Source organism: Lipophrys pholis (genome assembly GCF_963383615.2).
Source record: "Lipophrys pholis genome assembly, chromosome: 8".
NCBI classification, from domain to species: domain Eukaryota; kingdom Metazoa; phylum Chordata; class Actinopteri; order Blenniiformes; family Blenniidae; genus Lipophrys; species Lipophrys pholis.
Genome location: NC_137630.1, coordinates 6,348,313 through 6,399,375, shown reverse-complemented (window position 1 = coordinate 6,399,375; position 51,063 = coordinate 6,348,313). Strand labels below are relative to the sequence as shown.

The 51,063-nt window shown below is 40.4% G+C and overlaps 2 protein-coding genes across 2 annotated transcripts; one reads left to right on the top strand and one right to left on the bottom strand.

The window, feature by feature from the left end:
• Window positions 1-15,544: 15,544 nt before the first annotated feature.
• Window positions 15,545-32,288, bottom strand: LOC308112918 (uncharacterized protein). The gene is made up of 6 exons (XM_080468746.1): window positions 32,021-32,288; window positions 24,399-24,571; window positions 21,890-22,108; window positions 19,309-19,469; window positions 18,401-18,533; window positions 15,545-17,329 (listed from the first exon to the last, which is right to left on the bottom strand). Exons 1-6 carry the CDS (start codon window positions 32,196-32,198, stop codon window positions 17,153-17,155), a joined length of 1,041 nt encoding a protein of 346 aa, XP_080324872.1. The 5' UTR covers window positions 32,199-32,288; the 3' UTR covers window positions 15,545-17,152.
• Window positions 32,289-36,584: 4,296 nt separating this feature from the next.
• On the top strand, window positions 36,585-46,917 carry fam50a (family with sequence similarity 50 member A). The gene is made up of 13 exons (XM_080470215.1): window positions 36,585-36,861; window positions 37,591-37,675; window positions 37,905-38,004; window positions 39,741-39,883; window positions 40,253-40,329; window positions 40,447-40,513; window positions 42,250-42,311; window positions 42,420-42,496; window positions 42,974-43,028; window positions 44,433-44,481; window positions 45,068-45,138; window positions 45,582-45,692; window positions 46,715-46,917. Exons 1-13 carry the CDS (start codon window positions 36,751-36,753, stop codon window positions 46,721-46,723), a joined length of 1,017 nt encoding a protein of 338 aa, XP_080326341.1. The 5' UTR covers window positions 36,585-36,750; the 3' UTR covers window positions 46,724-46,917.
• The last annotated feature ends 4,146 nt before the right edge of the window (window positions 46,918-51,063 follow it).

Here is a 51,063-nt window from a genome sequence, read left to right as displayed (position 1 = left end):
GACATGCAGCTTAAGTTCTGTGGCTTTAAGAGATAAACGATACTGGAAAAAAAAGAAAAAGAGCCCTCTTTTACCTTTTCTTTTTTTTCTTTACCATATTCACTTATATAGTACTTTAATAGTATAATGAATTTATTGAATTATTTTCCTTCTTGGTATCTGATATACAATAGAACCCCCCCTTTTTTTTTTTTTTTTTTTTTTAAATCAATTTGTCTATGAAACAAAAAAATACTCATCAACTTGTCAAACTACAATCTTGTCATAAAGACATAAAATATGTATTTGATCATTTATAGTTATTATATTTGGCCCAAAACATCAGGTAGAGAAATGATCTAAACATGTAGTAACACTGGATGGTATTACTTTGACCTCAGTACCACTGTGAGGAACCTGGGAGTTTTATTTTTACCAGGACTTATCCTTCGTCTGCAGGACTGTTTTGTTTCACCTGTAATCTCTAAAATCCGGAACCTGTTGATATGTTTAAGTGTACCCGAGTATTCACCTGTAAGACGTTGATATTTCTCTGTGTTTGAGCCTTGCATTTACACGTGAACGCAGCTACGAGTCACCACAAATGATGATTCCTGAGAACTTCGGCCACAGTGGAGATTTAGAAAAACTCTGTCTCTACACATGCATCTAAAGAGGGGTAGGTGGAGAGTTACGTACATCACAAAATGCAATGGAAGCGTCCTCCGCGTCATCTGCACAAACAATGTTCAAAGCAAAAAATAATCGGTTACCAGGGAATATACAACAATTGTTCAAAAATTATGAAGAGTCTTACAATCTAAATCACTTGAAAAGTGTTCAGTTGCAGCGAGAGTCGTGACAGGAACCAGCAGGAGAGATCTCATCACTCGCTTCTCTTCACTGGCTTCCTGTTAAATCTAGAAAAAAAAATTAAAATCCTGCTTTTAACCTATGAAGCGCTTAACAGCCAGGCTCCATCGTAGAGGAGCTGTTAGTTTCACACACATGGTCACACATCCATTCACTACACACATTACTGATGAACTGTCTACGTATTTCATTTAGTTTTGTCTTATATTTAACTTTAAATTGCCACGTGTGGTCTCCATATGTTGTCTTTCCTCTGACCTCAAGTGGGATTGTTGGGTTTTTCTCTGCAAAAGAGCCTTGAGGTGACTGTGTTGTATTTGGTGCACTATAAATAAAGCTTAATTGAAATTAATTCAAATCAAGAAGAGTCCACAATCTGAGAACCCGAGTTAAAGCCAGGTTTTGAAACTATGAATAATAGCTAATCCTAAATGGGCTCCAAAAATTAACTTTTTCACTTTATGTGTCACCCCAAACGAAAGTCGTGGACTTTGTCAGCGATTAAGGAAACTCACAAATATTGCCATATAAAGCAAATAAAAAGTCCAAAATTAGAATTGCCCGACCACAGGCAAAATTCACAAGATTGTAATATGAGTTTCTCATTTTTCTGTTGCCTTAAAGGAGTCACCACCTGGATTATTTACAGTTGCCCTTAAAATGTCTTTAAAGAGAGAGATTTTGACTGGTACTGATCTTATACATCCACTGAAAGGCCGCAGGAACTGTCAATCATGGATAGCTAGCATAGCTCGATCTTGCGACGCAGGGCACCGCACCCCAGAAATTTAAAATGACATACAGGGGTTCTTTGTAAATCACATGGGGTTCAACGTTTATACTAGTTTATACTAGTTTATACTACTAGCCACTAGCGGCTAACGCCTGATTATTGGTTTGCTGTTGTCTGTTTGCTGAAATTTCAGCGTCTCATACAAAATAAAGCACAAGATTATAAAAGCGCGCGACTTACTGACAGTTGGACTCTTTCAAAACGCAGGTTAATGTGGTCTTCGCCTGGTTTCCTCCCGAATTAGTGAAACATTCAGGCGCTAAATGCAAAGCACCGACACGAAGAGGGGCTGGGAGAGTCGCAGAAATGTTGTTGTAGATAAATTTAACAGAGGTTGTTTCTGATTTTAGGCTCCTGTGTTGATGACATCCGATCAAATCAAAGTCCAGATTTTTAGTGGAGCTTCTACTGAGGTCAAACACTATTATACAAGTTTCAACAAGGAAAAATGTGATTTCCGGGTGATGACTCCTTTAAAATCCAAATCCATCAATCTAAAAACAAAGGACTAAAGGTTTTCTTTCCACATCATGTATTTAAGCCAGTTTAATGAACGAGAACAAACTTTGTTGTTTCTCACTAACTGCAGAAATGTTACTGCAACAGCACTGAATTCTTCTCATTACTTTCATTTTTTTTTTTTTTAAAGAATCAGCGATGAATATTATCTCCTGCATGTGGAACCTGTTGCATGAGACTAGTGATCGGTGTCTTCATGTGGCCGAGGTAAAATTGAGCGTGTCAGCGTGGATGAGCGGTGGTTACAGGTGCAGACTGACAGAAATGACGAGCCGAGCGCCGCTGTGGCTTCGTGGCTTTACGTGTTTCAGTAGCTAAAGATTAACCACAGCTTTGTTTCACAAAAATCAGAAGCAAACAGAAAAGTACTTCTCGGGAGTGCCAAACGCTGCAGCGTTCTCTCTTTAAGCTCTGAGTGGAAGGAGCTGCTTCTCGGCATTTAACACAGTATTTCTGCCCCGTGACGTTTCAAAAGGTAAAGTTACAAAAATGTGAACTTTCGCAGCTGAATTCGGGAGTTTTTCACGTGTTTGAGGCTGAATTCCGTCGCCAAGCCGTCCTGGTGTGAGCCACATATATGTATCTGAAGTCCTAAGCTTTATTACGTCAGAAGATAATTTCACATCAATGAAAGCATAGCTTTTCTCATGCGAGTTAGAGGCTTTTCATTTGTGTACTTCTAGAGGCAGCTTAAGTTTTTGAAGTTTATTTTTATTTTTTCTAATTAATTTCCATCACACAGATGACTAAATACATTTTTAAACTTAAAAATAATAATGTTTATAAAACCATTAAAACCTTTGCAGTTTTATTAAAAACAAAATGGAATCATGTTTATTTTCTCAATTTTTTTCTCCTGGATGTGTAATATTTCTTTTGCATTCTAACATAAATAATAATATATGAAATCATTTTAAAAGTGTCCGATTAGAAAAAATTAAAAATCACTTAAATTGGTTAAAACTATACATCTTTTTGAACCTGCACCTTTCATACACAATTGGGACTACGCAGAATTCTATAAAGTAGAAAATACAAACAGAAAAATTACATTGAAACTTTTTTTATTACAACTTTCTACTGTATGTTTAGACAAGCTCCATGTGAGCTGCAACGCCATGGATGAACGGTCAGATTTTAACCTGTTCCAATAACCACTGAAATATGTAACAATTTAGTATAAAATGTGAAGGGGGAAAAAAGTACATTAAGGCTATTTATTATAGTTATAACAAATTGAGTTACTATATTACCATATACTAGATTATTGAGCTACTATATGATACAGCTTTATGCTATGGAAGCTCTGACCTGTACTGTAATTTAATTATTTTTGTTCTAATATATATATAGATATAGATATAAATAGAGATAGAGATATATAGATAGATATAGATAGATATACATATATTGTATAGGTTGTCTTTACTTTATTGATCTAACACGTCCTTTATGTCAGGAATGTAATTTGTGGTGTGTGGGAAATGCTTTATTTTTGTTTCATACTGCAATTATATATCTCTATCTCTATCTCTCTCTCTCTCTCTCTCTCTCTCTCTCTCTCTCTCTCTCTCTCTCTCTCTCTCTCTAATATATATATATATCTCTCTCTATATATATATCTATATCTATCGATCGATCGATCGATAGATAGAGATATATATATAGATAGATATATCTATATCTATATATATAATTGCAGTATGAAACAATAATAAAGCATTTCCCACACACCACAAATTACATTCCTGTCATAAAGGCCGTGTTAGATCAATAAAGTAAAGACAACCTTCCATTGATTCGCAACGTCATAAACACCTGTAATTAATAGATTTTAGGGAATCTCAATAAACAGCTTTTTGAAAAGAATAAAATGCATGTAAAGGATTCTCTAACTTTCACGGAGATGAAATATCATTAATAGAGATTATAATTTGTCTATTATATATTTGAGAAACACATCAACATTATAAGGACGTGAGTAAAAATTAACATATTGAGACTAAAACCAAGTGTAGGCTGAGGATCGGCGATCTAGAATTCAGTTTTGACATTTGCAGCCGCTGGTGTGGAAAGCACTGAAACGTTTGTGATGAGCGGGAGAATATTAGTGCAGAGATGGTTTGAATTTTAACTGGTGCAGAGGCGTTCCGACCACACTCTTCACACTTATCGGAGGAGCAATCAACGCAGCAGAGTGGGACGTGAGCAAGTTGAGCAAAAATCAAACCACAGAAACCTCTGAGGTGGATTTCTGAAACCAGATCTTCGATCTACACAGGAAGTGATGAATTCACTCGCCTCTGTCTCAGGAAACATGAAAGTGTCGACCCCCAATGCTGTCTAATACACTTTGTCTGAAGAAAAAAACACTCTAATACATGACTTGTACATTTATTTACAGTAGAAGAATAATTAGAAAAGAAGCTTCTGCATATTTCTTTTATTCACTTTACTCAAGTAAAGAGTAACATACACTGTAAACTAGAACGTTAAAAGTAATTAAAAAGATTAAGTGGTTTATACTCAGAGTTTTACATATAAAGTTCTACTAACTTAATTTTGTTAAGTAGGTACAACATGTTCTTTTTTTAATTAACCTTCGCTAACAATTTTTTTGTAAATTGAACTATATTTGTGTATAAGTAGACATAACCTAAAACCAAAACTTAAGTACAACTGACTAGAATTAAGTAATTACATGCTAATAATGATAAAGTCCTGTTATTTCTATTGTTTCAAATCAAGCTTATTCAAAAATAAACTTAATTTATATATCACATGCTAAATTGCCATCAAATCTCAATCTGCTTCACCAAATAAATAATCTAGCATCACAAATAATTCTAAATTATAGCCAATTTAAACAGTAACAATTCGGTCAAATGGTCTGAAATATATTAGACATTATGAATGAATGAATGACTGAATGAATGGTCTATTTCACTTGCAGTGACAGTGCAAAAATTAAATTTTGTGCATTCAGTTTATACTGCTTTAAAGTTCAAGCACACACATTTTTTGGAAACAATTCCTGTACCTGAAATTGGTATAGGCTGAAGCCAAGGCTTATTGTTGCCGATCCCTTAATAATCCATAAAGTTACCCAGGACACCAGTGACACAAGAGAAAAAAACGGATAAACCAAAACATTAACAGAAGTAATACAACACATTGGTGGACGACAAAATTTACTTAATTTAATTATTTTTGTATTTTTATTGTCATCAGTTCAATTGTAGCCAATATATAATTTTTATTTTTACTCAAGTACGTTTTGGACAGCTGCAAGGATAATTTTTTATTCTGAGTTAATCGCGGATTCACCCTGGATACCAGAAGGTGGCGCTAATGCATGTAGGATTCGAAAAAAACACAAAGAGAAAAGTCTCAACGCGGTTCAAGAAATGTATTTGAATACTATATTGAACGATTGAAGACATATTATAACATTATATTATATCATTATATTGTATCTAATATCTCTGTATTGGTAATATAAAGCAATATATATCTATATATCTATAAAGAGATATATATAGATAGATAGATACAGATAGATAGAGAGATAGAGATAGATATATATTCAGTGTTGTATTTGAATACACGGTTTCAAGTGATATGAGCTGGTAATAGCTGCTAAAAGCTGCGACCAGCTCCTATGAGGCATTCAGTACGCTTGCTTCGGTACACAATTTACGCATGTTCAGCTCCGCTTGAAACTCGAAAGAGTCGTTCACCTCCTCTGAATCGGTCGGTACGTAGCTGTCGATCATTGAGCTTCTCCGTTCACCTGGTGTGAGCCCTCCGCCCTCCCTCACCTGAGTCTACTGCTGCGCGAGTGACTGCGGAGGGGAAATAAAACTTTACACACGTTGCTTGCTGACTGAAATAACTACATGAATTAATACATAATAAATAAAGTGGAGATACGACTGCAGCGTGTATTGTGTTGCATTTAATGCATTTAAATTTGTGAGAAGAAAAGCAGAATCTTCGAGTGACTTTGCCTCTGTCTGTTATAGTTTCAAGAAGTTGAAACAGTGAAGAAAGATAAGTGGAGATAAAGATACCAGGAAATCCACTGAAACTCCCCCACCCACTCTCTCTCTCTCTCTCTCTCTCTTTCTCTCTCTCTCTCTCTCTCTCTCTCTCTCTCTCTCTCTCTCAATAACTTAAATTATTTTAATAGTAGACCACTTGAATCAGAACTTCTCCTCATCTGAGTCGTTGATCGAAGAGGCAGTTAATGACATGCTGCAAAAAACATGGTCACAGTATTGCAGAGCCTACACTGAGTGAAGTTGTTGCTGCCGTCATGGACTGCCATGTCTTCTCTACATCAGCCTCCGAAGGTGCCAAGCTGAGTTCATCCAAGCGCAGAAAAACCTTTATTGAGCGCAACTATCCTTGTGTAATGCCAGTGGAGTATCAGTTAGAGCAACCTGGACATACCAGCATGTATGTTCCGATCCTTTCAGTGATTCAAGAGTTGTTTAAAAACACAGACATTATTAACAAGATTACTGAACCAGAAACTGTGTCTTGTCAACATGCGTCATGCTCCAATGGCTCTCATTTCCTTGAAAGTGGGTTAGTGTCAACAGGGGATCTTATCCTACCGCTCCAGCTGGATACTAATGAGCTTGGAATTGCGAACGCTCTTGGCACATCACGCAAAATTCACAAATTTTGCGCTGTATATAGGGTCCTTGCTCATGTGCCACCAAAATACTGATCAGCATTACATTCTATACAGCGAGCAGTACTGGTCAGAGTGACAGACCTCCGCTAGTATGGATATGCAGCTGAACTTGCGTCATTGCTGCGTGACCTTCATACTGATGATTGCATCCTCATTAAAAGAGTTGGTCAGATTGTCTGAGGCAGTCTTTTATGTTTCTGCTGACAATTTGGCTGCTCATGGATTAGGTGGCTTCTAGAGTCATTTAGAGCAGGCCATGTTGGGAGAAGCTCTGGCCGCAATTTTGAAAACCCATGATGAACAGGTAAATAGATTATTACACATTTCAAAGGTTTAACCAGTGGAGCATTGATCAGTTTCAATGATTAAATTGAGCTTTGTGAATTCTGCACTTAGTCCACTTTGTATTTGCCACTTGTCTGGTTGCATTAGACAAGGGTGCCAAGTTTTGACTGTTTTTGCAACCACCGCATCTTCCCCATATGCCATCGTTGTGGTCATCACGGCCCCTCGGGACCTGTTGGCACCCGATTAAATCTGTGAACAGAGTATTTGTGGATATATGTTCTGATTGGACTGTTTAGAAGGAGCTTTGTTCACACTAAACTCTTCAGTTGATACAATTCTATTTTTACCTGAACAGGAAATCCATGACATCCACACCAAGCGCACTACTGTTCTCCACGCCCTTCCTGTGTGTCTGCCTGAGGACGTTTCTAGATGTTTCATTACTTCCATAGTGAGTCTCCTTAAGTCACTAACGGATTCTACTGTGTTATGTAAAGACCCTGTGACACAGTGGTGTTTTGGAGAAACATCAGAAATTGGTGAAGTCCGAACATGCTGGAACACACCCACATTTGCATCGGGTCTACCATACAGTTTCCCTGTAGGGTCTGTTTTCTTTCTCACTGTGAAGGAACTGTTTGGACATTGTGGTCAAAGTGTTAAGATGTTCAGTAAAACATTTTCCTGTGATTGTCCTCTAGCTTGTTTTGTCTTCATCTCACACCATTTGGCTGATTCATGAGTGTAGAACATGGATCTTAGGTTTTTCACCTCTTACAATGAGACCCAGGTCTCCCTTGTAAAAGAGGTAAAAGAGGTATTGGATTTCAATGGGACTTGGTAAAAGAAAAGAAATTGTGTCATCTGTTCTGTTCCATGTGTTGATTTGTGATTATCTCTTTTTCATTCATTCAGGATGAGTCTGAGCCCGAGCTTGATGGATTTCCAGTGGGCCTCCTGACCGTTATCAGTGACCAAGACACGAGTCCAGTTCACTACCACCCTGTGAGAATCTCTGTCGCCATGGAAAGTGAAGTTGTGGTCAGCTTCCCCAGACTTGTCAGTGCCTTCCTGGTAATCTCTGGACTGATCTATTACACCTCAGTTACCTCGAAGCCCTGATCAGCACTTTTGAATTCACTCAAAAGATTTTGTTTGGTTTAGAAAGTGGTAAACTGTCACCCAGGTTACAGACCCTCAAGAATGACCTGATGGTGTAGAAACTCACCTGAGAGAAGGCCGCCGGGTCAAGAATGATAAAAGACTTGTTCAAAGTTATTTCCTTTTGTCTAAAGAGTACCTCAAAAAGTTACTGCACTACTCTGCAGGTGTTCAGCCAATAGGCCCAAACTACACAATATGCCTTTGCATTTTGCATTAATATAATGCAACAGTAATGCTAATGCCTTAGTACTGTACTTAATAGTACTTAATACTAGTTAATGTAAAACGTTTCCATTTTAGAGTTTTAAGTGAAGATGTTCTTTAACAGTTCTCTATTTTTTTGTAATCGCTGCCCTGTTGCCTTAATCTGGAATTAGCCAGGAAGCCAAATGCACACCTTTTTTTTTTCTTTTATAACTGTAATGAAACATAATTAAATTTGTTATTATTTATTATTATTATTGTTTTTGGTGACTTAAGTGGTCAGGAACACATTTGGAAGGCTAGAATCAGCATTTTGAGTTTGTCGTCTTAAAAATCTCTAAAATTTATTTCAAAATGTTTTGACATTTCACTGAATTTTGCGCAATCCACCAAACCGAGGAAAGCCAGCTCACCAAAATGATCAAACCTAGCCTTCATTTGATAGCTTATGTCATCCAGAATGTTACAGAACACTCGTTTTCGTTCAAATCTAATTGACTGTCTGCCTCCACTCTCTGCCAGGCCAAGTGCGCTGCATTTCTTCTCAAATCGGTCACAGAAACCTTCGAACTCCAGTCTCATGCGCTCGAGAGCTGCAATGGTGTCGCGGATGCGTGCAAGACAATATTCAATGTCCATCACTTTGTTTTGCAGCACTCTAAAAAGTGCATTAGTCTCATTGAAAATGTCCTCATATACCATAAGGAGAAAGCATGTAGATGCTTTTGACAGCCACTGATCGTATCCTGCTGCCATCATCAGCGTGTCATTATCCCAGCTGTCAGGAGTTTCAATGATGATGTGAAATAACGCGCGCAGATCATCGTGGTGCATGCTTATTGTCTGCAGCAGCCTAGAGTTAGAGCTCCATCTTGTGGGCGCTGCTCTGGGTAAACGGCGCTTGACAACATCATCCAGCAAGTGAGTGCGCTTTGTGGACTTGCTGAAAAATGAGGCTAGTCCCTGAGCTGTTTTAAAAAACGTGCGACACTCGGGCATGCACTTTGCTGAATGCAATAGCACTAAGTTCAGCTTGTGTGCGTAACAGTGGGTGAGCATGGCTTCGGGCACTCTTTCTTTAATTTTAGCTTGCACGCCATTAAGCTCTGAGGCCATTGCAGCGGCCCCATCATAGGTCTGAGCTACAAGCTTTTCAACACAGTCATACTTCTCCAACACTCCCAGGACATACTCAGCAATGGCAGGAGCGCGTCTGTCTTTACTGACGTCATCAAATCCCCAAAACGCCTCCCTCACCTCACAGCCTGCTTCAGTTGTAGCCACATACCGTAATATGACAGAAATCTGAGCTTGGTTTGTGACATCTGTGGTCTCGTCCACTTCTACAGCAACAAATGGGGCTGCACTGATCTCCTTTTTAATGTCATTTCTAATGACATCACCAACTGCTTCGATTAAATCATTCTGTATTCTATTTGACAAGCCAGAAAATACAGTGGATGTCTCCAAATGCCTAGCTAGCCTGTCATCTTTCTCAGCAATAGCATGCAAGAGTTCAACATAGTTGCCACGATTGGTAGAGCCTGTACTTTCATCATTTCCACGGAATGCCAGTTGCTGTTTGGCGAGGAAGCAGGTGACATTGATGAGGTCTTTTAAAATCTCTCGGTTCTCCTTTACCTTAGCATTGTGGGTGCTGATGTTGAGTCTTCGCTGTTCATCCAAAGCCAAGTCTATCCTGGACATCCCGAACGTTTTGAGCGGGATCTGGCTTTGAATGTGAGTGGTCGACTGCTCATGTTTGATGAGGCTTCTCTGCAAATTCTTCAGGTCACAATATCCCATCTGAGTCCAGACATTGTCACAAGAAGAGAAAAGAAGACAGGAAAAGCAGAAAAGGCGGTTTCTTGCTGGACATAAACACAGCCAGCCTTATCGTGTGTACCACTCTTCTGTCTTCTGTCCCGAAGTCTGAAGCAAACCTTTTAGCTCCGGCGTTGGTCTTCCTTTAATTATTACCTCCTGCTTCGATTGAAAGTCCAGTTTAGAAAACTGTTTTATTTTAGATATGTAATCCTCCATGTTAAAAGTAAGTCCAGGCGAGAGGAAAAAATAAATGATCGCTGCCGCTGCACTTGACTTGCTAACTGTAGCTTGTTGTCACTTATTCTGCAGCCGAGGAGTCGCAAGAAGGATCCCTGGGATCACTAGCGCCCTCTACCATGAGGCAGGAGAACTGCGTGCCTCATCCAGTGCTTCTTCGCAGCCGTTTTATGATTGCTCAGCACAAGAAACACGTTACACACATACACTTGTTGACAAAATACACTGTACATTATATACCTCAGTTAACTAAACTATGGAAATTTATAATATAATTCACATAGCAAAAGTGTTTGAACATTTTAATAGCGACATACAGAGAGATAGCAATACGGTCTCACTGCACAGCAGGCCAGCAGTTAGCCGAGTCATGGAAAAATGGAAAAAAACGAAATAGTGGAACATGAACAGTGCAAAATGGCAATCGGTTCACGGATGTCTCAAAGTAGATGTTGAGTGTGATGTGCAAAGTGTGTATGAATCAATCAATCCTCATCCTTCCTCATCCATGAAGGAACTGGATTACTCCTCCTCCTCCTCGAAGTGTTTAGGAAGTGGTGGATTGAAGCTGTCACGCCAGATGACGGTAACGCGTCGGTCCTGTTCCACCTCTTCATCCCCCCACAAAAACCTTCTCAACGCAATCTCCTCCTCATCCTCGAAGTCCTCAAGAGGCGGTAGCATGAGGTCCTGTTCCACCTCTTCATCACCTGGGACGACGAGGGCGGAGTACTGCTCCACCTCGATGTCTTCAACAGGTGGTAGCATGAGGTCCTGTTCCATCTCTTCGTCGTGATCAGGAAGCCGGGTGACCTCAGGGAGGCCGTCTCCACCAGGGTACACGATCACGTTCACCTGAGAGAATCCGTCTGCAAGAGAAGAAAAGCCAGAGGTATGGAGAACATGAGAAGGTGTGAGAACTTGTAGAGTCTCTGATGAAACATGGAGAAATGATCTGCCTCATATCGGCACTGAACAAACCCACATTCAGCAATTATTCATTCAACAAGCTGCTGACATGTTGCTGTGGTGGTTTCTGGAGACTGGGACAGCTCTTCATTCAGCTGTGTTAGTTCACTTGTTGGTGCGTCCCTATGTGAAATGTGAAAAAATGAAACTGTCCGAGCTGCTGCCCTCTGCCTCCTCCAGCCTGTTGGAGACGTCCAGGACGCACAGCGGCGGACGAACGAGACGCTTTTAGGGACGTTTCCAGATAATTCCGTGTGTAACAGTTCAATTGAAGGCTTCACGCATTGAAACAAGAGACGTCAGGCTGATCACCTGCTGCACAGGTCAGACCTGCACGTTTTAATGCCTCCAGGGCACCAAATAAACCTTTGCCATTCTTTGATTAAACTCAGGCCCCATTATTTTATCGGACTATAAACAGCTTTGGGAACATTTTTAACTCACTCAAACACCAATAAGTGAACTAATATTGGGCTGTAAACTGCATTTAACACGTTCAGCTGCACAAAACATCGTTTCTTTACACAAACAAAGTTCTACGACTGTGATTCAATCAAATCCGACACTTTGACACATGATATTAAATATTTAAGCACAAAGTCAACCTATCAGCGTCATATTCGTCAGTGAGATGTTGAGTAAAAGTCAAAGAGTAAAGAAAAGGTTGAGCTCCATACCAGCAGCGTCTCCTCTCAGCAGGTGCTGCTCCTCCGGCGCTCTGTGGAAGTCCATCTCCAGAGTCTCAGGCTTCGCTGATCCTCCACATTTATCCTCCACAGGATGAAATGTTCAGGAGCTTGACGGCGTCGAAATGAAGTCTTTTCCAACTGTTTTTCTCCGCAGCAGGATTGAGCTCCTCACTGGGTCAATGTCCAAGTGGAGAAAGGTGAGACTGAAAGATGTGGTATGAAAGGCCGTGTTTATGCCCCGCAACCTCCCGTTTCCATGACAACGACGCACGTTATCGTCAGTCTGCTTACAGACACATGTACAAAACGGTAAGCACAAGTTGCAGAATCTCATCAACACTCGTTTTGAGTAGCGTGTGGTGGTTGTTTCAGTCAGAGCCAGCAGTAACAAATACCCCCCCCCACCACCAAAAATAGGATTGTTGCCTATGAGATACAAACACAATCCGAATCCAATGTAAGGCCACTATTATGCATCAGTACTTTATCAATACCAACATGACAGCTGATCAACAAGCACCACACATCAAGACGCCACTGTGCAGCATCGCCATCAGATCATCTTCCAGTGTTTCCCACAGGTTTGCACGGAGACGGGAGGTGGAGGGGTAGGGGGAGGGGGCGATCATAGCAACCGACTGGGGGTTCGGACCGTACGAGCCTCGCGCACAACTGCTGCCATGCATGTGCGCTCGTCTGTCTGTGTGAATGACATTAACGGAGAAAGAGGCTATGAGGAGATGAATGACCGGAGCGATATCGCGTTGGTCAAACCAAAACCTGATGGAATTTAATCATGGCGGCCGCCAGGATGGTCTGGGAGACAACACTTTATAATCAAAAACAGCACAGAATGCCAACAGCAGCACCAATCTAATCAAGAGAAAGTAAAAAAAAAACAAAAAAAAAAACTAGCATTCACCCGTCACTTGTAGATGAAATCCATCCTGCGATCCTTTTTGATGAAACTATTCCATGTTCTAGTACTGAAGAGTCAACATGGCCAGCAGGACAGCTTGTTGTGCTCCAGCTAGCTGTCACCCGGTCGTAGTGTCGGTAGTTTCCCACTGTAAAATGCTGCACAAAGCCTTTGGTCTTCTTCTACTCGCAATTTCCATTTCTTCTGCAAACGGACACCTTGAAAAAGGCCCCCAAAGCAGGTCCGCTATCGTATCACCCGATCTTGCTGGTAAATTCGCCGCCATCACCTCCAGAAAAGCAGATAACAACAGTGCGTCATCACGCACCTGCCCATGGGCCAATCAGTGAAGCTCATTTCAATGACGACACAAAGACCAGCACTGAAAACTCTGCTTGCCCGAGGGCGTTCCGTCAATAACACATTAAAATTTGATTGGCTGATGACACCATAGACATAATAAAGATGCCTCATCGACTGCTGCCGCCCGCTAGAGCGGTATGTTTACAGGGCGGCCATCTTGGACCGGTGGCAATCGCTCCTGCAGCGCATTACATCTATTGAGGAATGTTGTGCGTACACTATTAAAGTTTTCATAAATCCCGCAATTCTCAAGAGTCAGACATGATATATATATATATATAGAGAGAGAGAGAGAGAGAGAGAAAAAGCGAGAGAGAGAGAGAGAGAGAGAGAGAGAGAGAGAGACATTATTGCTTAGGGCTATAGATTTTTTTTTGTTTGGTTTTTTAGATCGGCAGGGTGATCGGCTGGATTTGCCGATTCCCGATCTCTCACAAATCACTAATATCGGCCCCGATCCGATATCTACCGATCTGATCGGGACATCTTTATTACAAATGGTTACATACATAATGCAAAACTGCAACACGTAATTGTCTATTCACTGCAAATGATCATACTTGTGCAATAACTCTGTCTGTAACCACAGTGCAATTTACCGTTCGGCCACTTTCACTCCTATATTTTTATAAGTACCTGGGTGTTCACCTGAACAATAAACTGGACTGGTCTGACAACACACAAGCTCTCTACAAGAAGGGCCAGAGCAGACTCCATGTGCTGCGGAGACTCAGGTCCTTTGGAGTGCAGGGAGCGCTCCTGAGGACCTTTTATGACTCAGTGGTGGCATCAGCCATCTTCTATGGAGTGGTCTGCTGGAGCAGCAGCACTACGGCTGCAGACAGGAACAAACTGAACAATCTGGTGAGGAAGGCCAGCTCTGTCCTGGGCTGCCCCCTGGACCGTGTGGAGGTGTTGGGAGACAGGAGGATGTTGAAGAAGCTTTCATCCCTGATGGAGACCATCTACCACCCCCTACATGGTACCGTCACATCACTGGGCAGCTCCTTCAGTGACAGGCTTCTCCACCCGCGGTGTCTGAAGGAGAGACACCGCCGGTCCTTCCTCCCTGCTGCAGTCAGACTCTTCAACCAAGCCTGCTCCCAGGAGACCACTGCACACCACCACCGGACAATATCACTCCAATCCAACTGTGCAATAAGTGGTGCTATAACTATAATAATCTATAAGAAAGTATTTACTATGTAAAATACATCCACCCCCATATTCTGTACATGTCCACACTTATAGGCACTGTGTGCATATTTTTCTATTATATTGTATTTTTATCTGCTTTTTTTTAGTTCCTGCTATGTGTGCTTCTTTCTCTGTACTATCCTGCTGTACCACTGCAAATTTCTCCACATGCGAGATAAATAAAGGGATATCTTATCTTATCTTATTTTGTTAGGAGTCTTATTCTTTTTGCCATTTCTATATTTAGTTAAGGTTAGTTAAGAGTTTATATTATTTTCTGTACAAAATTTTGGTAGTTTTATTTATTCTTTTTTGCCATTCTATATCTTGTTAGGAGTTTATACATATATATATATATATATATATATATATATTTGTTTTGTACTATATTTTGCTCGGAGTCTTATTCTTTTTACAACTTCTATATTTAGTTAAGGTAGTTAAGAGTTTATATTATATTTTGTACCTTTTGTAACTTATCTTTGTTGTCCTCTGTGTGCTGCTCCTCTTTAATTAAGCTGCTGGAACTTAAATTTTCCTGACAGAGTCATCCCAAGGGATAAATAAAGTTGAGTCAGTCTATATTTTTTATACATGTTTGAAATAAAAAATTTAAAAGTAAATAAAAAATTTGGGGGGGAAAGTCGTCAAACGGGTGAAAAACTTTCAAACACAAATTTCAAGAAAATGTCCCCCAAGTAACCAAAATCATTCGACACGACGCAAAATCAAACCAATTTAAAGAAAATCCTTCCGGTCTTCCAGAAAACTGTTGATCGATGTTGTTGTGGTTTGTTGCCACGATGCAAAACACCAAGCAGCTTCAAAGAATCATTTTTATTTCATTGAGATATTTCACATGACATGATGGTTCACAGGAAAATAAATGAATGGAAAACATGATCACACTTCCAGTTTGGACGTGACGTGCATACGAAGGGGTCCGGAGGATTTCACCTTCACCCTGCAGGAGTTTTGGGCTGAAAAGTTTGAATCTACAAAATCCTGATAATTAGAATTAGGAACACAGTCGAGTTGCTTATCGGGCGAACGTTTCCGAAAGCAAAGTGATGGAACACTTAATGTAGACGAGGTTGATGCGTTTGAGATTGAAATGACAGATGACGTCACTTTGTCTGAAAATTACAGCAGAAACTATCCGATGTAACGAAGTAGATATTTTCCCACCAAGAAAAGCTAAGAAGCTTTTTTCAACACGAGTTCAGCTGCAGGAGATGAAGGTTGAAATGAACAAAACTCTTATTGACTCATGAGTTAAGTTATTGATACAGACGAATGAAGGGTAGGAATATGTATATGTTTATTATTATTTTTATTCTTTTTAATCCCTTCTTTCATGTAAATTCAGACTACATTTGTCTTATTCATTTAAATGGTTTTATTTTATTATTTTTCATGGTCAAACCCTTTAAAAATAACTTAAAAAAATCTTGTAAGAATTTGGGAGATTTTGTTAAGGTAGTAGATTTTATTTGACCAGTTACAAAAACATTAAATCCTTCTGTTTGAATAAAATCTTAATATCATCACAGCAGACAAAGCTCTCATCTCTCTTTGCCTCCATTATTCTCTCATCACATATTGACCTCTGTTAAAAAAAATAAAAAATAAAACACATGTTGGGTACCCGCAGATAAAAAGCTGGCAGCTGCCTCTTTAAAACCGACCTGAGACAAATAAAGCAACTAAAATAAATCGCTGGAACCTTCACAATAAACTCACCAAAACCCTCCACACAAATTCACCCTATTAAATGATTCACTCCGGGGAGGTTTATCATTCCGTGCAAACAATATTGGAAATCCAGCGATGTGTCTCATCTGAGCAGTGCATCATGGGAGTGAAGGACCACCACACTGTTGATCTGCTCGTCTGTTCTGGTGATTCTCTGCTGGTGAGACACGTTGGTGCTCCACAGCTCGGGTCATCACAGGTGCTCCTGCAGACGACTGCAGTGGGTTTACAGTACGTATCGAGAACCGAGTCACATTCAGTAATTAGTAGCTTCAGTCATCTGGGAATATTCAAGTTGACTTCAGGCCACGAGGATGTAAACATAGGAAGCAAAAAAATAAATACAAATCTTCCACCCAGAGTAAAAAAAAAAGAAAGAAAAGTGATTTGAAAGTGTCAGGAAACCCGACTTGATTCCTCTCAGGAGACTCAAGGAGGCTTGTTCAACATGTTTGACCCGACAGGATTCAATGTTGATTCTGTTGATCCTGCTTCATCTCATCTGAAACTCTCTGTATCACTTCACCTGAGAAGAGCAGACGACGTGATCCGGCCGTGAAAACAGCTTCCTCTCCAGATTTAGAACCTCTCCAGACGACTCTACCCTCCAGTGTAACTGCTCTAACCCTGCTAATGTCTGCTACAGTCACTGTGACCAGGTAAAGCGCGCTCTACACCGCCCCCTGCTGGAGGATGCTCTTGTAGTTTTCCAGGCAGATGTGGACGCGTTGAGTGAAGTAGTTTGGGTCGGAGATGGCCCGCAGGAGGTCGGTCTGAACCAGGCTGAAGTCGTACAGCTCAGCCGTGGAAGCCGTCCGGGTGTCCGAGCTGCCCGGAGCCAGGAAAACCTGCCAAACCAAGACAGACAGAACGGAGAAGGAGGTTACACACATTGTGTTTACTAGATACGTCCAGAAGTGGGGAAACACCAGGACTCTGGATTTTCTCTCATCGAGGGACCTTCAGGGTTAACCCTCTGTTTTCTGTACTGTGACGCTCGTTCCCTTCTTACAGAGTTTAAGTCACTGTGGTAACTTATTCTGAGTGTCTCACCTGCTCTGGACCAGGACAAGATCACAGTGAGTGTAAAAGCTCCGCCTCCTAACCAATCAGATGTCTTGGAAAACGACCTGCCTATTCCTAAATGATCCTCATGGGTGATTGTTTCAGGAAGAAGGTTTTTGTTCTTGACTTCTGTTGAGCTCCATGAGGACTGATCTGGAATAATGAGGTCAGTCATCATGGTCACGCTGACAGAAGTGCAGAAACATGAATTTATGGTACACAGAACTTCTCATGCCGTGGCGGTGAAGAAATAATATTCTAACACACACACACACACACACACACACACACGAAGGGGGGGGGGGGGGGCTCAGCCTTCAAAACAACTGGATGGAAAATCTATACTAAAAGAAAAGCAGTGAGGAAGTTCTGCCTGAAACGTTTCTGCTGCAATAAACTGAGTGACCACAGTGCTGCGCTGTCCGTTTACATTGCCCGATGAATTCGTCTGGAATTTTCTGGAGTTGACTGCAACAACCGTGCTGCTTTTAGCCTTGATGTGTTGGGATTCTTCGTATTTTCAGAGAGTATCTGCTCCTCGGTCAGACGCCGCAAACTCCGCCCCTTTCATGTGAACGAGCGCTGATCCTCAAGAAAAAAACTCTTGCGAGTCATTCATCAGGATGTCTGGGTAAGTTAATCTAGGTAACAGAGAGATATCCTGGGTATGTTAATCGCTTTTCATCTAAAGCTGCTCAGAATCTTTCCAATTCTCATGCCGAAGCTCGTTTAATGTGTGTGCGTTGAATTTATAGTGGATATTTTCAGACCAGTGGAGGTCGTACATATTTCTCAGAACAGTTTCAGTGTTTGTCCTGGGATGTGGGAGAAGGAGAACCTTTTCCTTTCAGTACCTTGGGATGAACGACGGTGTCCTCGTCATTCTTTCGGATGTTGTCGTCGATGAAGATGTGCTGGACGTCCTGGTCAAACGGGTCGACCCACAGAGGTTTCCCTCCACGGAGAGAATACGTATTACTGGCCCACCTGGAGAGAAAATGACGAAAAAGCAGGGATGTCGGACATAAGGGACAAAAACCACCAGACTGGACATGTTGGAATTTGAATTTTTTTTTTAAAGAACAGGCCTTTTCCGATTTATTCACTTTGTTTCACGCGTTGTTTTAGGAAGAATAGTAGACACAACACAACGCTAAGACATGAGAACTAAACATCCTCGGAGCATTTTTAAAATCATCAGGAACGTGACCAAGTCTGGTAACTTCTGCAAACTAACCGTCGCACGATTCATGACGGTAACAGAATCCAGGCTAACGTCCTCCTGGAAATTAAAGATGTTTTTAACTATATTTTAAGCCTGAAACAGTAAAAAAAAAAAAAAAAAGACATTTTATAATTTAGATCAGTTCAACTTTCAAACAGATGTGACTGGATGAAAATCTGCTCCGATGCTGTTTAAAGCTTTTTTAAATCGTTTTTACTTTCGATGGGTTTCAACAAGCGCCCAGTGAAGGATTCTTGTAATGTACTTTGAGTTTGTGAAGACGAACCTGCCAAAGGCTGCAGGAACCATGTAAAGAGAAACACTGCGGATGTTTTCACTTTCTGGATGCAACACAATGTACAGAGGACAGTTTCTGCACCTTTTACTGTATTTTGCATTAAAGTGTCACAATGTACACTCATCTCTTTGCTTTTAAATAGAAATGTAAGAGGAGTTTCTGTTATTCAGAGGTTAATGAGGTTTCTTTTTAACTTAAGAGAAAGAGGAGGTGACGCTGGGTGAAATGACTGCGCCTACCAGTCGTAGTCGTCCTGGAAACCCCCCAGGCCCCGAGCAGAGCTCAGGTAGTCGTACGGCGCCCTCTCTCCATCCTGATTGGACACGCGGTCCGCGGCTCTGCTCAGGACGATCTTTGTCTTACTGCAGCGGATCTTCCCTGGACTCAAATCCACATCCAGCTGAGGCAGAAAGAGAAAGAGGAACAACTATCTTCAATCTGTTGTCAGCACAAAATCCAAACGGCGTCATTAAAGCGAAGCCTAAATGAAGCGCATGTGCAAACACACAAGAAAAGACACTATATTCCCAGAAATATTGAAGTGAAAAACATTTCTGGAGCATGTTGGCAAGGTGACCAGAGCATCATTCGCTCTTTGGCAAAATGTGCAGCTGAACGACGTTTCGATTCTTTCTGGTCCAGACAGAGTGAGATCACAAACTTAATGGGCGACGTCTTGGCAGCCGTTTGGACCTCGACATTCACGTCCCCTCAGTTGGACATGTGATTGTTTTCTTATTTTTCATGCGGAGCTTTCAGAGGTCTGGACCTTCCATCTTCCTCTTGGTCTCAGATTTAATTTCTACCTTGGACTGCACAGATTAGTGCCAATCGATTATCATCACATTATCAACCGATGGTGAAAGGATGAACGTTACACGACGTTTCCATGCACTGTGAATTCAGGCTGGGCAAATAGAAAAAGACAGAACGTTTAGTTTTAATTAAAAGTGATTAGTGGGTAATGGGGTAAAACTGGGTAAGAAATGAACGAAAACATTAGAAGGTGGCGTCACTCAGAAACACAAACATCAAGGAAAGATGACGACCTGACGGCTGAGTCAGAAAACATTCAATGAGGGAGATAAATCTGTCAAACGGAATCGACTGGAATCACTTGATTCCAGCAGAAACGAGTCGGGCTGAACTTCCTCACTGCTCTTCTTTCAGTTTAGATTCTCCATCCAGTTGATTTGAGGTCGAGTTTCACCCGTGAGAGTTTTGTGTTGGTTAATCACCGCGAAGACACGAGTAGTTCTGCGTTCCACAGATTCATGTTTCTGCAGTTCTGTCAGGTGTGATCATTAACCTCATTGTTCCAGATCAACCCTCGTGGAGATAAACAGACCTGGAACAAGTCAAGAACAAAATCTTCCTTCAAAGCCTCAGAGACCAGGATTTATTTTATGTCAAAAAGATCGCTGTGAATTAATTCCTCATAATCCTCTCAGCTGCAGCTCGGTGCTGAACCTGCCCACCAATCACCATCACTTAAGAATGGGCAGGTCATTTTCCAAGAGATCTGATTGGTCAGGAGGCGGAGCTTTGGGGCTTATCAAGATCATAACCTGCTCCGGAGCAGGTTTGATATTCAGTGTACGTTTTCTATGGTGATTTATATTCAGGAGAGAAGTGAGCGAGCGTCGTAGTACGGAAAACCCAGGGTTAATCCCAGAAGTTATCTCGATAAGAGAAAATCCAGCGTCGTACTACGGGCCTCTGGTTACTAAGATGTATTGACTCTGGAGCTGCTGCAACCAAAGAGGGAATCGCTGCACCGACCCCGAGCGACACCGACACACTGACTGAAAGAAATAAAGACATGCCGATTGTATTGAAGTCTGTTGATTAAAGAAGTGAAAAACATGAGGGGAACCATTTTGACGCCTCATTTAGAGTTAAAAAAAAAAAGAAAAAGTTTGGAAGCTGATTTTCTTCTTTGTGAGAGGAATGTAAGGGTTTCCTCTTGGTGTAATACAGAATGTGATGAGACGGGTCTAGTTCTTTAAACAAGAAGGAGCTTGGTGTGAATGAAGCTCTGACGATAAGAAGAACCCCAGAATCTCACAGAACTGTCCAGGTTTCACATGGCAGAGAAAACTAGAACTCTACAGCGGAGAGCAGACTGCTTTTATTGTGAAGGCCCCTGTTGGTTATACAGTACGGTATCCACAGCATGGTTTGCTTTCAGCCGGCTGTGTGGGGCCGTCTGGACAGTCTGAAACTCTTCCTGAACAGTCAATACGGTGCGCCAGGCTGTGATGTCGAGGTCACGGATGTCTCGGGAACAAAAGTCACGTTGACTGAATCTTCTTGACGGAATATTGGAAAGGCTGTCCGTCATTCTCACAGATTACATGACCGAGGCCGATCGGTCTGTCAAAATGCCAGACGAGAGGAAAGTCAGCTCATCGGCCTCAGCGTCACACTGCTTCCCTCTTCCTGAGTCTCACAGATTAACAAAGTAAAAGCACCGCTCATCAGCGCAGGATGGACTTTATTTTCATGTGGTGGTTTCAGAGCCTGACAGGGGAGGATGTAAAGGATCCACATGAGGTTTTCTGACCACTCTGCAGCTCTTTTGTCACGCTGCTGTTGTACCAAAGGTATTGTGTGGTATTGCCATTGACTGTTCTTTAGGTTGCAGCTGCTGGCTGCCGACTGTGCAAGGCTGACGGTTTGAGGAGCGTCCATTATTAATACTCTTTATTATCCTGATAATCCCTCTGAGATCTGAGGTGCAGTATCTACACAATAAAAGGTTGCAGGACAATCCACAGGCAGTAAAAACGTGTTGATCCGGTTGACCCGGTGCGTTACCTTCAGGTCCGGCAGCTCTGGGAACAGTGGATGAGCCCCCTCCTTCAGTGCTCGGGACACTGCTCGCAGCACTCGGGACAGGTCGGACCCGAACGTGCGGAAGACGACGGCGAACTCCAGGCCTTCCTGTGCCAGGTCTCGGAGCAGCTGGAAGAAGGAAGGGAGGATCCAGTGGTACATCCGTCCATCCTCTCCCTTCGAAGACAGATCATCGTCCGCCTGCAGAGGACAGAGTCGAGGGGGAGTCAGAAGTCTCTATTCTCATCACACGGTGGCGCCGCTTTGACGATCTCACCAAGAGCTCAAATTGTACAGCGGAATAAAGATTGTGAAATGATGCTTTAAATGTGTCAGGAGAGGCTCAGCTTAGCAACCGGCAACATGGTAACCTGGGATTTTATTGCTTGTTTGGACTTAATTCTTTGTAGACTGTCATGGCCGAGTCACCGACTGAAGACAACTGACACATTCATTCTGAGTAAAAAGGAAACAAACAAAAGATTTGTGCGAGATTCTTTCTATTCAGGGAAGTTTCTTACAAGGTCAAACTGAAAAGAGAGAGAATAAATAAAGACACATGTAAACATGTGAAGCACATGTGGTACAATTAGAGAGTGTGTCACATGAACTCTGGTTTACTCATTTGGCTTTTTTATTTTGTTTGATTCTCTTTATTCCTTTTTTTATACATGTTCGAAAAATAAAATAAAATAAAAAATAAAATAAAAAATTAAATTAAATTAAATTAAATAATATTAAATTAAATTAAATTAAACAATTATATTCAGGAAATATTTTTTATGTGTAAAGCCTTCGAAATGTGCAAATATATCATAATGTAAAATCAAATGTCAAAAAGATGTCTTCAAAAAAGCTAATTTTAATTAAAATTGGAGGAAAAGTCATTAGTAACAACTAATATGAGCCTAAATAAGTGACAAGACACTTTTCAAACATGTCTGATATTGTAAGATCCTGCCTAAAGCACGATAAATGGATTAATGGAGTTTCAACCTGCAACTCTTCAGTGACTCCAAAGCAGCTCCAGGACATTTTTATGAAATTATTTGCTAATAAACATTTTAATACATTTTGATTTTGTTTGTATACCAAAGTGATTTTCAAAAATGGTCTAATATCCAGTCTAAAAACAGAAAAATAGTAAAATAAAATGGTCAGAATAGCTCAAACTACTTAAATAATAATTGTAAAAATAAACCCAATGAAAATAGTTCAACTAAAATGAGGTGTTTCTTTTTTTTTTTAGGAAAAAAAAAAAAAGGCAAAAGGAAAAATCAAAAAAATCAAAAAGGGACAACAGAAAAAGACAAAGAACTGAAAATGAAAAAATTTAACAAAAAGACGGAAAGAAAAGAGAAAAATTGGGGAAAACGGAGGAAAATAATTGAATAAAGAAATATAAAAGATGAAAAGAGAAAGAAAGAAAGAAAGAAAGAGAAAAAGGTAAAAGGAAAAAGGAAAAAGGAAAAAGGAAAAAGCTAAAGAATTCGACAGAAAAAAATAGAAATAAATTGCTAGTATAAGTAACACTGCTCTAAACACGAGGAAACGCACAGCGTCGCTATAAATCATTTCTTAGCTGGAGCGGCTAAAATAGCCAAGATGCATAAAATAACTAAACTGGGAAAATCCATTAAATAAAAGAGAAAAAAATATCTACAAAAGGCTACAAGAGCTGAAAATGTAATACAATACATCGTACATATGTAAACTATCGCAATTTCTCTAAAGATCTTTTTTCTTCATTTTAGAAACGTACATGTACAGATGTACTGTTCATGTCCCAATCAAGGTAGACCCTCCCTTTGACTCCTCCCACAATTAGGCAGCTCTGCTCTGGCACATGGCACCACGAGAGGAAGTACTTCCTCCTCTTCCCAAGATGGGCATGTGCGGGCGGAGCCAGTCCAGCTCACACAGACACAGCAGATTCTGAATGCAGCTTCTATGATCCAATATTCATATGGAGGAAAATCAAGGAAAAGCTGGATTTGGGGCAATAAACTTTTAATATAATGTTTTTGAACCAATGAGACCATGTGAAAGTGTTGAAAAGCTGAATAATATGACCCCTTTAATTGATGGATTTTATTGCTTTACAATCGGCTCATATTCAGACGAAAGACCCAACCATGTTAGAGAACGGCTATTAGAGTGACATCATGCTTGTTGCAATCTGCAATGCGATGTAAAGCATGTCGAGGGCTGCTCACGCAGTGGAAAAGTTCTATATAAGTGAAGTCCATTTGCCTTTTAACAGGTCCATCGGTGGGTACCACTGAATCGAAAACAACGAACCGATTCCACAGTATGTTGGTTTGAGTGGCACTTTGACCAGGAGCCACTGCAGTGAAATTACAGCGTTTAAACCTGAATTTCTTTGAACTTAAAGCTTATCAGAGGGACTCAGTTATTCTCAGGCTGGGTGACAGAGTGCCTGTGAAATGTCAGCGTCTAGAAAAGGATCTCTCCTCTCGCGGACTCTGACCTCGACGCCCTCGGGCCAGCGAAGCAGATCCAGATGCTGGTCCAGGACCCCGCGGAAACGCCGGCCGGCGCCAGACGTGAAGCCGAGCGTCCGGTCGAACGCAGAGTAGTAGCTGACGGCATCGCTGCAGGGGGGCAGCAGGGAGGGGGAGTCACTCAGCCATTCCCAGCCTCCTGAAAACACACAAGAGCACGGCTCTGAAACGTTTGTGACCAAAAGGGACTTTTTCAATGTGTTCCACCAATAATACTTGTCTGGAACCACAAAACAAAATAAAGAAAAAAAACATGATATTAATAAATTGCTGTACCTACAAAAAATAAGGCTGCATTAATGAAGTGTCATATGGAGGACTAAATGTGCCAAAACTCAATAAATAAATGCGCCATTAAATAGTTAATTAAAATTGGAATTACATTTCTAAATCCAATCCAACTTTATTTGTATAGCACATTTTAACATAACAGCCAAGGTTGACCAAAGTGCTTCACAGTTAAAAGTAATAATAAAACAAACAGTGAATAAATAAAAAAAAAAACAACAACAGTGCAACAGTGAGTAAGAATCACAGTAAGCAGTGACTTAAAAACAAATAAAACAATGTTTTATTAAAACAATGCCACGGTATCACAGTGCTCAATTCCTGTTAAAAAGCAGCTGATTTGCTGACCTCAGTGATAAAACAGGAGCGTGAACATGTAAAAGATCGGATAAATAAGACGGTGCAAACCCCTTTAATACTTTAAAAACCAATAATAAATGTGTCATTAATTCATTATAATACCAATTAATTTGACTTAAAAATTATTTCACTACTTACACAGGTACAATTTAGATGTATTTTATTATATCTTTAGTTTTTGTGGCAAAATTTGTTTTTCCATGGATTTTACCACTTTAGCCATTTTTTAACGACTTTCGCTATTGAGCTGTTTATCGCCGCTGTACGTTTCCCAATGGTGAGAGCACTTTTAGCTATACTACCAATTTTTATATTCTATTTTCTTTGTATTTCTTCTTTTTTCCCTTTGATGGACGTGTTGACTTGTGAGTTCAGTAAAGTGGCTCCCTGGTTTTGAAAAGTTCGTTCATACAAACCTGTGGACGGGTCGAGCATAAACACAGGGGCGGAGCCAGGGTGTGGCCAATGGTGGCCACTGCCACCATGAAGAGTAATACCAATCACATCCTGTAGATGGCAACGCTTTAGAAGGAAACTCATAAAAAAAAGAAACCCCAAATGCTTTGATTTAGTGAAAGGATTTTTTAAAAATGTATTCTATGTTCTTGTCAACATAACGATGATGAATGGGTAAAATAAGACGGTAAAATAAATCTGACACCCAACTGCCCAGTTGAGTTGTCCATTTATGGGCGGTAAAATGGATACAAACACTGCACTGCATAAAGATGACATAGAATGCAGTGTTTGTGTTTTACCTTCAGGTCAACACATCTACAAATTCTATGAGTGAAGAATATTTTTTGGAAAAAGGGTTTTTCTGTGAGTGACCAATTAAACACGACTACATCCCCGGTAACTTGCTTCACAGAATTGGTTTCACTGTTTTCCATGACACCACTTATGAGAAATGGTCTCACTCTGGTCACACCCAATGGAAATTGTATGCTCATACATAAATGATCTAAACATTTTATTATCATTGTATGAATAACTTTGCACCACTTAAGTCATTGTGTTTTTTTCCCCTCCCTTCATCGTTGGAGGCCAGCGGTTTAGCACCAAATTGTGAAGGAACTGTTTCGGATTATCTGGTTTCCCTGTTAACTGGTGTCCGACTTCCTTTAGCGTCACACCTTGCCTCTAATAAAATTCAGATGTTAAAAACAAACAGGAATCCGTCGCTCTCCTCACAATGAGTTTAACCAATGAAACCCGATGTTTCTCACTACAGTAGAGGAGAGCGAAATAATAGATATTGTAAACAAATATAAAAGCAAGATGTCACCTGACATGACAATAGTCAAAAAGGTTATCAAAGAAATTGTTCAACCTCTTACATGCATCTGCAATCTGTCATTCCAATCTGGTAAATTCCCAAAAGAAATGAAAACTGCGAAAATCATCCCACAGATTAGATAAATGTATTGATAAACACAAACTGTTGACTGAAAGTCAAGATGGATTCAGATCACAAAGTTCCACCTCAATGGCATTAATCGAATCGATAGAAGAAATCACCAGCTCCATAGACAAAAAGAAATGTGCAGTGGGAGTGTTCATAGACCTAAAAAAGCATTTGACACGATAAATCCTGATATTTGAATCAATAAACTGGAGCGTTATGGTGTCAGGGCTGTGGTTCTGCAGTGGATGAAAAGGTTTTCTAAGCAACAGACAGCAGTTTGTGAAAATAGGGGATTTTCAGTCTTCATGCTTGGACATTGCTTGCGGTGTCCCCCAGGGGTCCGTGCTGGGACCTAAACGATTTATTCTATATATAAAATCACATATTTAAAATCTCTGAAATACTTCATATTGTTTTGTTTGCTGACGACACAAACATTTTCTGTACAGGGGAGAACTTAGTACAACTCAGTAATGAAACCACATCAGAATTAAACTCATTAAAAAATACGGTTCGACATAAATAAGCTATCGCTAAACGTAGATAAAACAACATTTATGGTGTTTGGGAATTATAAGGGGAAAACTGATGTAAAAGTTATGATAGAGGGTGTAAAAGTAGAGAGGGTGAAAAAAAAATATGTTTCTGGGTGTGACAACTGTTGGAAACCTCATATTACAAAAATGTTTCAGTTCTCAGCAAAGCCAAATACTTCTTATACAACAAAGCACTGCATATTCTATACTGCTCACTAGAGGTTGGAAACTTTCCATGGGAATTCATGAGTATTTATGGGAATAAAACAGAAATTTACAAAATTGAAGGTAACCCTAACCCTCGACAGGGAACTTAAATATAGTTGGGAAAAATATATTGTGGCATAATCTTGGCTAAAACAACCAGGTTTAATACAAGTACACTCCTCAATCACATGCACACGGCACTGTTGAGGCCACGCCCCCTGCTCCTCCCTGGCCACGCCCCCTGCATGCACTCTGCACTCCTCCATGGCCAAAAAGCACAAGACAGCCACATAGTTGAGCCTGCGGATTATATAGGTATATAAGTCAAGTAAGTGTTTTATAATATTATTGGGTAAATATATTTGATCTATAATGGGATTACTGTTTAACTAAAAAAATTCAATAAAAATGTATTTAGATGGTAAATGGAAGAGGCAAGCTTATTATAGCTACCTCAAACGTGATGCTGTTTCTTCTCCTTTCATTTAAAATTTTGAATGGGACTTTATTTGGGGGTGGGGGGCATTTTACTTTTTGATTGGGGGGGGGGGTTCATGTTTTTGTTGTTCATTAAAATAATTGATTGTTCAAGAATTAAAACTAAAGTTCTACTCAGATAAATCTGTTGAAATATCATGTTTTTTTAAATTGTATTATTTTACATGGATGTTTGCTTATGACAAAACACAAATATTTACATTTATGTTTGTATGTGATACAGTTTGTTTAAATTGCCCCCAATTTCCAGTTAATTCCCATAAATGCCCAATAATTCCCATAAACTCCCTTAATTCCCATAGAAAGTTTCCAATTCGGAATATTTCCAAAATTCCCCAGCTTAATGTCCCATGGAAGCTGGTTCAGAAGGCTTCCTGGACCATTAGGACTGGTTCAGAAGGCTTCCTGGATCGTCAGACTAAAACCACTAAAACCTTATTTATTAGTTCCGGCCTACTAAAACTCCCCGATTGGTTAGAATTGGAAACAGCCAAATTAATACACAAAAGCGAGAAACAAGCAACTACCAGTCAACATACAGAAAGTTCTTCCTGATACTGATAGAGAGGGGGGTTGTAACTACAGGGGGAATCTGGACTACAGAACCAAGAGAACAACAATGAGGAGGCGGAGCTCTTCAGTCAGTGAGTGAAGATTTGGAACAAACTCAGTCAAGGGCTGAAACAATGTCCAAACATGAGACTGTTTAAAAAAAGGCTCAAACTTAAAATATTAATTATGTACAGGGATGAAGAACTGGGAGGAAACTAGAGGGGGTCTCTTGCAATGGGATTATACAAGGGTGATTGAAGGTATATTTTCTGTTGGGGGGCACTGTGTGAATGAATGGATATGAATGCAAACATGAACTTTTGTGTGTGTGTGGTAAATATGTATATGCATGTATATTGTATGTGTGTATATACATAAGTCTCTATTTCATATATACAGAAACATAATTAAATATTAAATATTGGTGAAGGGGTAGGACTTGATAAGTCTATTTCCTCCAACCCTTTTTCAGGCATGATAACCAGATATATGAGGTGTATGTATGTATGTATGCATGTATGTATGTATGTATGCGTGTGTATTTTTAAACATAGAATTATATATTTTGTATAAATATGTTTTCATATGCTATAATTTAAATATTTATTAGCACCAAATTGTGAAGGAACTGTTTCGGATTATCTGGTTTCCCTGTTAACTGGTGTCCGACTTCCTTTAGCGTCACACCTTGCCTCTAATAAAATTCAGATGTTAAAAACAAACAGGAATCCGTCGCTCTCCTCACAATGAGTTTAACCAATGAAACCCGATGTTTCTCACTACAGTAGAGGAGAGCGAAATAATAGATATTGTAAACAAATATAAAAGCAAGATGTCACCTGACATGACAATAGTCAAAAAGGTTATCAAAGAAATTGTTCAACCTCTTACATGCATCTGCAATCTGTCATTCCAATCTGGTAAATTCCCAAAAGAAATGAAAACTGCGAAAGTCATCCCACAGATTAGATAAATGTATTGATAAACACAAACTGTTGACTGAAAGTCAAGATGGATTCAGATCACAAAGTTCCACCTCAATGGCATTAATCGAATCGATAGAAGAAATCCCCAGCTCCATAGACAAAAAGAAATGTGCAGTGGGAGTGTTCACAGACCTAAACAAAGCATTTGACACGATAAATCCTGATATTTGAATCAATAAACTGGAGCGTTATGGTGTCAGGGCTGTGGTTCTGCAGTGGATGAAAAGGTTTTCTAAGCAACAGACAGCAGTTTGTGAAAATGGGGGATTTTCAGTCTTCATGCTTGGACATTGCTTGCGGTGTCCCCCAGGGGTCCGTGCTGGGACCTAAACGATTTATTCTATATATAAAATCACATATTTAAAATCTCTGAAATACTTCATATTGTTTTGTTTGCTGACGACACAAACATTTTCTGTACAGGGGAGAACTTAGTACAACTCAGTAATGAAACCACATCAGAATTAAACTCATTAAAAAATACGGTTCGACATAAATAAGCTATCGCTAAACGTAGATAAAACAACATTTATGGTGTTTGGGAATTATAAGGGGAAAACTGATGTAAAAGTTATGATAGAGGGTGTAAAAGTAGAGAGGGTGAAAAAAAAATATGTTTCTGGGTGTGACAACTGTTGGAAACCTCATATTACAAAAATGTTTCAGTTCTCAGCAAAGCCAAATACTTCTTATACAACAAAGCACTGCATATTCTATACTGCTCACTAGAGGTTGGAAACTTTCCATGGGAATTAATGGGAATTCATGAGTATTTATGGGAATAAAACAGAAATTTACAAAATTGAAGGTAACCCTAACCCTCGACAGGGAACTTAAATATAGTTGGAAAAAATATATTGTGGCATAATCTTGGCTAAAACAACCAGGTTTAATACAAGTCCTCAATCACATGCACACGGCACTGTTGAGGCCACGCCCCCTGCTCCTCCCTGGCCACGCCCCCTGCATGCACTCTGCACTCCTCCATGGCCAAAAAGCACAAGACAGCCACATTGTTGAGCCTGCGGATTATATAAAGTCAAGTAAGTGTTTTATAATATTATTGGGTAAATATATTTGATCTATAATGGGATTACTGTTTAACTAAAAAAATTCAATAAAAATGTATTTAGATGGTAAATGGAAGAGGCAAGCTTATTATAGCTACCTCAAACGTGATGCTGTTTCTTCTCCTTTCATTTAAAATTTTGAATGGGACTTTATTTGGGGGTGGGGGGCATTTTACTTTTTGATTGGGGGGGGGGGTTCATGTTTTTGTTGTTCATTAAAATAATTGATTGTTCAAGAATTAAAACTAAAGTTCTACTCAGATAAATCTGTTGAAATATCATGTTTTTTTAAATTGTATTATTTTACATGGATGTTTGCTTATGACAAAACACAAATATTTACATTTATGTTTGTATGTGATACAGTTTGTTTAAATTGCCCCCAATTTCCAGTTAATTCCCATAAATGCCCAATAATTCCCATAAACTCCCTTAATTCCCATAGAAAGTTTCCAATTCGGAATATTTCCCAAATTCCCCAGCTTAATGTCCCATGGAAGCTGGTTCAGAAGTCTTCCTGGACCATTAGGACTGGTTCAGAAGGCTTCCTGGACCACACGAAAACCTTATTATTAGTTCCGGCCTCCTAAAACTCCCTGTTTGGATAGAATTGGAAACAGACAAATTAATGCACAAAAGCGAGAAACAAGCAACGACCAGTCAACATACAGAAAGTTCTTCCTGATACTGATAGAGAGGGGGGTTGTAACTACAGGGGGAATCTGGACTACAGAACCAAGAGAACAACAATGAGGAGGCGGAGCTCTTCAGTCAGTGAGTGAAGATTTGGAACAAACTCAGTCAAGGGCTGAAACAATGTCCAAACATGAGACTGTTTAAAAAAAGGCTCAAACTTAAAATATTAATTATGTACAGGGATGAAGAACTGGGAGGAAACTAGAGGGGGTCTCTTGCAATGGGATTATACAAGGGTGATTGAAGGTATATTTTCTGTTGGGGGGCACTGTGTGAATGAATGGATATGAATGCAAACATGAACTTTTGTGTGTGTGTGTGGTAAATATGTATATGCATGTATATTGTATGTGTGTATATACATAAGTCTCTATTTTATATATACAGAAACATAATTAAATATTAAATATTGGTGAAGGGGTAGGACTTGATAAGTCTATTTCCTCCAACCCTTTTTCAGGCATGATAACCAGATATATGAGGTGTATGTATGTATGTATGTATGTATGTATGTATGTATGTATGTATGTATGTATGTATGTATGTATGCGTGTGTATTTTTAAACATAGAATTATATATTTTGTATAAATAGGTTTTCATATGCTATAATTTAAATATTTATTAGCATCAAATTGAGTATATATATTTGGAGACGTGTGTCTATGGTTATGCCTGTGAATACACAAAACGTTTGAATGGCACATGTCTTAAATGAATGAATAAAAAAAACATTTATTATAAAGTTTCGAAGTGTTGTACTTTTAGTGAGTCTCGTTCGAAACTCTGCGGCAACGACGGAAGCTACCGGAAGTCAAGTCACCAGTTAAAAGGGCAACCAGTTCATCCGAAACACCGCCCCTGTCTGGACGACAACATTTTATTGATTCTGTAAATATTCGGGAAACAGCAGCGTTTATGTTTGGAGTGCAGTAAAGAAGAAATACAGAGCATGGTGGTTTTAAACGGAGAAGCCTCAGTTCTGTTACCTTGTTTGTTCCTCCGGCCCCAGGTGACAGTGGTCAGGAAGTAGTCCAGAGCAGCCACGGTCCCCTGGCCGGTCACTGCGTCAGATACCAGGATGGTGTTGTTGAGATCGACGTGGAGGACCACCTTCTTCCCGGTGACGGGCTCCTCGCGGCCCACAGGCCCACAGGTCCACTCCATAACAGAGACAGACGTTACCTCACCGGATCGGTCAGCCGGTGATGCTTGGGGAAGTTTGTTTAACGGTATTTCCTCATTCCTGTTAGGTTGTTCTTCTTCAGCTGCTCCGGGGGTGTTCCATCCTAAAGGACGGGTCACAGCGCCCCCTCCTGGCCTTCAACACAAGCATGACCATAGATAGATAGATAGATAGATAGATAGATAGATAGATAGATAGATAGATAGATAGATAGATAGATAGATGGATGGATGGATAGAATTAGGTCCCTAACTACGAACTAATGGTCAAAATTGGATAAGAACTGTAGGAGAAGTGAGCCAAAAAAAACCCCACACAGAATACTTGAAAGTAATTGTGTCAATTATTTTAGCATTCAAACAATTCTGTGTAAATGTCTATAAAGAGACTAAAAAAAGAGGTGAGTAGTTTCTTTTAACAATCTCGTTAGGGGGCGTGGCATAATTTATATATACAGTACATACATGCCCCTTTTAGTGCTATTAGAACAATCCAACGCTTGGTGAATTCTGCTTCTTTTTTTTTCTTTTTTTAAACAATCTGTACTATAACTACTTTAACAATCTTTCCCGAATCCCTCCTCAGTCAAGCACCAGTCTGATGTGAAGCCATGCATAACCGTCTGATCAAAGGAGCAGCTCTCAATTCAAAATGAATTTAAACAATTTCCTTAAAGTATGTGCTGAAGATGCTTTGTTTTATATATTGTCTTAAATTAAAATCGCCATTGATACCTACCACTTTTCTTAGTGGTAAGCAATTATCTGACAATTGTCATTATCCCATGATACACCTGGTAGTATGTGCTCTTTCGTTTGTTTGTTTGTTTGTTTGTTCATTTGTTTAATTGGAGCGCCTGCCCCTCCAAAGGTCTCTGCACGTCCCTGCTCAGCTTCACACAATTTCATGAAACAAATATCTCAACACAGAAGTGACCAGGTTTTCATTCTTCAACTCAAGAACACTAATGTTGGGTGATTTTCACTCAGGCAAGTATTTGCATTTGATTGTGTGAATGCTGATTCTGAGAATTCTTTGAGTATTTTTTTTTTAATTTGCTTTGGCTTCTACATTCAAACCAATTTGAACCATTCAAGTATCAAAATGTGCAGCTTTGTAGAGGCATTCTTGCTGTGTTGTAACTTTTTAATATTGTTTTTTACTTTGTTACAAATGTTAAGTTTTCTACCATTTCTTTCCCACTGTGAACAGATTGGGGAAGTGTTTTTTCTTTTTTTTTTCAATTCTTCAGCCTATACTTCCTTCAAATCTTCACCAATTTAAACATTTCACCTTTTAAAACTGTAAACTAATTAAAATCGCTTTAAAATACTTCATATCTTTGAAACTTTTTAAATAATTCTTAACATTGAAGTGGATGGGAAAACCCTTCAACTTACCTTAAACTCCTTCAAATTAGAACCACTCCTGACATCCATAATACAGTTACACATTTTGTGGGGAACAATTTTGAATTGACCTTTATGACTTTCTACCTGGGAAAGGTAGATTTGGAAATACCCAGAAAGGTCAGATACATTTTGCAGATTTTTATGGCTGCAAGCAAAAAGGCAATAAGAAGGCGTTGGCTTTGTAAGGAACCAGCCACCCTTAATCAGTGGATAGAAATAGTTAAAAATATACAGCATATGGAACAGATGACCTACAGTTTAAGGCTGAAGAGGGACATATGTGAGGCTCTCTGGGCACCATGGGAAACGTTTCTCACGCATAGGGGTGACAACTAAACCTAAACTTGGAACACTTTATTCCCTGTGAATGTTGTGAAATATACAGATGTAACTCGTGATGCACATGATCCCCCCCCCCCCCCCCCCCCAATGTTACTGTTGTTGTTCAGTAGTTTTTATCTGTGATATATAATTGAAATATAACTGTGATGTATAAATGCATAACTGTTTTGACTTTACAGAGTGGTTCTGTACCTTGTTAATTCCTGTGAAAAAATTAAATAAAAATAAAGTTTCAAAAAAAAAATTAGAACCACTCCAGGTTCGCTGTGCTTTCAGCCAGAGACTACGTTACCTTTGTCAACAAAAGTTAGGCTTAGAAGGTTATGCGTTCGCATGTGTGTATTTATTAATTCATTTATTTGTATGTATGTACTTTACCATACAAAACTATTAACCTGAATTGCATGAACTCTTAAGGGATGATTTGTAATCATTCAAGGACCAATCGATTAGATTTCGGGACGTTAACAGCTAACTATTTCCGAATGAATCCCAAATAACTGTGGAAAAATGGCGATGCGAAGCTAACTTGATTCTGCAAACAAATGTGTCATTTGGGAAGGTGTGCGCTCTACCGAGTGTCCGTTTTAGTTTATTTATTTATTGGTTTGTACGGTTGTATGTGTTTTACCAACTTTTCGCGAAAAACTATTCGCTGGAATTGGATGAAATCTTCAGGGATGATTTGTTGTCATTCAAGAGCCAATCGAATAGATTTTGGTATGTTAAAGGAGACATATCATGCTTTTAAATCCTTCCTTTTTACATATAAATCATACAGTTGTGGTCTATACAACGCGAAACTGCAATTCTTGGGTCTGAATTCCTCCTTATTATAGCTCCACAGGCCCCTTTTCAACCCCTTTTCTGATGTGCTTCTGAGAGCAACTCGTTTTGGGGCGGTCTCTTCATACCCCGCCTCCTCTCCAGGTTGCAGAGGTGACACTCGGTTCAACGTCACCCTGTTCGGCCATCTTTGTAGTTTGATAGAACAGATACAATTATCTAGCGGCGCAGAAACTTTATATTCACACATTATTTACAAAATGTCAACAACGGAAGATTTGTCCATCCAGCCATACATGTTGGAGCCAGAGTCGGACCCGGCGGAGCGAGATGAAAATGACGATGATGCACCTGCAGAACAACGTCTTCATATGGATGTAACGCAATGGTGTGTTACTATATTTACACTAACTTCTCCATCCATGCCCACTACTACAATACTGCCTGTATTACAACGACTATTTAACACAGAAGTTACATTATAATCTAAAACGAGCACACAGCGCTAACATATGAAGACGGTGCAACTGCTAATGCTAACAAAACAATGACAGGGACGTCTTATCGTCACACTTTTTAGCGTTATATACAGCTTACCGAAGTGCTCTGTTCGTCGTCTCCATAGATAGAAGGAACTGACCGCTCAATCAGACCAAGTCTTTCGGCAAATCCTTCTTTATACCGGCGGAGGTTGTTGAAGCAGTCGTCCTTAAAGTGATTCGCGCACACAAAAATGACCTTACCCACAGATGTGGGTACATTTCTGTGAAAAATAAAACTCAACCAGGCACTTCGAAAAGGTTCTGATGCTGGGAGACGGTGTAACGAAGCTTGTGGGTTACTACATCCAACAACCGAACATTTCGACTTATCCTCTCGTAACTTCGGTTGGACTACAAAATCGCAGCGAGAAACAAAAATGGCGGATTGCTCGAAGTGTCGATGTCCTAATTTGGCAGTTCCGCTGAGAATACTGTGACGTCATTGTTCAAAAAACGTAATAGAGAATAGAAAAATCGAAACCGATCGCAAAATATGACCAAAACAGAATATAAAGATATCAACGGAGCACCTGAAGAGACTACTTTGAACTTTTCTGTACTTCTAAACACTCTAAATATACAACAAAATGCATTTAAGGGCTAAAAAAGTGGATTTAGCATGATATGTCCCCTTTAATTACAAACCATTTCTGAATAAATCCCCCCCCCCCCAAAAACTGAAATAAAAATAAAATCTCCCACACAAATCGGATGGGAGAGGCACCTCATGGAGAAGGTCAAAGGAGATCAGCGTCTGACGCTAATATCTAGGTTTGGCAGGTATCACCGGTGTGAGCACATTGCCTTGGGTAGTGGTTTATCCATGTTCAGTTTTGCTGCTTCTTCAGGTGAGATTCTCAGTCAGAGTCCCGCAAGTAACGTGGACTCATCAAACCCCACTTGCAGCTTTATTTATATCCGACTTTCATTCACATTTTAGCCAAAGTCCCAGTCTTACAAATCATAGATTCGGGATCATTTCTACTAATTAAAAATGGTTTGCACGGCAAAACAAAGTGTTAAAGTTGTTTTCTTGATTTGTCTCAAATTTTGTAGAAATATAAAATGTTTGTTCACATAATTTGGACAAAATCATTTGTGTTAATCAGCCACATCCTGTTATATCTATTAATAGCTAAAATGTATATTTGTAAGACTTTAGATTCTTGTTTTATTGCTCATTTGAGTGTCAAAAACATTTAGTCTTTTTCAGCTTTTCTGTTGTAAACATGTACCGTCTTCTCGGTGTTTCATAATTCCGAGGTTTTCTCAGGACCTTGAAGGTACCACACCTATGACGCAGCTACCCAGAATGCACTGGGGGGCTTGTTGCGATCAGGCCAGAGCAGACTCTCAGCAAGTTGGACGATATTTCTGATTCGAGTTTATTTCCTCAACAGTTGCGTTATAAAGATTTCTTGTGAGCGGACGGAGAGAAGAAAGAAACCAACATGGCGCAATACAAGGGAGCTGCCAGCGAGGCGGGCAGAGCCATGCAGCTCATGAAGAAAAGAGAGAAGGAGCGCGAGCACCTCGAACAGCTAAAACAGAAAATTGCAGAGGTGTGGAACGTTCCTGAACGATTTAAAACGTTTTTCTGGCAAATGTTAGTCTACACATCCCGGATAAATCACGACCGCTGCCCACAGAAGCTACGTTTTGAGACACCCAGTATCATTGAAAGTGGTTCTGGTGTTTCGCGTCCAGTGGCTTCCGAGTTAACTGGTGACATCTCGCGCATGTGTAGTTATCGCGATATCAACACGTGCGACATACAGCTTCCAATTAAAAGAAACTGGAATAAATTATGTTTTCATGTTACTCTGTATTTATACTCTGCAAATACAAAAAGAAGGGAGTTTTTGGCGTGAAAGACAACTTACAGTTAATCGTGATTAAGTCACTGGGATTGTACAGTTTACTAATTACACTTATAACTGTTTTTGACATTTACTGACCGTAGGGCAGGATCAGCATAAAATAAAATCAAGACAACTGGAATAATTCTGGCACTTTGTGATGTTTTAGAAGCAAACCATTTGTACATGTTTTATTCTTGATTAGAAATGTATATCAAAGCACAAAGTTAAATGGCGTTGAGCCTCTTTATATCCTCTTGTTTACAATAGACTTGTTCACTCAAAAGTTCCCACTGTTTATTAAATGTAAAACAACATTCACAGCTAGCGCTAACTAATGTGTATGAATTTGTATCATTTGCAGCGCCACAATAGAGCTGTGAGTTCGTCAGTTTTAAAATGAAGATCTCACCTTTCCCCTTTCCTCTGCAGGACAATATGGTCAAGGCCAACATCGACAAGAAGTTCTCGGCTCACTACGATGCTGTGGAGGCTGAGCTCAAGTCCAGCACCGTGGGTCAGTGTCTTTGAGAGTTTAATGTCAAATCAGAATGACACCAGGGTTTTCTGACAGCGTAGGGGTGGGACCACTGTAAGTCAGTAGCCTGGACAGGCTCTCCGGGGGGGTGGGGGGTGACATATTATATTATTATCATAGTTATTGTGACCGTTACGCTGGAATGCACTGGCGATTTCACTTTGAGAGTTCTCATTCATTTATTCTCTGGGGAATCTGCCTCTGTTAGGTCTGGTGACTCTGAACGACATGAAGGCCAAGCAGGAGGCGCTGGTGAAGGAGCGCGAGAAGCAGCTGGCCAAAAAGGAGCAGTCCAAGGAGCTCCAGCTGTGAGTGATCCGTCTTTGTCCCGCAGGAACTGGTTTGACATCAGTTTGCCTCCGTTCCTGAATGAGGCCTTTACAGAAGTTAAAAGTTATCCGTATACCAAGATTCCTCTGGATACTCTCCATCGTTCACTCACATCTTTGACATTTAAGAGCCTGATAGAGATTTAGTTTTATTTTTGAGCAACATTTATAGACTTTTTGTCTGTGATACACTGCATTTACATTTGTTTTCTATGAGTTAATGTCCTTTAAGCACAACTTTCCACTGAATTGAAGTGAAAATTGTGCTGTGATCTTAAAAATAAATCCTGTACACTAAAACCATGAAGCGCCACATGTAAACCACATTTGCAGGCCTTTCAGAACAACTCCTCATCAAGGAAGCAATTGTTGAGTTTAATTCAGTGAAATGACATCGAACCAGATTCTGCCCTTTTTTTTTCTTCAATGTAACAGAACATCCAGAAATACAACCCAATTTTTATTTATCTAATTAGTTTGATTTTTTTTTTCTACAAGGTTGTAAACATAGAATTGGTGAGGATCCATGAACAGCTAAATTAGTAATTATTTTATATTGAATATAACGATATTAATAAAATAGAATATTACTGATATCATCCAGAGTCAACAGATGCGTCGGTGCATCAAAAATCCCGTTTCACAGGATCCGTCGATTTCCTGCTTCCCGTTTCATTGTCTAAGTGAAACGCACCGCAGTGCATGCTGGGTACGGTGAGACACGTTTCCAGCTGCGTTGCATCACGTCGCCCAGCGGCTCACTTCCAGAAAGCAGAATCCTGTCACCTGTGTCCAAGTAAGGTGCTGGAAGCGGCGGTGCGACGCATCGTGAAACGTTTGTAAAAAGTCAAAACTAACATAGTGGAACCAAAACCAGGACCGATTCAGCAGCTGCACAGATTATTTCTCGCCTCAAAGTTTTTCAGAAAAACTTTTCGCTGAACTGTTTTATTAATAAAAGAGAAAGTTTGGAACCGAGCCGCCATCTTGGTTTGAGCTCCAGGAGCCGACGAGGTATTCGGGTGCGTCGCGTCACTCTGAGCCGCGCGAGCTGGAGCGTGTGCGAGCTGGAGCGTGTGCGAGCTGGAGCGTGTGCGAGCTGGAGCGTGTGCATGCGGCACAGCGATGCTCCGTTCCTAGGGAAGTGTGTATATAGACGCTACGCTCTGCTCTGTCCTGTACAAAAGTGTTGCGGTTGAAGGAAAGTCTTCTTTTCCGACGGGGCGTGTTTGTGTTTCCATACCAGAGAAACACCCGTGTGGACAGGAACCAGACACTCGTCATGTGATGATGTCTTTATTTATTTTTTTAATCCTGAAAGGCCGAGCATGCTCACGGTGTGATCATGACATAATCACACGTTTTGCCTCCAGGAAGATAAATAAATTGGCATACGACCGTCACTGTCTCATACCGATGTTTAATGTTTTTGTGTTCATTGGCAGATACCAATACTGTGCGTCCCTCGTATTTCAGTTACCTGTTCTATAGGATTCAATCTAATTCAGTTTTATTTATCTCGCCCCAAATAACACACAGTCGTCTCAAGGCACATCTACACATAAGAAGTACTTTATAAAAAGGGGGTGGGGTCATATTAACAATAGTTACTTGGTTTAGTCAAACCATTCATTGATTTAATCAGGACACATCCTTTGTTGCCATTTGAAGAAGTGAAAATGTTCAAACAAGCTTGTGCTCTGCTCTCCTTGCAGGAAACTCGAGAAGCAGAAGGAGAAAAAGAGAAAAGAGGAGCAGAAGAGGAAAATTGCCAGGTTGTCCTTTAATCCGGAAGATGAGGACGAGGAGGAGGAGGAGGAGGAGGAGGAGGAAGAGGAAGAAGAGCAGGACTGTGACTGTGAGTGACAAACTTCCACATTCCTGTGTTGTACGTGTGCTGCACGTCGATTAACATTACAATGTCAATGAAACATTATTTCTAGTCTTGACATGTGAATCAAAATGTTCACAACTTAAAAGCTAAAATCACTGAAACTAAAACACAGTATTAAAATAGTGTAATTAAAGGAAAGCATATGAATGTTTTACTGTTTGACATGAATTAAATCACTTTATGAAGTACTTAAGAAATGCTGCTGCTTCCAGAAACCATAAGCGCCGTGTGTCGACAGGAAATCTTCCTGGATGTGACCTGTTAAGTCACAGCTTGTTTTTTCTTCACCTCACTGAACAAACGGCTCACTGAGGTTTGACTTTGGTCCCGCAGATCCTCCAGATAAGAAGAAAAAGCTGGGAAAGAACCCCGACGTGGACACCAGCTTTCTCCCTGATCGAGACCGCGAGGTGAGCCAAGTTCCTGCTGGAACACTCGTTTGTGATGCCTGGTCTCACCTCGGTGGATCAAACCGCTGTCGTGTTTCATCTGTGATACGAATGTCGACATCGTGTGCGTCTCCGCAGGAGGAGGAGAACCGGATGAGGGAGGAGCTCCGGCAGGAGTGGGAGCTCAAACAGGAGAAGATCAAGAGTGAGTGAAACACATTCATGCTCTCATGTCGATCGACCCCAAGGTTTTAAAATATCTTATTTTCTTAGGTTTTTCATTAAATTGTTTTATATATACATTGACATAAGATATTTCGTATTTGATTACCATATAATAAAATTGCTTATAATTATTTCAAACACTATATATTTTGTTTTTTTATACAGATTCTTTCCTAACTTCTTTGCTTGAAGGAAGATTAATTGGACAAAACAAGTTGTTTTTAAAATATGCCTCGCTATCTTTAATCTCTGCATTGTAAGACTTTATTTTATTAGGTTTTATTTTTGTGCATTTTTCTGTGTTTAATGTATTTTACTCCCAACATGAAAGCTATAAAATTCATTATAAAAATCATTTTGATAAATTGAATTCAGATAAATTCAGGAAAAACGGGAGAAAAAACCACCTTACTTGGCTGTAATGAGTCGAGTGTCTGTAGTTATTCCACTGCACCGTGTTATAAGACAAGTTAGGCTTCTTCACTTCACATTCTGATGATTACTGTTGGGATAATTTCAGATTTTTGATTAAATGTCACAGACGGCACCTTTTAGCATATTGTTAAGGTAGTGAGTCTATTTCTCTTCATGTTAGATGGACAATCGTTTTTATATCGACGCCTCAGGTTAACATTTCCTGTAAATTAGATTTCAAAGCTGTGAGTGATTGTCATTGGTGTCCTAAAGGTCCCATATTATGCAAAATTCACTTTCTAATGATTTTCTAAGAGGAATTTGTGTCGCTATACGCTGTGTATTAAGTCCCAGAAGTGAAGAAAGTCTTGCCTCTCCTTCACTTGCTTGCTTTACTTTTTGGTGAACGTGTGCTCATACAGACGATTCAGAGTTCTCCCCCTTCATGATGTCATGAAGGGAAATAACCATTAACCCTGGTAGTGGCGCTCTGCCTCACTGATATACTGAATAAATTCAGTCCAATATGAAAAATCATAACAGTTCCCCTGACAATTAGCAGGAGCTAGCGTTAGCTACTTGGTAGTAACTTTAACGACACATGCGACCAAACTCAGTGACATATTCAGACACACAATATTTTTAACTCGCCATCTTCAGGATTCTCTACTTCTGGGTCAGATTCTGGTTCAAACTGGTTGAAAAACGAGTCATAGTGATAAATCTTATTGTAAACATTAGCACATCGTATCGGTGTTTCGGGTTAACAGGTTTCCATGTTAAATGGTGACTGACTTCCTTTAGCGTCCATCGTCACTGCTAGTAGCAGCATATATTAAAATAAGACTCACAAAAGACACGACACTTGGAAACTTCATTGTGAACAGCATTCGTCAGGTCAGCTACGGATTTCTGTCTGGTTTTTAACATCTGTCATTAGCAGCAACAAGGGACGCTAAAGGGTCACCAGTTAACAGGGAAACCACTTAATCTGAAACACTAGAAAGCTCTTCTCTCCGAGACGGGCCTTGAGGAGACGTGGGCAGACACAGAAACAGCCTGTTCTCAGTAGAGGGACTTTTAGACTGGCTGACATTCAGGACCAAGGCTGGATTTGGGAAATACACTTTAATACAATGTTGTTTGAGCAATGACACCGGTGTATAATATGAGACCTTTAAAGTTAAAAGTCACACCAGTATAATTGCTCCTATTACGTCACAGCACAGCCCCATATGCAGTTCCACAGTGTATAAAATAACGACGCCAGTGTTTCAGTCCAGTAATGTCGTCTGTGTTTAGGTGAGGAGATCGAGATCACCTTCAGTTACTGGGACGGTTCTGGACATCGTAAAACTGTCAAGGTAAAGTGTGACACAGTGCCTCCACAAGATAAAGATGTATTTCTGATTACATGCATAAATTCTGCCCTCTTCAAAAACTTATAACTGTTTTGTTTGTTTTTCCTGCAGATGAAGAAGGGGAACACCATCCAGAACTTCCTACAGAAAGCCCTAGAGGTCCTCAGAAAAGATTTCAGTGAGCTCAGGTCAGTTCACACATTAAGTTTGAACTCAAGATAAGACGTGTGTCAGATCATGTTACTATCTTGACCCCCCCCCCCCAAAAAAAAAAGCTTTCAGACAAACACTGGGGCATAAAGCCACTCTCTGGACTATAAGTCACACCTCGGTATGAGTTGTACAGTATCTGTCAAAATAAAAGTATCATAAATACAAAAAAAGAAAGTATAACTTATGTTTGTATGACCTGAGAACTATTTTAATTTTGACATTTCCTTGGCGATAGATCACTGAAAACGCTTGTAATTGATTTTTATTTATGCTTTTATTTTGGAGATCCCTGCTTTAGCATGTTAGTGGGAGGCGGTTTGTCTGAATCTTTATTGACAATATCTGCCTGTGACGCAGTATAATTGGTCCTCTAGTATTTTGACAGTACTTCGTGCAGCCACCAGGGGGAGCTGAAGGATTAAAGCGTCTCCCCTGATCTGTTCGCCCCACAGGTCTGCAGGAGTGGAGCAGCTCATGTATATAAAAGAGGATCTGATAATCCCACACGTGAGTATTGTGACATCACTGCTTCACTGCAGCCCGTCCAGACGCTTCAGCAGATCCTGTCAGATTCTTCTTTATCGCTGCAGTGTCGCTGCCAAATTCCTGCTTTGCTGGATTTTTTTATGAGTAAAACACAAATGTTAAGTTGTAGAATTACAGCAGTGACAGAATCTGAATCATGTTTACAACACAAACAAATGAGGTTGAAGCTTTCGTATATGAAAGCAAAAGACGTCATTTACAAGATATTGAATAACTTTTGAACCTTCATGGTTATTGGTGGATACGAGGTCGCAGTTCTGATGAGCCTCTTGGTGTGATCGTTGCTCTTTCCCAGGCTGAGATCTCTCCTGGAATATCAGCGTCTCACTGGAGAGTTTAATCCAAGTAATCCATCCAGATTAATCCAAAACTGAGGCCTTCTGGAGTTATTAGATCCATTTTCCGTTTCGAAAAACAACCGATATTCGCCATTTTGTTCTTCATCTATTTCATCTGACTTCTGACAAAAGAATTATAAAAAAAAATATATTATATATTTCATGGCACATCTGAACCTCCTGACAGAAACTCCTGCTTTTGTTAATAATCCTAAAAGAACTTTCACATTGGTTTGGAAAAATATACTCAGACCAACGATAAAAGAATGGACAAGACAAGGATGACATGTATATTAAATGTAAACATGTTTTTCAGAGTATAAGCAGACCAGTCATTCAGTATATTAAAGATTTGTATCTAACATGATCTCGCCTGACGGAGCCACTAGGATGAACGCAGACCCCGAATAAAAACCTGCTTCTGAAGTTGTAGTTATTAACATGAATAATACTTCTACTACACACATTAGAAACATCCAACTTTAATTTGTGAAGATTATGTTCAGATAAGATGGTAAGAATACTTTTGTTAATTCCTTTATGTGTGTGTTTCTGTGTGTACACACTGGTACATATAGAGATATAGGTGTATGTATGCAGTTTTGTCTTCATTTATTGTTTTATGTTTGTAAAGAAGCAAATTTTCAACATGATTCAGGAACAAAAGTTTATTTAGAGATTTTCTGTGGCATCAATTCTGTCAGATTTGTATTTCCGTTTTCTTTTTTCCTTTATCTTCATCGTCATATTGCTCTTTACACAAGTCCCAGTGCTGCAGCAGACAGACCCAGAAAGCCCAACAGGTCGTGTCTAACTCATGGTGATGCAGTAAAACAAGTGTGAAATACCAAACGGAGAAAAATAGAAAAGTCCCGATGCCTCCAGCACCACAGGCTGAAAAGCTGCTCCACAGAACCACAGAGTATTTATCCATTAAAAGTAGAAAGTAAACAACTCTAAAAGAGTTTAATGGTTCTGATCATTAGTGTGTTTGGTTTGAATTCTTTTCCTTCTTTGTGTCTTTCAGCATCACAGTTTTTATGATTTCATCGTCACCAAAGCCAGAGGCAAATCTGGTGAGTAAACAGCAGCATTCCCCAGCGATTCCGTGCGAGAGTCGTGGTGAACTGGTTCGAGAGGCTGTTCACTGCCTTTTTAAACTCTTTAGAAGAAACACTTGTGAACTGATGATTAATCCAACAAGCGGCAAAGCTGCTGCACCAAAGATGAGAAGTGAACAAAACGTGACTTTTGCACTGTGAAGTTGTTTGTGGAGGTTTAAGAGACGGCAGCTCTTCATTCCGCTCTGGTTCTATCAGCTGCTCTCATTTGACTCTCAGTTTTAGAGTTTTTACTTCTGAACCTCGATGGAAACACGACGTTCAGGATGCAGACAGGATTTCCTCTTCATCTTAATTTCCTTCACTTTTCATTGCAGCATGTAATCCTGTGTGTCGGCGGAAGAAACTTGAACTTAAAGATCCTTGAAGTGTTGATTAGTTTCTCCTGCAGCGACGTCTCCGTGCTTTGGCATTTCTTCCTCTGTATAACAGTGCTCCTTCTCTGCTCCCACAGAGTGTGATTACAACAGAACCGTGCAGCAGTTTAATCTCAGTATCAACCAAACGTTTTGTGATCAGAGACTTGTTTTCTTTCCCACAGGGCCGCTGTTCAGCTTCGACGTCCACGACGACATCCGACTGGTGAACGACGCCACGGTGGAGAAAGACGAGGTGAGCGGTGTGGAACACGTATGAGACGAATAAAGAGGAAATGATGAATAATCATCATCATTAGACTGCTCTTTAGACGGGGTTTAAGCATTGAATTTACAAATCTGCAGATAGCTCAGTTGGTAGAGCGGTCGTCTCCCAATCGGAAGGTTGCAGGTTTGATTCTCATCTCTGCCTGCCTACATGCCGAAGTGTCCTTGGGCAAGACACTGAACCCCAAAACTGCCCCCATTGCAGTGACAGCGCCTCGCACCCCCTCTGAGCTCTTTCAAGTTTAACTGGATGAGGGATGAGAAAGTAAAGAAACTGTCCAATCAAACTATAAAATGAAAGATTTAAAAATGAAATTTTAGACACGAGAGTTAAAGTTCACGTACAGATGTGTTCCTGTGGCCGACAGCCTGCAGTCCGTTTGACACTGTTGTGGTTTTTTTCCTCTAAAGTCTCACGCTGGTAAAGTGGTGCTGAGGAGTTGGTACGAGAAGAACAAACACATCTTCCCTGCCAGCCGCTGGGAGCCCTACGACCCCGAGAAGAAATGGGACAAATACACGGTGAGTCCTTTTCTCCACCAAATCCTCCCGGTGGGCGAACTGAAGCTCCACGTCCTTCTGTTGATTTGGAGGAGGTATCAGAATCGTTCAAGACTTTACGTTACGTCCTTCTATGCAGTCGTACTCTTTCCACATAAATAATTCTTCACACGAGCTGCATTTCATCCAAAAGTACCTGAAACAATCGGCGAGGGATAGTAGAACCAGTAGAACAAAAGCGATGGTCAATGGTTATTTAAAACCTCTTGTATATATGGTCAGTAGTTATTTAAAACCTGTTATATATATGATCAGTAGTTATTTAAAACATATGATCAATAGTTATTTAAAACCTATTATATATATGATCAGTAGTTATTTAAAACATATGATCAATAGTTATTTAAAACCTATTATATATATGATCAGTAGTCCAGCAGCTCTTCTGCTTCTGAACCTGAGTTAGAGTCTATAACAGACTAAAACATTTTGTTTTGGTCTGAACACAAAACCTGGTCAAGAGACATGAGAGTACCAGAACCACTGTAGTATTTATCACAGGCCAGTAACTAATCACAAAGTACTTCCTGTCTGAGAGCGCCGGCCTCATGCAGACTCATCACAGCTTAACAACACATGCTGATCCTCCTCAACTGGTTTTCTGAGTGGACCGGCGGGATGAGGAGTTGCAGAGCTGCTGCTCTTCTTTGGGCCAGAATTTACTCCCAGACACAACTTCACCATCTGCTTCAGCCTCAGAGCTCCACCTTCGACTTTTACTCTGAAGGAGACAAAGCTCTGGAGAACACAGAGATTAGTTTTGTGACTTTAATGTTAAAATCCAACTGAGAGTCATTTGGCACCATAAGTCCAAACAGTTCAGCCTCAGAGAGAACAGCAGCAGTCACTTTAGTCCATGACAGATACCCCAAGATATATATATATATATATATATATATTAAAACAAGAGATGTCGTCTTGAATTCAGCGTGAGATGTTTGACCAGTTCTTGTCGATTAACTGGACGTTTGTTTGTTTTGCAGATCCGATGAGAACGCCAGCGTCTCCAGCCTCTCAACACAAATATTGTGTTGATTTCCATTTTATTTGACCTCTTTAGTTGTTATTAACACGGTCCCTCCTGTTATGTAAATGACCATCCCCTCACTGTACATAGTTAATGTCTCGTAAACTGGTCAACGTGTCTGGGATCAATAAAGTAACCCGGGATACGAATCTCCTCGTTTGTTGTGTTTGAGCTCCTCTCTCCTCCCCAGGGAACTCGTAGGGCAGCACCACTGCACCTCCACCCGTTCATCCTCGGCGCCTGTAGCCAGTGGTGTTTCTAGATATAAACACTTGGTGGAGCAGGATTTTACTTCAGGTGGATGTCAGAGGGAAGTGGGTCCACAACGTTATGAGACCACACAGGCGCTGGTGCTGTGAAAAGGGTTGTGCTCTGGAAATAGACGATTAAAAAAGAAAAGAAAAGGGAAAGTAGGATATTGAACCTGGGTGTGCTGGTTCCAAGGTGAACGTTCCACCACTGGCAGAACTACACCACTACTTTAAGTCTTTAACACGGTGTGACTCAGTTTACCACCAGTTACCTCCAATTTCTCTGCTGAAGTTTCAAACTCGTACTCCAGGAAATAATCCACCTAATTCATTTAGATTCTTTACCGTTTGTTAGCTTTAGCTGCTAACAAGCTGGTATTTGTGAGACTCGCTCAGGTTCTGTGAAGCTCCGCCTCAATCAGCCCCAGCCAATCAGCTCTGAGCTTCTAAATGACGTTGTTAGTGGGGCTTCGGGCTTCAAGCCCCTCGAGGAATCAAAATCACGTGATCTGAATGAACGGAGCCACAGTCTGAGCATGAACACTGACACTTTACTGCATCCAATACACACTGCATGGTGACGGAGCGGCGAGCTACACTAAAGCACCATCAGTGTGGATCAGGAGGAAACAACCTGGAACCGCAAGAGGAGACCAAGAACCAGGGAGTACCGTCCTCACACAGTAACCATGTGCTCCATAAGAGGGAGTTTTATTCACAGACAAGAAAATATTGTAGATAATCTTAAAGAAATATTAGCAATCTTTGCATGCAGTCCTTTCTGATGACACCAGGTGGCGCTCAGCCCCTCCTGCCCCTGATGACCAGCCGCTCATGATGACCAAATGATCCTCCGCTGTCGGCTCTGGTCATCGTGAAGCAGAATTCTCCAGGCGTTGGATTGTTCACCCTCTAATAGGAAACGTGATCGGCGGTTAGTTGTACCCTACCTACCGACGACGTGTTGGAATAGAATCACTAAGTACGAAACCACTGTCTTTATTTTCTGACTCCACCAGATGGCGCTGTTGGTTTGAAGATAGAGGCTGAAAGCCTGGCAATGAAGTGAGCTTCCGAAACGTTCGTTGAACAAATGTTTATGTTTTTTACTCTGGAGGCCGTAACGGACTGGAGATTCTCCTAAAGACCACACTGGTCCACCATTACTGCTGGAAGGAACTCTTTGAATTTAAATTTGGATTTGTTGATTCATACGAACAGAGACTTTTATTCAGCGTATAAGAATATTTTATAATGAAATCATTGGAACATTTGTTTTCTGTATTAATTCACTAATTTAATGGAAAGCACTTTGCATCACTGGTTTATAGTGACTCTGTAGTGACTTCTTTTAAGAATCAGTTGTGTATTTGATGGATACTAACCAGACAATGTTTAATATAGAACCTCTGAACATTTTAAAGTTCATGTTTTTAATCTGTAATTTTGTTAAGAGCAGATTTTTGGGAGGTTTTTGTCTCTTATAGAGACTGTTGTCCTTTCACTCTGAGTACAGTCTTGTAGAAAGTTGTTGTTGAGATTTATCATCACCTCTGGTTGAGCTTTCATACTCCGCGCAACTCATTTACTTTAAATAAACAAGTACTGCCAGCTGAAAATGTCTCTATTCTTAGTTTCTAATGCTGCAGAGTTCATGTTGCTTTTTTCTTTTCAGTTTTGAGACTGAGCTCCACTTTTATAAGTCATAAAGCCAATAATATAATAATTTTGGCCTTTTTAAATGTAATAAATCCAGAAATGTAATATTATGGTCTTTATTAACGTAATAAAGCCAAATATGTTATAATTTTGCCCTTTTTCATTGTAATAAAGCCAGTAATGTACAAAAGTGTGCCTTTTAAATGCAATAAAGCAGGAGAAATCCAGTAATGTAACACTGTAATTTGCCAATAATGTCATTAGGGATTACTAACATCTAATGAATTCCTTTCAGAATAAAATGGCCTAACTGCAGGAAATATTGTAATAATACACAACTAAGACTGCAGATTTATTTGGGAAAGGATAAAAATAAACAACTTTGTTTGCAGGGTTTTGGCAGTTTGCATCATCAGAAACAGACATATTTGATGGTAATGTCATACTCATTCATTAGGCTCAACACTTTCTCTCAGTTGTGATTAAAACTCTTATTAACTAACTTTTATTTCTAATGTCAGTTGCTTTTTTTGTTTGTTGTGGTTTTGACGTGCATGTTGAGTCTCCGCTGCGTCCACAAGGGGGCAGCAGAGCAGCTCGTGGAGCAGCTTCACCTTCGCAGGCAGCAGGTGAGTCTGGACTTTCACCTCGTGCCGAACCGACCACAGCACACCAGAACGATTCTCCGTCCGCACGGCGACGCGACACGACTCGGACAAGCGGCCACCGGGTGCGTGAGGAGCGTGACGCGGGTGCGAGCTGCGGAGCGGAGCGCGCGCCAACGTGTTGGGAGGACGCTGCGTAAATACGCACCAGTGAGTGAGTGAGTGAGAGGAGGAGGAGGAGGAGGAGGGATGTAGAGTCAGTGCCGGGGGAGACTGATGTTGGTCACTGTCGCTCTCGTTGGGTTTTGTCACTAAACAGGCGCAGGACCGGGAGCGAGCGTCTCCTCGGACCGGGGGGAATCACGCGGCTTCCGGAGGGCTTTTTCTTTCTTTCTTTCTTTTTTTTTTTTTTTTGTGCGCGGAGCTCCGAGACGCGCCGCGAAGCACCGCAGGAGGAAGGTAAGAAGAACTGCTGCCGCCAAACTTCACGCGCTCCGACAGGCGCGGGATGCAGGTCTGGATGAGGACGCGCACGTGTTGGATGATGCCCTGTGTTTGCGTTTGGTTGGGCGTTGCAGATTGCACGAGAATGAAGAAGCGCGCGCGCGCGCGCACACACACTCCACCCGGAGTTTGAAACACACACACACACACACACACACACACACACACACACACACACACACACACACACACACACACACGCACACGCACACGCACATGCACACGTTAAATGGTGCAGTGGAGGCTGCTGGAGTCTCGTTTCTGTAAGTTTGGATGAAGAATGAAATGACGCATCGTGCACTTTGGACAGAAAGCGTCCTGTGCTGCCTTGCGTGGTTGGTTTATTTTTATTTTTGGTGCGCATCCATGGATTTAGACGAGAGGTTGCGGGGGCAAATCCCTCCAGATGCTCAGTGAGATACGTCTTTTGTAGAGGAGCTGATGTGATGTGTGCCATCTGCTGCGCTCAGCAACATCTGGATCTGGATGTGGCTCTTAGTCACAGGAAGCGTCCAAGTTCATGTGTGTGTGTGTGTGTGTGTTTTCTTTTAACACATTTCTTTCCTGTTTATGTTTTTATTTAAAGATCTTCCTGTTTTGCAACCATAAGTTTATGAAGCTCATTTAGTCTTTTGGTATTATGGTTTTAAAAAGCCTGTGTTTGCTCTACATGATGCAGATGTTTATTGCAGCTGTCATTGTAAAAATCAGTTTTTATCTGATAATAATAAAACAAATAACTTTATGTCGACAAATCATATTCGTGATTCATGAAAAGGTTAAAGAGTTTTGGTTGAGCACTCTTGCCTCTGCGACTGAAAGCAGTAGTTTGCATGTTCCGCTTGTACTTGTGTGTACTTTCTTTCGCCCACGGCGCCAAAAAACTCTTTAGTTTCTAATTGTAGATGTGAGAATGTGTCTTTTGCCCCTGACTCATGTTGTGAGCCACGTCGGCTCCAGTCCCCGATGGTCCCGAGCTGAATAGGAAATAGATGAATGGATGCATGATTCTGTCTGTCTGGTCTTAATCCGTCGCAATTTCCTTTTTGTTCTCCTCATCCTTCCTCATTGTTTCCCTCAGCAGCATCCTCGGGTTTAGAGCTCGTCTCTTTTGAATATGCTTTTTATAATGACTTTGTGAATCAGGCAGATTCTGCTCTGCTTCGTTCTGTTGGAGACGTGGGAAGGTCTGGACGCTTCAGCGAGGTCGAACGGATCCAGCTCAGCATTTAAAGTGAAGGCAACTTATCTTTTGTGACGACTGAAGCGCGCACCTCTTGTCCCAG

Bases quoted from the DNA above. Each gene is read 5' to 3' on its own strand.
- LOC308112918 (XM_080468746.1), bottom strand. From the start codon at position 32,198: ATGGAGTGGACCTGTGGGCCTGTGGGCCGCGAGGAGCCCGTCACCGGG. The intron at 24,572-32,020 runs GTAACAGAACTG...GTGTGTTTTCAG, and splicing joins GGGCCGGAGGAACAAACAAG to GAGGCTGGGAATGGCTGAGT. The intron at 22,109-24,398 runs GTCAGAGTCCGC...TGTCCTCTGCAG, and splicing joins GCTGGCCCGAGGGCGTCGAG to GCGGACGATGATCTGTCTTC.
- fam50a (XM_080470215.1), top strand. From the start codon at position 36,751: ATGGCGCAATACAAGGGAGCTGCCAGCGAGGCGGGCAGAGCCATGCAG. The intron at 38,005-39,740 runs GTGAGTGATCCG...CTCTCCTTGCAG, and splicing joins CAGTCCAAGGAGCTCCAGCT to GAAACTCGAGAAGCAGAAGG. The intron at 43,029-44,432 runs GTGAGTATTGTG...TGTGTCTTTCAG, and splicing joins AGGATCTGATAATCCCACAC to CATCACAGTTTTTATGATTT.